Consider the following 72089-nt stretch of genomic DNA (forward strand, 5'->3'; position numbering starts at 1 on the left):
AAGCAACAAGATCCCTTGTCCTTGGGGAGCTGCCTCCCTGCCTCTCAAAATAAATCTGCCTTCTATTTTTTGGTTGGAGGCCACACAGCTTAGGCGAATCGGTTATTCCTGCCACTGCACTTAGGAATCAGTCTTCGTGGTGCTCACAGGATGGAATCTGGGTTGCAACGTGGATAGACAAGGCTCAAAGTGCTTTGATATATATGTCCCTCACCCCAAGGCCAGCAGCCCCCTCGATCAGCTCTGCTCCCACCGGCTGGGGCCCATTTCGGACCTGGCGGTGATTGTGGCTGCAGAGCCCCCCACCAGGATCACACGGACCCCCAGGACCCATGCACCTCAGAACAACACCCACCATACTCCACAAAGTCCGGGTCCTCCTAAAGCCTCCGCTGCTCCTCAGGAACTGCCTGGATATTGGGGAACAAGTGAAAAACAAGCAGAAAAGTGGCCCTCAAGCTGGCGCGGCCCTACCACTCACAGTACTGAGATGGGGACGCGTGGGGCGCTCACGGGAGGCCTCATGTCCTCACAAAATTGGCCTTCACAGTCAGCTTTCCTCAAGAAAGCCTACTTTGTCCTTTACCCATGTGATCAATGACTGCTGGAACCCTTGTCGAGGATACCAGCAACTAGAGATCCTGAGTTCACTCTGAGTGCAGAGTTTGGAGTAAACCCAAGCTCTCAACCAAGGGCAAGGATGTCAAGCCCCACAAGTTTACATTGAGGTAAAAACAAAAGGGAAGATGGAGGGTTGCAGGCCGTACACAGGGTGGGGCTCTCTTCCTGCCCATGGTCAATCCAGGTTCGATCTCTGACAACCCCATATGCCCCCCATCAGCCAGGCATGATTCCGGAGTGCAGAGCCCAGGAAGAAACCCTGAGTACTGCTGGTTTGGCCCAAAACAAATTAAAAAAATAACTTTATAGAATCCAATGCAGGCTGGGCAATAATGCACAGGATTGGGGAACATGCGTAGCACGCAGAACCTCTGACCTGATGCTGGACACCACCTGGCCTCCCAAGATCACTTGCAGTGACCCAAGCACTGAGCACAACAGCGGCTGAGCTGTAAAACTCTAAGAAAGAAATGATCTTAGAGACTTGAATGACAGCACAGTGGACACGGCATTTGCCTTGCAGGCAAACCAATGGGGTCTGAATCCCAGCATTCAATATGGTCCTCGAGCACTGCCAGAAGTAATTCCTACGTGCAGAGCCAGGAGAAACCCCTGAACACCACTGAGTGTGACCCAAAAGCCAAAAACCTAAAGGAACACAATTTAAAAGCACTGTAGCACTGTCCTCCCATTGTTCATCGATTTTCTCGACCGGGCACTAGTAACATCTCCACTGTAAGACTTCTTATTACTGTTTTTGGCATACTGACTACATCACTGGTAGATTGCCAGGGGTTTACATGCGGGTGGTATACTCTTGGTGGCTAGCCGGGCTTTCCCAGATGGGCAGAGGAATCGAACCCAGGTCGGCTGCGTGCAAGGCAAACGCCCTAAACTCTATGCTATCACTCTGGCCCAAAATTTAAAAATTACAAATAAAAGGTAATGAAAATGCCGAGTGTAACCTTGAAACAATACCAAGAGAAGAAGCAAAACACTCAAGTGTACAAAGAGAAGTAAATTTATTTGATTTGTTTTGGGTCACACACAGCAATGTATAGGATGTTTTATTAGCTCTGAGCTGAGGAAACACTCCTGGCTGTGCCTGAGGACCATACTGTAAGCCAGGGACTGAATCAGAAGTGATTCCTGAGTCACCCATGACCATCACAAGCTGGGCCACAAAATGAAACAATCAGAGCAAAAAAAATTGAGTTGAACTCATAAGAAATAAAGCCAGGGACTCCAGAGATACTCGAACAGGTTGGGACTTGCCTGTACACGGCACACACTTAGCAGTATGACCTCTATCCATTCCTCCGGGTGAAGCTCAAAGCCACCTCAAGGAAGGTCACTGTGTCCTGAGCCAACATACACAAGGGACAGGAGCGAGGCCATCGTACAGCATACTATGGGGTGTTAGGATGAGACACTCGTCGCCCTCGAGGAGCTCAGAGCCTCTCGTTCTCCCCATTCCAGTCTGGAGGAACCAGCTTCCAACCACCTTGTGGCCTAACGATCCCAGGAATCCCTCACAAGGAGCCAGATCTGCTACAACAACATTATTCTAGAAAGTCCCTGCAGGTTCTGGACAGGTTCGAGGCAGGTTCTGGACTTGCATGTAGCCATTCCAGGGATAAATCCAATGAGCACTACAGAGGGGAAAACCTGAGCAGAAACACAACAGGACCACAAAAAGCAACACTGGGTTGGAACAAAACACCAGACGCCCCCTCTCCCCCAATGCCATATCCCACATTCCCTGTTCCATGTTCTAGGAATGAGACGGAGACAGACAATGTCAGCAAGTGACTGACTCAGAGCTATGTGAGGGCATAAGTGTCTGTTGTTCCTGTATTGAAGCCGCCCCCAATTATCTCTTGGCAGGAAAAGTGACCCCAATGACACTGACGGCCCCAGGCATCCTTGAGCAGTGAGCTGGGGGTACTCATGGAGCACCATCTGGGCATGGCGCCAAAGACAGAACAGAACAAATAGACACAAACGTGGCCTCAAACAGGAGAGTGTTGGGCACCCCTGTCAGCAGCCACATTGAGGGCTCCCTTCTGAAAATGTGCTCCTGTCACTACAGTATGTCATTGTGTCCTTCTCCCACACCTGCAGACGGTGCGTCACCATGTCTCCAGCATCTGTTAGCAGGAGGCTCATTACAAAGACCTGGGGGAAAAGTCAAAGCCGTCAGCACCAAAGAGGGTCCCAGCCCCCAGGGTTCTGACTGCAAATCCCTGCACTGGACCTGGATACACAACTACCAGCCCCCACCTGGGGAAAACACTGCCCGATGCTCCTTCCTCTCCTACTTAGGAAAAGCAGTTCGGGATCCGGGATGCCTGTGGAGAGAGGAGCCCTGGGCTCAGTGTCTGACTCAGCCCTAGGACTCCTCACTAGACCCCATAGGAAGGTCGCCACAGCCTCATCCAGGAGCTGACTCTGAGCCCAGTTCTGCAGGGCATCAGCACCCCGGGTAGGCCGATATCAAGGTGAACAAACGCCTGAAAGTGGCCTTGCCATGGGAGTAGCCACAGGCTCTCAGCATGGACAAAACTTCATTCTCTCTCCGGCAGGGCAGGACAGGGACATGCGACTGGGTGCTCTCTCCTGAGGACCAGGGTCATTCCTGGACCCTGCGCAGCTAAAATCAAGGCTCCGGCACATCCCGCAGGACCCTTGTTCATCTGGTGCTCAAATACAGCTACCCTGAATCAGCACACTGGCATGAACCTCATCAAGCACTCGCTCCTGATGTGCAGGAATATATTTGAAAACCACACACTCAGCATGTTTTACAGCAAAATCATCTTACTATGCAGGCCGTTGACTAAAGTACATGATGTGTGTCTACCGTTGAACTGTAATAAATATCCTATCTTGGAGGACTGGGTGATGACACAGCAGGTATGATCAGCTTGCAATGGGCTGACCAAGTCCAGATGCGTCCAGAGCCAGAAATAACCTGAGAATCACTGGGTATTATAGAACATCTGAGGGGGTTTGAGGTCCAGGACTGAATGTATTCTGATTTATCATTTACAGAGGTCAAGCATTTCAACAGAGGCATTTCTTTTGGGGAAATAATCTCAAGGAGACCGACTACCCAAGACTATACTGAGAAATTCTCTCAAGGTGAATTCGCACAAGCATCCGTGTGCTTTGCTATTTCCCTGCTTGCACATATAAAGAATAAAATTTACTTTTTAGTAATATTTGCAGTTATTTCGACATACACAGTAAGAAATAAACATTCCAAAACTTACTTCTCTCAGGTTCAGGAGCTAAGGTTAAAAGCTGGCTGGGATTTTATCAAAAATTCCACATGGAGTGCTCAGGCCAGTTTCGCTTCCCACACCCCACAGCGTCAGGTCATTTGGTCCTGATGGCTTGGAAAAAAGATAGTGCTTTATGACTTCTAGGCCGTCCCATCTTGAAACCAGGGTAGCTTTGCTTCTTGCCCCAGGTCCATCCAGAGATTCTCGATAGGATCCAGCTTTCTGGAGTTAGAAACTATGGCAACTGAAGCCTGAGTCAAGTAATTATGATGAATGCCCAGCAGTAAATATATTTCAGAGTCAAATAACTCACAAAAATTAAGAGTTTACCATTAACTTTTTTGTTGTTTTGAACCAAAGAACATTGCTCTATAATGATAGATTATAGATTATATAGGTTATAGGGGAAATAGAAATGGAAATAAATGACTACATAAAGTCCTGAATCACCAGAAGACTTGACTTTTTGAGTTAAATATAAACTCAAGGGATCGGAAGTGCTCATAAAACCACTTCTTGGGGCGGGAGGGGGGGAGGAAAATTCGCAATTCATTGATCAAGCCTAAAACACTTAAGGTAAATATCCAACACTCATGTAAAGACATATTCTAGAGCCAAATATTTAACGAGGATCCTTAAGTCCCCTTTTCCTGTTTTTTTCTTGTTTGTATGCTGCAGAAATCCGTGTTTTCTCCTGAATACAATGACTCTCTCATTGCCCTCACATCCTCTATGTGTGTTTATGTCCATGTGTGTGTGTCTGTGTGCATGTGTTTCAGTTTTGGACCACAACTGTCAGTGCTCAGTGAATATTGCAGCTCTGGTATCAGGGTTCAGTCCTAGGGGGGCTCAGAGACAATATGGAATAGCAGACGTAGATCAAACCTGGGTTGTCCGCTTGCAAGGCAAGCACTCGACTTGATCTAGTATTGATCTGACCCTTTCTAAGTCAATTATTTCCTCCACATCAGCCAAGCTTCCCCAACACCATCACCCATCCTGGAAACCAATTATTCTCTTCAAAATAAAAACCCCAAAACTTTAGCCCCAGTACTCACCACAACAGCTGACGGTCGTCTAGTGAGGGTGGGATTTCATGTGTGGGGTGCTTTGCAGCTAGTCCTTAGGAAGCAGAAATACTTGATCTAGGAAAAAACAGAAAATTTGGGGCTAGAGACAGCAAAACAGGTACGGAACTTTCCATGCATGCAGCCAACCCATATCAATCCCCGGCATCCCATTTGGCCCTCAACTACCACCAGCAGGAATTCCTGAGTGCAGGGCCAAAAGTAAACCCTGAGCATCTCCATACATGGTACACAGCCCAACCAAAACAATAATAATGAAAAAGTTTCATTTGTAAACCCCACCTACCCGCAGATCCCAAGCCAACGGTGGACCCGCTCCATCAAAGGACAGAGGACAACTAGGTCTCCTCTGTAGGGAGGCTGGGAACTACCCTTCGAAGTGAATCTGAAGGTCTACATAAGTGATGCCAGGGCCAAAGGCTCCCGGGTAGGGTGTAGTGACGTCTTTGCTGACAAGTTCTGGAGGGTTAAGCCCCACCTTCGGCAGGTCCTGCAGTGCTTCACAAACCAGCCTCTGACCCTTTCCACCTCTGACACTTTCCAGAGTTGGACGCGATCTTGGCCAAGGTAACTCACTCACACCTGTGACCCCAGCACCACCGCACAGCCCCCACTGCACCGCCCAAAGTCTCTGGGTCCCCCGATGGTCTTTGCTGCACCTCAGAAACGGCCTGGGTATGGGGAATGAGGAAAAAACTAGTGTGAAACCGACCGGAAAGATGGTGTGGCCCCACTGCTCACAGTGTGAATATACGGAGGTGCGAGGAGCTCCAGAGACGCAGCTCTTGTCATGTCACAAAATCAGCCTTCACAGTCCCTCTGTCATGCCGTCATGGAGGGGCTCCAATTCCTCCTCTAGCCACGAGACCAATGGCAACGGGAAACCACAACTAGAATAGAAAGGGTTTCTGAAGGGCCCATCTATGGCATAACTTGTGCTTATGCCCGGAGACTTAAAGGGCCACGGTCTAGATGCAGAGAGACGCTTTTTGCCCACCCACGTGAATCCATGCTGCAAGGGGGATGGACTGATCAAGGACTGGAGAGGTAGCTGCTGGAGTGGTTGCTCACCATTGGGAGGCTGGGGATAAAGAGAAGACCCCTGATCCTGTACTGGTCAGTCAAACATTGAACCGATGCCCTCACACAGTTCATCAGGCAAAGCACATGTGGGTAAATTCAAGGTAAATCAGGCAGGTTGGTTCATAGCACCTGACCTTACGATTCCCGGCGAATTATTCAAGATGGGGCAAAAGCAGTGACTCCAAAGCCAGCCCTGGAAATGCAGAATGGAAATGCCCTAGCAGAAGCTCAGAGAGCTGGACAGACACTGGAAAAGAGAAAAGACTGGTTAGAACATCAGAGCGCACGGTCCAATAATACTGTCCAACCAGCCAACACACTACCTCTTGAAAACGCACGACCAGTGTAAACTTGCCTACTAGGAAAACCACAGAAGGCAGTTTCAGAAACACAATTCCAAAGCCAGAGTATGGAACAAGAGCAGGTGGACGCTTGCCTTGCATATGGTATATCTGGGTTCAATCCTCAGAATTCCAAATATACCCCTGAGCACCAAAGACGTGAAAATCCATGAGTAAGCCCTCAGCAGAGCGGGTGTGCACCAACAACAAAGATATATAGAGTATTTGTGTGTTATACATAATATATAATATATCATATAAATTACACATATATAAAATTTACTTATATTTATGTACATTTACTTATATTTATTATCTCATTCTTACTTTGGACAAACTGGCAGGCTACCAAATGTAACCTGCCCACAAGGCAGAGTATAGCAAACTCCCCGTGGTGTACCCAATACGCCAAATACCAGTAACAATGATGGATCTCATTCTCCTAACCCTGAAAGAGCCTTGAATATGGCACTTTTTAAAAAAATTATCTGGGCTAAGACGAAGGAGACGTTCCTGGGGCTAGCTCGAGGCAATCGATGAACAACAGGATGGTTGTGATCATGATGTACACGGACATACATATAAACATCTAGAGTATATTCCAACACTAAGCATGGAGATTAATGGGCAACAAAGCATTCCGGTCACCATGAAGCATTTTTTGGCCTTCAAAAGACCTGAATCCTATTCATCATTCTAGTGAAAACTAGATTAATTGGACTTGGCTAATTCCAATTATAATACTTATTTTTTTCTCTGATATTATTGAACTGATGGGTGGGATGCATGACTGTGACCAAACTTGCAAGTAATCACAGGTAAACAGAGCAGCCTTCTGGAATGTGGGGTGCTTGGGAAGTGCTGGGATGTGGGGAGCTTGGAGAACTAACCTATATTCACAACACTGTCAGACCTTTGATACAAGGGGTCCCTTCCATCCTTTCAAATGTCTTTCTACGCACAATAAATTTCATTTAAACTGTTTCCAATAGGTGCCAAAGAGATAGGACAGCAGGTAGGATATTTGTCTTCCACAAGGTTTAACAGGGCCTCAGAGCACCACCAGGAGTAATCTCTTAGCATGTCTTGGTGTGACCCAAAATGATGAAAAAAAGTTTAAAAATTAAAATAACTCTTCATTTCATGCCAATAAAGAACCTTGCCAGTGCCATTTTGCTAAGATGAGTCAAAAAATTACTTATCCTTTATACTTCCACAACGCTAATCAGTACGTGGAACATGGGAGGGAGAGATGACACAGGAGGGAAGGAGCTGCTCACACACGACAGACCTGGATTCTATAAGGTACCCCATAAGGATCCTGAGGTACAGATATCTAAACTCCTTAGAGCTAGGAGTGGGCTCAGCTGGTTGTGGTTCCCCAGACAGAACATGATTCAGGATGAATTAAAAAAGATGGTATGTCTGTTTCTGTGCCATAATCCCCCCAAAGCCCAGGGCCTCTAAGCCAAGCCACAGAGATAGTCCAGCAGGGATGGTTTTTGCCTTGTACGAGGTCTGGGCTGGGTTCAAACCCACCTTCTCGTATGGTCCCCAATGTAGGAGTAATTCCTGGGGAGGTGGGAGTAACACCTAAGCATGTCTGGGTGTGACCGAAAAGAAAAAAAATGCTTTTTTCATATGTATTAGGACACCCATACACTGCCCAGGTAGACAGGTAAGATCCTAAGTCAAGTCCGAGTCAGCAAACAATGGGGCAGTGGACAGCCTTGACAGCTCTGAGCGAGCAGCATCTCTTTTGCCTTTTTATTTATACACATTCTTCCTGGCTTTCACCAGAAGATCCAGAAACTACAAGTTAACATAGGCGTAAAATTCAAATATCTGGACACTCACATAGACTTTCCCTTACTGACTGACATCACATGAACTTGTCACACACTACCAGGATCATTTCCTTCCTGACTGTACTTCTGAAGCACACCTAAAACTCTGGTACAAACAAAACAGGCTTTAAGGGTGGCCTGTATTGACATTGTAAAGTCTTATTAGGGAATCGAGTTATGTAGTATGAATGTTATGATATTTCCAAGGCTTAAGACTTGGGATATAACTAAGGTTGCAACAGTGGACAGGGGGCAGGTTGGAGGAGGGATCAGGGAGGAATCCGAGCGAAGAACAGGGGAGAATACGGGAGGAAGAATCAAGAGGAGGAGGCTGGAAGAGTGGGCGAGGGGAAAGAACCAAGGATAATGTTAGAAGGAGAATACAAGGGGAGAATAAGAGAGAATGGAGAAGAGTATCATGGAAAGTAGGGAACAAAGAATCCAGGAGGAATCCAGGAGAATCAGGAGAGGAGTATAAAGGAGAAAAGAGAGAGAAGAGTGGAAAATCAAAAGTGAATGGAGAGGGATTGGGATAAACTGTAACTGATACCAACCAGCCAGGCCCTTGTTTTCTCCTTTGTGAACCCATGGCCAGTGGCCATTCAGGGTGGAGAAAGCAGTGTGTGATCAGTGAACACAGGTGGCGAGAGGTTCCGTGGTATTCGTATTTATTTTTTGAATACATACTAAAGGTCCTCTAGCCCAAAGAATTGGAATCTGGATTTCTTACTGGCCATGGCCAGCCTGCACCTTAAAAATAATATGCTGTTCCACTGAACTTCTTCATTGGAACAATACTATTGATTTCAGGGGGCTGGAGAGATAGCACAGCGGATAGGGCATTTGCCTTGCACGCGGCCAACCCGGGTTCGATTCCCAGCATCCCATATTGTCCCCTGAGCACCGCCAGGAGTAACCCCCGAGTGCAGATCCAGGAGAAACCCCTGTGCATTGCCAGGCGTGAACCAAAAAGGAAAAAAAATAATAATATTGATTTCAAATTTGCAAATCTTACCAGCTCACTCATACTCAGTAACTGTGTCCCTAAAACAAATTGCTGAAAGGTCAAATCTTGAAGCCCTGTTGTGAGTTCTGAAACCAAACACAATACGTCCAATTGAACATCCTTGAATGAGGCAGTGTAGGTGGAGGACAACTCTACAGTTGTCATACCCCAAAGCATCCCAGAACAAAAGGAAATCCCTTGGGGGGATCACTGTGAGAAGCTTGGAAATTCTACAAAAGCTTTTTGGGTTTTGTTTTTTGAACAATCTCAGTGATGCTCGGGGACCAAGGAGCGTGAATGTCATGGACTGGCAAATGCAGAAAAATAATGTCAAACCAAGAAAGTAAAACACAGGATCATTCCAAGATGGAGAGTCCAGAGGTGTGAAGGGCAGTGTGAGTGCTGCAAAGACACCTAGATCCAGGAGCCCGAGGCCCCCACAGTCACCAGCGTGTTTCATATGTATTAGGACACCCACACACTACCCAGGTAGACAGGTAGGGTCCTCAGACACTCACCTGCTTCCACGCCTTTAATCACTGGCCTCAGGGCTCCTCCTTCAAGCCAGGAGATGACTGGAGGCTTCAACTCAGAATGCCTTGAACCCTACAGAGACGGAGCATGGATTGGTCAGAAGGAAAAGGTGCCAAGTAAGCCCCGCGTGTCTCTACAAAAAAACAGAGTAAATTAGTGGGAAGGCATGAACAGAATCTGCACTTCTGAAATGCCACATATTTGTGGTTATCGAAGAGCTAAGATCTAGCTTTTAGTTTAAGAGTGTAATATGGGGCCTCAGAAAATACCAGCGATAGTATATTTCTGATCTTGCACACAGCCAAGAGGAGTTTGATCGTATCACAATTTGTACTTTTGTTTTTGTCTGGTTTGGGATGCTCACCTGGGGATGTTCAAGGCTTCCTCCTGACTGTGTACTCAGGATTCACCTCTGCTGGTGCTCAAGGACCACATAGAATGCCAAGAATAGAACCCATGTCCACTGTTTGCAAGACAATCACCATACCCACTGAACTGGCACTCTAGTCCCAGCACCACCTGGTATGTTATCAGCACACTTGAAGTGATGCCTGAGTGCAGTAAACCCAAAAGCTTAACAAATCCAAAAATGGACAAAGTTGGCCAAAGCCTCCAATTGTTTATAAAAGTAAACAGAAAAGGATCCAGACAGACAGCACAGCATGTGGGGCACTGGCCTTGCTCACACCCAACAGAGGTTTGATTCCAATATTCCATTGGGTCCCTCAGCAGTCAGCTGTGATCCATCACTGCATAGTCCAGAGGAAAACCCTGAGATTTGATGAACCAAGAAACATTGATCCCGTGCACTCAAATAGAGCGGTGTCTGATGAGGTGAGACCCTAAGAAATAAATGAACAGTGGTAGGAGAGACATCACAGCGTTAGGACACAAACGGTGCACACACATACAGGTTCGATCCCCAGCAGCACACATGGTCCCAGATTACAGCATGAGTAACTTAATACACAGCCAGGAATAATCTGAGAACCGGAAGGTGAAACCCCAAAGCCAAATCAATGCAAAACAAAGAATTTGAACTTGACGGACAAATGCAACATTAGGAGGGGTAAGGCGGCAACCTTTTAAGCTGGCAAATGGGTCCAATACTCAGCACACCATAGGCCCCGAGCAATCCCAGGAGTGATCCATCAGCACAATTAGGAGCATTGCCGTTGTGCCTCCAAATAAAACCAAAATCAAAACCAAAACAAATACACAGAAGTAATATGTAGCATAAGAATTAAACTGAGAAGCGAACTCAGGAATGACACAAACTAATTAGAGGGACCTGAACGACAGTACAGCACAAAGGGAGCTTGCCATGCCTGGGGCCAACCTGGGTAGACCCCTAACGCTCCAGAGACTCCTGCAATCCCACAGAGAGTGATTCCTATGCACAAAACTGAGAGTAATCCCCAAACGTCAAAGGTGAGCACCAAAAACAAAACCAGGGAAGGAACTAGAGGAACAGCTACTGCACAATTGTCCAACATCCTGGCCCATCACAGTCCCAGCTACTGTTGGATACACAGCCATAGCCTGGGACAGGGAGCCCACGTGGTTCTCTCCAGACACGGTCGGCCCCACACTGCTCTCACCAACGGTTGACAGGTCCTGGTAGGTCTACAGAATCATGTGCCTGTAGCCCTTCCATTGAGAGGCACATCCACTCCTGTGGGGTGATGCTCACGGTCACATCCGGGAAGGTCACCAAGTCCTGAGCCAACACACTGGGCAGCAAGAGTCAGGGTCTATTTCTACTCTGTTCCCTGGGCTGCAAGGATAGAACACAGAGCCCTAGAGGGGCTCAGATTCTGTTCCCTTGGGAGCAGTCTCCATGTACACTCCTGGTTGACAGAACCCAACATCTCTCTAAGACAGCTGCATCTGATAAAATCTGAGTATGATCTACTACAAGGTTTCTAAAGGTGGTGGTCTTGCTCCTGACCCCAGGGCATCCCAATCACTGCTCCTACAAGCACTGCAGAGTAACAACTGCATGGAACCAGTGGTACCCAAATGAGTGACTCTGCTTTCAGCCCAATACACTAAACATACACCCCCTGCACCTCACAGCCCATGTTCGAAAGAGAAGGGGACACGCAATGTCTAGTCACTGACTATGCATGCAGATATGTGCCTGTAGGACTCTCGTCATGGTTCAGGGCCATCCCAATTGGCTTTCGAAGTGGAAAAAGTGTCTAGAGACCAAGAGCTCTGCTGCCTTAGGGCACCCACACCCTGCCCATGGCCTGAGACAGGTAGGGTCCTTAGACACTCCCCTGCATGCATGCCTTTGCTCACGGGTCTCAGGGCTCCTCCTTCCAGCTAGGCGATCACAGTAGGCTTTAACTCAGAATGCCCTGAACCCTAGAGAGATGGGGCATGGATTGGTCAGAAGGAAAAGGTGACAAGAAAACCTCGTGTGTCTATATAAAAGGTAAAGGCCCTCCCGTTGTTCATCGATTTGCTCGAGCAGGCCCAGTAACGTCTCCATTGGAGACGTTGTTGTTACTGTGTCTGGCATACTGAATACGTCATGGGGAGCTTGCCAGGCTCTGCCGTGCTGGTGAGATACTCTCGGTAGCTTGCCGGTCTTTCCGAGAGGGATGGAGAAATAGTGGCCATGTGGGCCACTTCTAAGGCAAATGCCCTACCGCACAGAGTAAATTAGAGGGAAGGCATAAACAGAATCTGTACTTCTGAAAAGCCACAGATCTGTGGTTATACAAGAGCTAAGATCTAGCTTTTGGTTTAAGAGTGTAATATGGGTCCCAAGAAAATACAAGAGACAGTATAGCCTCGATCATGCACACAGCCTAGAGGAGTTTGATGGCATCACATTTTGTACTTTTGTTTTTGTCTGTTTTGGGATCCTCATTTGGGATGCTCACAGGCTTACTCCTGACTCTCTACTCAGGAATCACCTCTGCTGGTGCTCAGGGACCACACAGGATGCCAGGAATAGAACCCATGTCCACTGCTTCCAAGACAATCACCCTACCCACTCTACTGGCACACTAGACCCAGCAGCACATGGTATATCATCAGCACACTTGAAGTGATACCTGACTGCAGTAAATGCAAAAATGAACAAAAATGGCCAAAGCCCACAATTGTTTTTAAAAGTAAACAAAAAAGGATCCAGACAGACAGCATAGCATGTGGGGCACTGGGCTTGCTCACAACCAATAAAGGTTTGACTCTGACATTCCATAGGGTCCCTCAAGCCGTCAGCTGTGATCCCTCACAGTCCACAGGCAATCTCTGAGACTTGATAAACCAAGAACCATTGAAAGTGATCCCGTGGACTAAAACAGAGCAGTGCCGGATGGGGTGAGACCCGAAGAAATAAATCAACTCTGGTGGGAGAGACATTACAGCAAAAGGACACTGACTCTGCACACACATCCGGGTTTGATCCCCAGTAGCACACATGGTCCCAGAATATAGCATGAATAACTGAATACACAGCCAGGGATAATCTGAGTATTTGCAAGGGTTATTTCCAAAGCCAAATCTATGTAAAACAAAGAATTTGAACTTGAGGCCAGATGCAGCAGTCGGAGGAATAAAGCATCCCAATCACTGCTCCTATGAGCACTGCAGAGTAACAACTGTGAACGGAGCCACTGGAACCCAAATGGGTGACCCTACTTTCAGCCTAAAACACTATACGTACACCCCCTGCACCCCATAGCCCACGTTCTAGGGAGAAAGGGTCAATCAATGTCCAGACATCTACATATGCACATATACGCCTGCAGGACTCTCATCACAGTTCAGGGCCCTTCCAAGTGGCTCTCGAAGCGGCAAAAGTGTCTTGAGCCCAACAGCTGTGCCCGACCCAGAGATCCATTTCTCTGGCTCTCCTAGACCAGCACATGCCCAGAACTGCAAACAGAGCAGCGAGTAAAAGCAGAATGTGTTCCAGAGCAGCGACTCTCTCCTGAGCGTGAAGGACAAAATAAGGAGTAATAAGCATGTCCTTGGACTTGAGTCACTGTAGCTGCCAGGGAGCAAATGACTCCAGCAGACCCCAGGGGCCCCGTGATACACACCAGGTAGGAATCCAGAGAACAGAGTCAAGAGGAAGTCCTATGCATCTCCCCTGTGAGACAAAAGTAACTCTAAAAAGAAATAAAGGAGCAGGATTGTGTAACAGGACAGCAGGTTGCAGACAGCGAGTAGGGCTGGTGATCCTCGCCAACCCATAGGGTTCCCTAAGCACTGCCAGTTACAATGCCGGAGTGCAGAGCCGAGAGTATAATCCCCAGAATCACAGAAAACAAAATACCCAGATACAAACCCAGGACTCCCAGCAACCCACGTGGTCCCTGAGATCTGTCAGGAGTGATCCTTGAGCACTGAGGTACAAGTACTCTTTGAGCTGGGTGTGATCCAAAAGCCAAATACAACAAAACTGACACAAACATCACCTCCAACAGCAGCGACTGGCACTCCCACCAGGAGGCACATCACAGGATCCTTCCTGAAATAACTCAGACATATTTGTCCCAGGAAGCCTGAGCACTCCTGTCACTGCAGCACCTCATATTGTTACTCCCCTCCTACCTGGGGTTGGTGTGACAGATGGCTTGTCACCATCTTCTGCCGCCTCTGTTTCTTCCGAGGACCAGAAACCTGGAGAAGTCAGAGCTGAGAACATTGGAGAGCAGCACAACTCCCCATCTCTGACCAGCCACACCCTTGGGCACTGGCTCATGGAACCACCTTGGGAACAATGCCAGATGCTTCTGTTTCCCCAGGAGAAGAAAATGAGTGCTGACGTTCCCAACAGAAGGTCTGGGCTTGGCTATGAGAGAGAAAACTCAGCGCTGCCTTGGCCTGGGGTCTCCCCCATGGGTCCCATAGAAGGTGCTCACAGGCCCAGCCAGGAGCTGACTCCAAGGCCAGCTCACACGCATCAGCGCCACCTGCAGGCCGGCAGGAGGACTGCCCCCCGCAACCATAGCGCAGAATGTGGCTCTATAACTGGGGCCGACCCTCTCCTCTATAAAGAAAACCAAACTTTGAACACACATACACACACACACATGCACAGAACCTTTTCTCAGTGTGCTTACCTTGATAGACAGGGGTCTAGACAGAGCTCTGCAACTTGATATGAAAGCAGAAATTGCTGTACGGACAGACTGTAAACTGCTACGATGCTTGTCTTGCTGACACCAATCACTTCTCTACATTCCGGTCGCCGCCACAGCACTCCAGGAATAATACCTAAATCTAGAGCCAGATTAAACACTCGGGGTATCTCCAGGGATTTAGAGCCCCCATTCTCCACACCAAAAACTATCCGCAAAAGAAAACTAACATGAACAAACTCCAGCAGGATGCAGTCCTCAAGCACTGGCAGGTGTGGCCCCAAATCCCATCTCACCTGCTCCCCTAGTAGTGAATAGACCCCGGGAGAGTAGCTCAAAGGGTTGAGCACGTGCTTTAAGGTGGGGGACATGGACTCTCAGAGACACATAGACAGAGGGGCAGAGTCCCTGACCATCTCCAAGTTTGTAGCAAAAAGAAGCCAGAAAATAAAAGACAGACTTCCTCCTGCTCTAGGACTGCACCAGCCTCCAGAGTGAGGCATGTACGACTTAGTGTACCTGGTCCCTGGAAACCCCCTTTCCGAATGAAGTTCATTCCAACAGCAGGGCACACACCTGGTCTGGGAGAGAGGGTCAGTGGGTAGAGCGAGGCTGAAAACTTGACAGGTGAACCAAAAAATCTTTTTCTGTGGAAAACAATTACATAGGATTAGCAGAGATAGTACAGTCGATAGGGTGTGTTTCTTTCCAGCAGCTAAGCCAGATTCAATTCTCCACAGCAGTTAGGGCCCCCCTGAGCACTGCCAATCACGATACTGAGCTCAGATCCTCGACTAAGTCCTGAGCTCTGAATGCTTTGAACCAAAATCTACAATTCAAAAATAACAAATCAAAATTTTTCTGTGCAAAGAGGCTGCAGACATAGTACAGCTGCAGAGGTGCTCGTCTTACTGGAGAAAAACGATATTTCTCTACTGCCATCCCATATGGTTCCTTGAGCACCACTTGGAGCAACCCGAGTATAGTCAGGTCTGCCCCCCAAAAACCTACTAAAAGTTAATTAAAACAAACCGATAAAGGCAAGGGAGCCATGGTGATCATTTATCCTTCGTGAGAGCGCTCAGGGCATGCACTGAAAGAGCAGAGGTGACTTCCTGCTAACACTGCACACTCCATTGCAGGACCCCTGTGGCCCCAAACAGCCCTTAGGCACCACCTCCTCTGTCACCAGGCTCTGCATTCTCTCAAAGCTTCCTATGGGACCCCCAGAACCGACTGGAGTTGGGGGGATGTGAAAGTCAAAAGCTCTACCGCATACTATTGGACCCAAGCGAGTGAGGAATCGCCCCCCAACCCCACCCCACCGGGCAGGAGGCACGTACATGGAGGGGACACTTGCCTTGTATGCTGCTGACCAGGATCGAGCCAGCATCCCCGTGGGTCCCCCAGCACCGCCAGGAGAGATCCCTGAGGGCAGAGCCAGGAGTCAGCCCTGAACGAAAATTGTTTCGAAAACAAGAACGAAACAAACGCCTCCCACGGCTTACCTGGGGGAGGAGGCTGCGTGGGAGGCCAGGGACCCCTGCAAGACTAGCCCCCAGGCGTCTTCCTCAACCACTTTTCTTCAGCGCCTCCCGGACCGCCCCTTCACAGCTGCCCAGGGAGACGCCTCCAGCCCAGCCCCCTGTTCCATAAAATGCAGAATAAACGGGACAAACCTCTGGGCGGGGGCTGGGCGTCCAGGGGAGGGGCCACCGCCCGCTCGGCACAGAGCGACCCCCGCTCACAAGGCGGAGACCGCGGAGGCTCAGGGTGCCCAGAGCGAGCCTGCGGAGGAGGAGGCTCTGAGGAGCGGCTCTCTCAGGCAGCTGAGGAGGAACTGGGCGGGACCCCCTAGTCCGCCTGGTCGCCCCTTCCCGCCCCTCCCCGACTGCTCACGCTCCGACGACTCCGGTGCCTGGCGGGAGATTCCGCCGCCCCAAAGACCCCAGGGAAAGGCGGGGCTCCGTGACGTCACCGACACTTCCGGTCAGAGTCTTAAAGGGCCAGGCTCCAAATACTCCTGACTCGTCCTTTCTTTTTTTTTTATGTTAAATGTTCAGTTTATATTGACCATTTGATGCATTAAAGGAAAAATCTGAATAGAAAAGCATGGAATAGTTAATATATTAATCATTAATTTAGCACTCTGAAAATTCTTTCACTATCAAACCTGTTACCAAGAAACCATTATATCTTCCGACAGATCATTTGAGCTTCTCTGTAAATGAGAGCATGGGTTTAAATTTCATAAATGCATTGTACAAAAGAGTTATATATCAACTTAATACTGTAAAATAAAGATAAAGGATATCAAGCTAACAATTTGTTTATTTTATTTTTTAATCACTGAGTTGCCTAAACATAGCTTTCATTGAAAAATATCATTACTGCTCTTCTCAGTTCGTAAAATTAAGAATTTATATAGTGTCTCATAACAAGTCTCAAAATGGAGACGTTACTGGGCCCACTGGAGCAAATTGATGAACAATGGCAGGACAGTGTTACAGTGTTACAATAGTATCTCATAGACACAGGCACACACATTAATGGCATTATGTCATTGTCCAAGATACAGAATAATTTAGCATGCTTCAAACCAAAGCAAGTTACCCACACTGCTGAAGTGTTTGCTATGTTTTATGGAAAAGCCTCTCCATTGACCAGAAAGAGTAGAATTCTTTTTGCTGTCATTGAATGGAATATGTCACTCGTAATAACCAGGAGACAGAAGGCAAAGGAAAGGAAAGGGAGAGGAAAAGAGGCTGGGGGTGGGGAGAGAGAGAGAGAGAGAGATAGAGAGAGAGAGAGAGAGACTGAAGGAGAAGTCAGAAAAAGGGAAAGGGAAAGAAAGATTGATTCCTAATGAATGTATAAGTGTGCTCTGTAATTTATTTTTTCCTCCAGAAATATTTTCCCTTTGAGAAACATACTTCCAGTTGAATGTTACTGATAGTACCTTTATAAACATGATTTTACTAATAAGACTTCTGTGTTTTATTTCGCCTATTTTCTTCATTTGATAAACTCCCTTTCATCCCCAAAGAATCATCTTTTTATTGACGCCTACCTTTTCTAGTCTTTTCGGTCACATGAGGGCTCCTTTTCTTTATTGTTGAGGCTCTTTGCATCTCTCTCATCTCTTTGCATCTCCCCCACTTAAATAAATGGTACTAAGACAATATCAACATCTATATCAATCTATGTATACGTATATATATATATATATGTATATATACACATATAATCAGTTCCAGATAGAGGAAGAAATTAAAAATGAAACATATAAACATACAATTTTTTTAAAAAATGAGAAGCATTAACATTTTACATATACATAGTCATCACTTCATAAAATGAATTGGGAGTGGCTCTTTTTTTATATTCAATGAATAATTCATGTAAGATTGGAATCATCTGTTTTTGAACATTTGGTAAAACTCACCTGAAAATCCTCTAGAGCCTATTATTATTTTTTGTATGAAAAATGTATGGGCACTAATTCAACTTTATATAGGATCATTTGGATATCCTCTTTCTCTTTTAAAAAATTACAATAAATGCATTCTCTAAAAATTTTCATGTTTTACGTAAATTTTCAAAAATATTTACATTTGTGCATTATATCCCTTAGTAGATTTTAATCTCTGTTGACCATTGACCATTTCAATATGTCTCATTTATATTCTTGTTTTATTTGTACCTTTGGGGGAACCGGTGGAGCTTTCTTTTTTCAAATTTTTTTTTAGTAGTTGGAAGAAATAGCTAAGAGGACGAAGAACCTCCGGCTCCGGGCACATCTCTTTGATTCCACTGTTCTTCCTGCATTAACATATGCCTCAGAGACCTGGGCCCTACGCAAACAAGATGAGAACGCCATTCAGGTCTCCCAAAGAATAATAGAAAGAATAGAAAGAGCTATGCTTGGAATATCACGTTCCACTCAAATGAGAGAACGAATCCGGAGTTCTGACATCCGTCGACGATCAAGGATCAGGGACGCTGTCTCATTTGCCAAGGTGTCGAAAATCAGATGGGCTGGTCACGTAATGAGATTTAAAGACGACCGTTGGACTAGAGCTGTTACTGATTGGATTCCACGGGATGTCAAGAGACCGCGTGGCCGCCCACCTACCAGATGGTCAGACTTCTTCCTGAAGATCATGAACGATCGGTTTGAGGCCCTTCATGTTCCCAGAGCGAACAGATGCCATTGGGCTACACTAGCACGCAACAGGGACAAATGGAGACGTTACTGGCGCCCGCTCGAGCAAATCGACGACTAACGGGAAGTTAAGTGATTAAGTGATTTTTTAGTAGTCGGAAATGTATTACTCATGTCAAACAATTTTTTTATTTGGTTTATCCCAATTATTTATTTGTTTTCTATATCATTAATTTATGCTTTTGCATTTATTATCACCTTTTGAAAAATTTTACTTTAGTTTATTTTACTTCTTTTCCTGATTACTTTCTTTAATTACATAAATTACTTGCTGAATTTTCAGACATTAGAAAAACAAATGTATGTACTCAAAATTATAGATTTCCCTCAAGCAGCTTATAAACTTTATCTTACCAATGTTGAAATTCAGTATTTTAAAAACTAACTTTCAGAGTCAGAGAGGTGTTTTAGGAAGTTAGGCCTTGCATGTGTTTCTAGTTTTCCCCCGGCATCAGATAGGCCCAATAACCTTCTTCCCAAATCCTAGCACACTAGAAGTGATTTCTGAGCATAAAGCCAGGAATAAGATCTGAGCATAGCTGGGTGTGGCCCAAACCACAATTCCTGGTAAAAGTGAATAAATAGAAACTAAGTACTCTCAAATTTCCATTTTAGTTTCTTTTACTCATGAGTAAATAGAAATTTATTTTTTACTTTCAGGAATTTGTGTTATCTCTATAACAATTATGTTCTATGTTTAATCAGGCTATATGATACCAGCTTTTATTTTAATTTGTTGGTACTAATATTAGTTCTGGCCAGTCATTGTAAGTATTCTCTGTGAGCTTGAGAGAATGTGCATTCTACACTGTTGGCGGACAGTGTATTGTATGTACAACTGAACTTATTTTACGAATCAAGGATATGTCTCAGTGATAAAGCATGTGTAAGGACTCAGATTTGATTCCTGGCGCTTCTAAAAATAAAATAAATAAACGAACAAGTTTATTGCTTTTTAAAATATTTTGTATCACAACTCATTTCGTTTGGGGGGTGAGTGTGGGCTTTCCAGTAGCAACCAGAAAAACTGCTAGACAAATTCTAAAAGAGCTGTAACACTTTTAACTAATTTCTTGATTTACCTATTAGTGATGATAGAATTGCCCACAAAGACGATGGTGTTAAGTTCTTCACATAAAAAAAGTGTCTGTCTGTGGCAGAGGCAGACTTGGGGTGGGGTTGGAAAGAGGAAAATTGAGGACATTGGTGTTGAGAAGTGTACACGGGTCAAAGGACAGGTGTTTGAGCATTGTAATACTGAAACTCAATCATGGACAACTTTGTTTTTCTCACGGTGATTTAATAAAAGAATTTTAAATACTTGAAATATTTTGAAACTACTTTATTAGGTGCATTTAAGTTGGAATTGTTAAATCTTTCTGGTAAGTCTGAATTTTAAATAATATATAGCAATCATACTAATTTCATTTTGTATTTATTATCTTCACAGGGCAAAGCCTGGCAAGCCACCAGTGAGGTATTCAATATGCAAAAAACAGTAACAACAAGTCTCACAATGGAGCTGTTACTGGTGACTGCTCGAACTATTTGTTGAACAGCGGAGGACAGTGCTACAGAGCTATTTATTATCTTAAATTCTGTTTTGTGTTGTATTAATAAACTTTCATTGACGTTCTTGTGGGCTGGAGCGATACCACAGTGTGTAGGGCGTTTGCCTTGCACACAGCCAACATGGACCCGAGTTGGATTCCTCCGCCCCTCTCAGAGAGCCCGGCAAACTACCGAGAGTATCTCTCCCACATGGTAAAGCCTGGTAAGCTACCCGTGACGTATTCAATATGCCAAACACAGTGACAAGTCTCACAGTGTTACTGGGCCCTCTTGAGCAAATCGATGAACAACGGGAGGACAGTGACAGTGACAGTGACCGTTCTTGTGGATATTACTATATATCTTTAGATTTATTGCTAACATTTCCCCCTTATTGTTTTATGTGTTTTTGTACTTAAAAAACACATGCAGCTTAAATTTGTATGTTTTTATCTGCTCTGACAATTTCACATTAAATTCAAGACATATCTATCATGATTCCTCATATATTTGAATTTATTTTGCCACCCAATTTTGCTATTTGTTTTTTCTTACTCTAATTTCTTTGTTTGGTTTTGGGGCCACACCTAGCAATGTTCAGGGGTTACTCCTGGCTTTTCACTTAGGAAGTACTCCTGGTGATACTTGGGGGACCACACGGGATGCCTGGGATTGAACTCTGGTTGGCTGTGTGCAAGGCAAGCACCTTACCCACTGTACTATCTCTCAGGTCCTCTCTAATTTTAAAATAAATTCTGGCATCTTCCCCACTCCTATTCTTTTAGACAGAGATTTTCCTCCCTCATATACATTTTTTCTCCATTGATTTAGAGACTATAAGACATTTTTAAACTTTTAGTCATTACCTAAAAGTTTCCTAGAGCTTAAATACCTTACGAATTATAATTCGGATCAGTAGTTTGGTATTTGTCCCAAATAAATATAAAATTTAGGATTTTTTAATTTTCAGTCAATTCCATCCCCCATCAATACACTAATGTTGACTCAAATATTGTTTATCATTGATTTTTGCTTCTTTAATCTCTTAGAAATTATTATAGCTTTTTATATGTATTGTTAACCTATTAAATGTTCGCACAATCTCTTCTTTTTTAAAAATTTTATTAAAACACCATGAATTACAAGGTTGTTTTTTTCTTTTTGGGTCATGCCTGGCGATGCTCTCAGGTTACTCCTAGCTCTGCACTCAGGAATCACTCCTGGCCGTGTTCAGGGGACCATATGGGATACTAGGAATTGAACCTCAGTTGGAGAGTGCAAGGCAAATGCCCTACCCACTGTGCTATCGCTCCAGCCCCTACAAAGTTATTCTTAGTTGAGTCTTAGACATACAATTTTGCAGCATGCATCCAACCACCAGTGTCAATCTCTCTCCACATATCCTCTTTGCTATCCAGACTTTCTTTTTTTTTTTTTTTTGGTAGAGAAAGTTCAATTTTTGTTTCCGTTTCTGGTCTTGGATTTCTAGCAGGACATCTGCTTGGTTGCTAGCAGGACATTGGGGGCTCACCACGTACCAGATAGATTGAGAGGGAGGGGCTGAACACATAGCCTATGGAGGCAAAATGTTTACATTTTCACTAAGGGAATAAAATTCACAAGGATTTCCATGTAAACACCCACCAGTACAGTACTCCAACCCTGACCCCCAACCAAGACCACCAAAAAATAACGCTCAGAAATTACTGCGCGTTAATATTCAGATATCATGTTTTGTGTTTATTTATTTTTGGGGGGACATATTCTGTAATGTTCTAGACTTTTGCCTGACTGCTCAGGGGAACAGGGCTCGGGGAACCCTCTGGGGTTCTAACCATGGATCCTGGGGCAGCTACTCCCAGTTCGACTAATTTTTTTTATTTTATATTTTTTATTTTTTATGTTAAGTATTTTTATTTTTTAAATTTATTTATTTATTTATTTTGAATACCCATCTCTCCACCAGTGACCGGTTCCCACCACCGTGGATCCCAGTATGCCTCCCACCCCCCACCCCCCACCCCAGACTGATATTTTTTAATTGCACAAAACTTCCAATTGCTGGAGTAGCTCCAACTGTTCATGTATTCTGTTACAACAGTTGAGCATGAAACTAAGTCAATCAAAAGCCCAGAATGGGCCTTGGGGTAACCCAGAATGATGCTCAGGAATTGAGGAATGGAAAGCATTCTATGTGTAGTCAATATTCCTGTCTATGTGTTTGTATATCTTCATATCCAGTGGTGTTCTCAAGCTACTCTTAGCTCTGTGCTCATCAACTCTTCAAACAGTGCTCAAGTCGACAATGCACTGAATTCAACTGGGATCTAAAATAGATCAGCCACATGAATTGAAAGTCCCTTCTTCGCTCTGTAGCTGAGTGGTCATTGATTAGTTTAGTAGTGGATGAATTATGCAGCAAAAATTAAATTCTTTCAAAATTTGAACCAGTGCTCAAGAAGAATTATAGAGTGGGTGTGCAGGAGAAAGTCACTTTTTCAGTTGTGTTGACCTATTGTTCAGCTATGAGTTTTAGTTTATTAGAGGAAAATATGAATAAAATGTATAGTAAAATGGAGGGCTGGAGCAATAGCACAGTGGGTAGGGCATTTGCCTTGCACGCAGCCCACCCGGGTGTGATTCCTCCATCCCTCTCAGAGAGACTAGCAAGCTACCAAGAGTATCCCACCCACATGGCAGAGCCTGGCAAGCTCCCTGGGGCGCATTCGATATGCCAAACACAGCAACAACAAGTCTCACAATGGAGACGTTACTGGTGCCTGCTGGAGCAAATCAATGAACAGTGGGACAATGGGACGACAGTGCTAAAGTAGTACAGTGTTTAATAGTAAAACACAAAACTTAGTTATTTTAGAAGTTTACTTTTTAGTTTGAAGAGTTGATATCTGTATTTATAGACTTAATTTCTTGCAATCCCTCACAAGGGCACCTGCCAATCATGGAGTGAAATAGGAACAATGGCTTAGGGTGCACAAGAATGGTGTGGTTTATGATCAATACTTGATTGCTTTGTATAATCAGTTTTATTATTTTCTATGTCAAGGCTTGCTTCACTTTATGTCGACGTAAATTTACTGGGTGTTGAAAGATAGCCCCATGACAAGTGGGCCCTAGCAAAGCAAGTCCCAGCCCATATCCCCCCTGCAGCTGCGGCAGGTTGACAACACCAGGTACCCCCATCTCCTCCTTGCCCCTGGAATTCGCCAGGTAAGGCCACAAGGCTGGAAAAGGCCTAATGAGGCATCTCCTTGCCATGGAATCCGCCTAATAAGGCCACAAGTTCAGAGAAAGCCTAATGAGGTATTTTCTTGCCCTGGAATTCACCTAATAGGGCCATAAAACCCGAAAAGGCGTAATTGACTGCCCGGTGGGATGGCCTGGTGACAGGTACAGAAGAGAGTGGCTGGTGCTGATGGCTTGTTGCAAAATGACTGGCTGCCTGCGTGCAGTATCTAATGTGATAATTCAAATGTATTGGGTGATTTGTGCGTGGGCATTTCTGAAATGCGCGGGAAGATGGCCTATAAAAAGCCCCCTTTGAAGAGGCTCGGGGCTCTCTGTCACTGATGGTTTGCGGTCATGCTGTGAGCCCAAGCATGCTCAAATAAACCTCTTGCTTTTGCATGGACTTGGTCTCTCAGAGTTCTCCTTGACAGGTGAGGCTGTCATGATCTCGGACCCTAACAGGTGTCAGGATATGGGACATATGAGTTAACTAATTTTGTGGGTGCTTATGAAAATGACACGTGTGTAGGATGTGTTTTTTCCTCGCCTGTGCTTGTGGTGGGAGGCTGATGCTCTTGCCTAGCAGGACTGCCCTCCAGATGCTGTGAATACACTCCTCCAAAATTTATTTGTTGACGTCTCCTTGTCTCCTTGGTTCATGACCTCAAAAACTTTGAGGCTCATGTGATATTTGATGTGGACTGAAGCACAACAGTACCTGTGGACAGCTGCAGAGATTTTTTGGCAAGTAAAACAGATTATATTTGGAGGGGCTTTTGAAGGTGTTGAGGGGAAGTGAGTGAGGAAGAGAAGAAAATCAGAGAGAGGGAGTAACGCGTTCAAGAAAGAACACAGGCCTCTCCGCCCTTGGGGAGAACCCCTACACACATCCCAGTATTAGACATGGAAGTATGAAAGTACACATCTCAAGAGGGCGACACATGTGCTGGGGCACTCCACGTGCTTGTGCCCCTGGGCATAAGGAGCACATAAGACCGGGCAGCATATAAGTCGCTACAGAGATTTTTTTCAAAGAACCACTTTGTATATGCTTTGTTCAAACCTTTACTCAGTTGCCCAGGGTGTCTGAAGAACTGATGTCCCCAAATCTCTCAGATTTGGGTATTAGGAGTCCTTTGTTCCTCCCAGGAAGTCACTAACGATCTTCTCTCTGGGCCTTTAAATCACTGTTCGGGACTTTGTGGAAGAATGGACGCAGTGCTAGTGACCCGAGCAGGCCTGCACACGACATGCCGAGATGGACCACAAGGGTCATGTGAAAGATCTCAGAACAAGCACATCATTTTCAGGATCAGTGAGTTTTTTTATTGTTTTTGTTTTCTTCTTTGTATCAATTTGGGAAGGGGCACACGAAGAAGTGCTCTGCGATGATTCGTAGTGGGGCGCCAGGAACCACATGGGTGATGGGGATGGAACCCAGATTTCCACTTCATACAAAGCAAGTGCCCTTCCACTGCACTATCACTAGGGCCCACAAACCAGTTCTCTGACACCATTAAGACTTGTGCTAACTTTCTAGAGAAGGCACACTCACAGTATTCCACTATTATGAAAAATACTAGAATTTTTTAAGTTTTCATTTGACTCATTTCAGTGTCTAGGGAGATTAAGTTCCTGCATTCCCAGCATCAGGCTCTGGACTTCCTCCTAAGTTGTCGAGAGACCATAGATGTGGTGGTTGGGATGGAGCCTGGACCTCCACCATTGAAGTCATATGCTTGCTCCACTGAGCTATCCCAACAGCCTAAAAATATGTCTATTCTATTATGAATCTTGCCAGCTACCTCATATTGATGACCTCATTCTCAATGAAACTGCAGCAATGCCAAATCCTGAAGCTGTGGTTTGAGTTCTGAAATTGATCACAGCAAGCCAGATAATAATTAATCCTATAGACCCTGGATGAATAGGCCAGCAGGCGGATCTCTGTGGTTCTCTCAGTAAAAACAGGCCCACAGAAAAGAGAAGATCCTCTGGGAGGAACACCGTGAGGAGCCTGACAGCCCTCATAGTAATTTGTGGGCTTTTGTATTTGTCTAGAACCAGTGATATCTGGGGGAGCATGGAGTGCTGGGGATCAAACCATGATCAGTCATGGGTAAGAACAACACCATCCCCTCTGTACTGTTGCTCCACCAAAACCAGCTTTGTCAATGGCTCAATAATTCACGTTTAAGGATTAAGGCTGAAGAAAATCTCTTAGTGAGTCAGAGTGAGAACAGCAGGTAGGCACACAGGGTGACAGGGAGAGATCGCTGAGCACCACCCAAAGGAACCCCTGATGACCATCAGGAAAAAACCCTCTGCAACACCAGGCCCCACAACAAAATAAAAGTACTTTTTCCAGTTTGCTCAAAAACCAAGCTAATGATCCGAGGCAAAGACAAGTGTAGGGACAGAGATTGGGGGGGGGGAGGTGGTTCTGCTGCTCCTGAAAAGGGCACCCCGACGTTGCGGGCTGTGCAGCCAGGCTGGTAAGTGACAGAGGGAGATGGGACATGGAGGGTTCCGAGTCTCATGGGCACATGACAGATGAAGAAGAATGGAGCAAAGTGAAGAAACAAAGCAAGTTTTCAAGATGCACAGTTTCGGAGAAGGAAGGTCAGCGTAAGCCCGACACACTCACCTGGATCCAGGAGCCCAAGGCAGCCGGGGTCGGCAGCACAATTCACACAAGTTCAGGGCACCACACACTGCGCAGTATCCATGCCAGGGAGGGACCGGAGACACTCACCTGTGTTGGGATCGGAGATCACCCCTGAGGATTCAGACAAAGAGTCCGGCGGGAATGCAAACCACACATCGAGATTTTATTATCCAGCTAGCTGGGGCTGAAGCATCCTAACACATAGGTCAGAGCTCAACCCTGAGTGCTTATAGTCAAGGGTTTATATAGCCATCCTGGGCTCTCAGGCCCCAGAAGCAAGCTCAAAGAAAAGAAAAAAAAACTTCCAAAAGTAGATATAACTTCAAGCATTCCAAATACAAACATGGGAGAAAAAAAAATCAATGTCATACTTCAAGAAAACATATTGTCAGTCAGATCCAGGATACATGAGACTTGTATATCAAGAAAATATTCCCATAATAAAAAAAATAAATCTTGGGGCTGGAGCGATGGCACAGTGGGTAGGGCGTTTACTTTGCACTCAGCCAACATGGCCGACACAGGTTCGATTCCCAGCATCCCATATGGTCTTCCAAGCACCGCCAGGAGCAATTACTGAGTGTATGAGCCAGGAGTAACCTCTGAGCATCGCCAGGTGTGACCCAAAATGTAAAAAGACTATCAATGTCATACTTCAAGAAAACATATTTTCAGTCAGATCCAGAATACATGAGACTTAAATATCAAGGAAATATTCTCATACATCAAGACAGCAAGAATTCCTATAGGTCAAGGCATGTTATCAGTCAGACATAGGACACAAGATACAGGTGTGTTGACTCCTAACTCTCCAGTCCTGTGTCTGTGTAAACATCAGGGGCTATTTCACACCAATTTGCTCCGTTAAGTCATATCCTCAGGGCCAGAGTTGCTTCCCACCAAATTGTACTTTCATCCAATTAACTCGTTTATGTCATATACCCTTCATGGCCGATCGACCAGGGTGAGAAATGTTTGGCTAGGTGCTCTTTACAACCAGGGTGACAAATGAGAAATGGTGGGCAAGCTGCTTCTCACAATTCATTGTACCTACGAGGACTGTCCTCCCATTGTTCATTGATTTGCTCAAGCAGGCCGAGTAATGTCTCAATCGTGAGACTTGTTACTGTGTTTGGCATATCAAATACATCACGGGTAGCTTGCCAGGCATTGCCGTGTGGGCGAGATACACTCGGCAGCTTGTGGGGCTCTCTGAGAGGGGCTGAGGAATCAAACTTAGATCGGCCTTGTGGGTCTCATGCAAGCCAAATGGCCCCCTCTGTGTTATGGCTCCAGTCCCTCTTTGATACATTTTACGGGTTCAAGCCACATGCAAGGCACTGGACTAATACCCATTGGATTATCGTTTTTTACTTTTCTCTTTATTGTGAGGATTTTCCTTTACTGAATCACCATGAGCTATTTACAAAGCTTTCATGGCTAAGTTTCAGTCATTCAATGATTGAACATCCAGCCCTCCACCAGTGTATTTTTCCACCACCGAAGTCCCCAGTATCCCTCTCGCACCCCCACCCAACCCCACATGCTGCCTGTATGGAAGGCACTTTCTTTTTCATTCTTTCTCTACTTTGGGGTATTATGGTTTTCAATACAAATACGAAGAGGTTATCATGTTTGGTTCTTTGTCTACTTTCAGCACACATCTCCCAACTCTTGGGCAGTGCTCAGTGCTCAGTGCTCAGGGATACCATCCCTAGCAATCCCTCCAACCATCATTGATCTAGTCACTGGACTCTTTCTTAAGCTCCTTATTTCTCACTTTTCTAGAAATAAATAACAGTTTGAATTCAAACAAGTTAAAGGCTTTGTTTACCAAATCAGTTGGGGGTGTGCAAAGCAGGAAAAAGTCAGTTCATTTGTACTTGAGAATTGTAACATAAAGAATGACTAGGAGTGTTCATTATTAAGAGATTAAAGTGTTAGATCTGCAGTATTTACAATAGGGTTCCCCAACCACCACTTGGAATAATTCTTGAGTGAGTAGACCAGAATAACCCCTCAGCCTCAAAGGGGTGGGATCCAGAAATGGAAAAAAATGGCCAAAGGGCAAGCTGTGAGGATCTCAGAGATGATGGAGGCATTGTTCATCCCAAAGGCTGCCGGAGATTGAATGAATCATTCAAGGTAAATTGAAATTCCGATTTTAGGGACTGGAGGGCATTTGCCTTGCACAGGATGACTGGGATACGATCCCAGCTTCCCCTCCCAAGTCCACCCGGAGTGATCCTGCCTTCAGAGCCACTGGGCATTTCTGGCTGTACCCTTACCCTCAACTCCCCAAAAAACAAGTCTGTTTTGTGAATTGAACAGAAAGGTCGATGTCAGGGTGAGCAGGTTTATGAATGACAGATGTGTCAATTCAATCTCTGTGATCAAGGCTTTCTATGCCTGTAGATGATTTTCTGAGCTCACCTCCAGTATCACATGGTTCCTTGCTACCACCGGCAGTAATCAGCTACCTGGGCAGCACTGGGTGCTTAGTATTTCCATCTTTGGAGTGGGTGCCAAAGCCAGCAGTACTCAGGGCTTATTCCTGCCTTTGCACTCCGGAATCAATCCTGCTGGGGCCAGGCTCAGAGGGCATACACGGCAGTGCTTTGGGGACCATATGGGGTTCTGGGTCTCCAACCCATGTCAGCTGTGTCAAAGCAAATGCCTTACTTATGCTACCATCTCTCTGGCCCCCACCATTTTTTTAGCTTTTTGGGTCGCATCCAGCGATGCTCAGGAGTTATTTCTGCCTCTGCATTCAGGAATCACTCCTGGCGATGCGTGGGAGATCATGGGATGCTGAGGTTCGAACCCAGGATTGACTGGGTGCAAAGCAAGTGCTTATCTGCTGTACTATCTCTACTACCCTGATTTAAAAGACTTTTCTCAAAGTAATTGTGTCATCTTTTTCCAATGTCCAGAAAAAAATCCCATGCTTACTAAATACAATGTTATTTCTGTGGTTTTGGAGAGTGGCTGGGCCACATCCAGCGGTGCTCAGGAATTGCTACAGAAGGTGCTCAGAGCACTGTATGTAGTTATGGGGATATGAACCAGTGCCCACCATATGCCAGGCAATATCCATACTAGCTCTTCATTTAAAAATGTGATTGCAAAGAAGCTGTGTAACAGTACTCCCGGGGCTGAATTATCTGCCCTTCTCCCCTTCAACACTTCCTATGTTGAAGTCCTAACATCCAGGACCTCCTAATGGTTTGGAAGGAATTTATGTAGGCAGGCAGACAGATAGGGAAGGTTCTCTACCAAGGTAATGCCAGTAAATTTCCCGGGAATAGCTGTAAGTTTGTGAAGGCCAACCCTGCAGAAAACGGAAACTAAGGCCTGATCAGACCCTCACTTATGGCCAGAGAAGCTCCTGCAGAAATAAAAGGCCAGGGAAAAAATTTCAAAGAAGACCATCACCTCTCCCAACGTCCCTAGGCAACCTCCTTACCAACAACGGACTTTTACCTAGCTTAAAACCCCACATGAGTGCAGGCTGGAGAAACCCTATAAAGGCCACCTTGAACAAAGGAATGGCGCGCAAATGCTGCCTGAGCCCATGTGCTGCTTGTACCCACATGGGTGAGCACATGTGTCGCCCACATATCCCCTCTAGAGATGTGGACATTCATGCTTTCCTGTCTGATACTGGGGTGTCTGTAGTGCTCTCTCTGCCCTTGGAGAAGCCCAGGATGCCTCCTGATTGTGTTACTCTCCACTCTCCAACTTTCTCTCCCTCCTTCCCTTCAAAACCTCCAATTAAAATCTGTTCAACTTCACTGCTTGTCTTCATTAAACAATGAATACGACTCCTGAAATTCTTTTTTGAGAGTCGAGACAAGACCCCAGTAATCTGTAGGTGAAAACGGATGTTGGAGCTATAGGTAATAGGCTGGATATTTCTTTTATTTATTTATTTATTTAAAGATTTTATTATTGAAACCCTGTGAGATAGACCCTTACAAAGATGTCCACGTTAAGATTTTCAGTCATACAGTGTTCCAACGCCCATCCCTCCACCAGTGTACATTTCCCAGCACCAGTGTGCCAGGTTACCTCCCGTCATCCCCCACCCAGCCTGCCTCTACAGAAGACACTTTTCTTCCCTCTCCCTCCCTTCTTTCCTCCCCACAGTCAGCAGATTTCTTGAAGTTTTGAGGAGACACATCCACTGGTGCTCAGGGCATCAGAACCCTCGCCTGTGTGTCCTGCACACTGACCACACACCCAGTCCATCTTTTTACTTCTCTGTCCAACAGTGCTCACTGACCACATTGAGGCATTTCTGTTCTGAAATGTAAGTAGTTCACTTGGATTTTATGGGGGTTTTGATGTCCCTTCGGAACATCTGAGTACATGTCCCCATATCTGGCCTAACCACAAGGTCATAACAGGGTGCAGGTGGGAGTTACATTATCTATTCTGAGCCAGCTTTTGCAACTCTAGCTTTTACAGCTTTTAGTGTTTTCTGGTTAACTCTTTCCTACCACTTAACTCTTTCATGACTATTAGCCTGGGTGGCCCTTACAGATCCTCTCAGAATGGGAGAAGCATGCTGAAAATAGACTATAGACCAAATATGATTGCTACTCAATGCCTCTTTTGCAAACCACAACACCCAAAAGGAGAGAGAGAAAACAAAATGGAATGCCCTGCCACAGAGGCAGGGTGGGATGGGGGGGATAGGGGGTGGGAGGGATACTGGGACCCGTAGTGGTGCAAAATGGGCACTGGTGGAGGGATGGGTACTTGATCATTGTATAACTGAAACCCAAGCACAAAAATTTTGTATGTCTACAACTGTACCTCATGGTGTTAAACTAATAAAAATTTTAAAAAAAGAAAATTCAGGATTAGCTGGTAACAGGTGTAAAGGTATAAAGTGGTGGGAGTTGAGGATGAAGAGGAGATGGGAGGATTAAAGTCACAGGAATTGGGCCGGAGTGATAGTGCAGTGAGTTGGCGATTGGCCTTGCGTGTGGCTGTCCTGGATTGGAACCCCAGCATCCCAGATGGTCTCCCAAGCATTTCTGAATGCAGAGGCTGGAGTTACCCCTGAGTATCTTTGCGCGCGGTCTAAAAGCAAATCAAAAATATTGAAAAAATAATAAAATCACAAGAATTCCTGAAACATGGACTGGGCTCAAATCAGCTTTGCCCAAAAGGTGAGAGAGAGAGAGAGAGAGAGAGAGAGACAGAGACAGAGAAACAGAAATCGACAGAAACAGAGAAGAAAAGTGCCTGCCATAGATGGGGGTGGGCAATGGGAAACTAGGGAACCGGTGGTCGAAAATGTACACTGGGGAAAGAAAGATGGCGGCTGCACGGGAGCCTTGTGGACAGCAGTTTTGAGCCGGGGGTGGGAGCGGCAGGGACCTCATGGGAAGGGGGGCGTAATGGGCCGTCCTTCACGCCTGACCGAGGTCGCCAGCTGCCCCCCACGAGCGGCTCTCCGGCACGGCCACGACTCCAGAGCACAGAAACCAATCTCTTAACTATCTAACTTTTAATAGAAATTCTTCCAGGGTTAATAAGTAAAATAGCAGAAATCAATAGCAGCCGCGCGACATCATTTTATTCTTAAACCAAGTTGTAGAAAGCAAATCATTTCACAACGCTGATTCAGGATGTCTGATTGGGGGAGGGGTCGTAAACTCTATACAATAACTGTGCATCTTCTATCAAAGCAATGTATCTAGTCAAAGTAGATAGAGTATTAACTAGAACTCATCTGCCTCACAGGAATTGGGAGGGGTGGGAGGTGGGGTTCTATTGGGGTTCGCGGTTAAAAATAAGTATTGGTAAAGGGAAATGTGTTTGATATTTACATGACTGAGACCTAAACCCGAAAGCTCTGTAACTTTTCCCACAGTGATTCAATAAAGAAAGAAATTATAAAAAAAAAAGAAAATGTACACTGGTGAAGGGGCAGGTGTTGGGACATTTTATGACCGAAATCCAATCATAAACAACTTTGTCACTGTATTTCACTGGGATTCAATTAAAACAAAATTTTAAAAATAATAACCATAAAAGGGGTTGGTCCAATTTTTTAACCCTTTCTTGTTCTCTGGTTGCACTCAGAGGCTACTTCCAGCCCTGTGCTCTAGGAGAGTCACTCCTGACAGTTAGTGGGGGACCAGGCATTGCAGGGATCCAACCTGGGTCTCTGGCATGCAGAGCACTCACTCGGCTCTTATCTAATTTCTTAACATGCAAACTGGTGGGCCTGCTCAGAGGGAAGCACGGGAGCATGTGGGTGCTGGAGGACTCTTCCGGCTGCTGGAATATCTCCAGGATTGGGGTGGTGGAGCCCCGCAGCCGCTTCCCATAGAGAGTAAACAATCTCTCAGAAACAAAGAGTGGCAAATGCACGTTCACATTTGCATGGAGGAATCTAGGAAAGAGACCCAACGTGATGAACACTAGCAGAAGCACAGAACAAGGGAGAACAAAGGACAGGAGACTACCCCAGTCTGTGTTGTCCCACTTCTACAGAGGAGGAACTTTCTGGTGAGGTCTGTACCTTAGGGAGTCCCGTTACCTCCACAGTGGACGCGTTCCTGATTCTGTAGGATTTTGACAAATGAATGAACCACTTCCACACAAAATTCTAAGGCTTAAGAAGTGAGTTTACTGTACATTCAAGTCAGTCAAGGAAAACAAAACTGTACATCGCCCACCCCAAAGTCCAAGCATCTCCTCCTGCCCATTTATGACGTCACTCGTCCTGTCCCACGATGGCGAGTCCTGAGTACGATGGCCTGGTCCTGTCCCTCGCCGTCTGCTCACCTCCAGTGTACGATGGTCTGGTCCTGTCCCTCGCCGTCTCCTCGCCTCCAGTGCATGATGACCTTGTCTTGTCTCTGCACCGTTCACTCTCCTGGGTCTGGAACCTGTGCTGGCCTGGAAGCTGTCACCTATTTCCTCCCTGTTGGACCCTGCTGCTTATCTTATTGGGCTTGTCTGGGACTGTCCCCGACAAGCTCCTGAGCTTTCCTCATCTTTATTAACAGTCGCGTGCACATGGGCATGGAACTTTGCTACCCTGTTCTCTCTGTGGCCAGGGGTGAGGAGCAAATAGAGTGTTGCCCAGCTCGAGAGATCGGGGGTGTTCCTGTTATTTGCTGCTTTGCCCCCTCCCCTCCCAGCTCTCCATGACCTGTTGTGACAGGAAGCAAGACTGAGAACAACCCATTAAAGCAATCAGTTGTCCTGGTCTCTTCAAACTTCTCCCACGGCAGCATTCCTTCCACACACACACACACACACACGCACACACACACACTCCCCACCCCTGTCAGCTGGTACCCACAATTCCCTTCAGGATCAAGAGCAAAGTTCTATCTTCTGTATGGACTTCCTGCTGAAAAAGGGGGCTGCTGAGTTTTCCTGGGGCCCCTGCGTTCTCTGACTAGGGCAGGACTAAGAAGTTGACCCTCAGAAGCTGAGCAAGTTTATCTGGCAGCCAATCAGATGCTCTCTGGAGTTGCAGAACTCAGGGCGACAGGCATGAAGAGGAAATCTGAGGTCACGGTCACGGTCACGATCCTCCCGTTGTTCATCGATTTGCTCGAGCGGGCCCAGTAACGTCTCCATCATGAGACTCGTTACTGTGTTTGACATATCGAATACGTCATGGGTAGCTTGTCAGGCTCTGCCGTGCGGGTGAGATACTCTCGGTAGCTTGCCGGGCTCTCCGAGAGGGCGGAGGAATCGAACTCTGGTCGGCCATTGTTAGCCATTTGTAAGGCAAATGCCCTACCGCTGTGCTATCGCTCCATAATTTATGACTGGCAGGAGCACACTGGGAAACCGGAAACTATTGTGTGGGGGAACGTAGCCAAGTTCCAGGGGTCTGGAGCAAGTGTTTCTGGACCTCTAATGAGCCAGGAGCCGGGGTGTCCTGGGGTTTTTTCGAGAGCACAGGTTTCTCAACTCTGACATGCACCCCCAACCTTAGTTCCTGGGGCCACAGTGACAGTACAGTGGATAAGGCAGTTGCCTGGCACACAGCCAACCTGAGTTGGATTCCACTCGAGCACTAAGAGACTAAGGGAAGCACTGGACATTTAAAACTTACATCTTATTAGAGAAGAACCCAAAAAGCCAATGCTTTTTGTTCAGGCACAGATCTGACACTTCGTGCTTTTCTTAAGAGAAAAAAAAAACCGTTAGCACTGGATCAGAAAAGTAAGCACTCTATCTCCTAGGGCAGAGACCCATATTAAAGTTTCCTGTGTATAGATGTAGGCAACATTCAGGATTAAAGTTTCCTGTGTATAGACGTAGGCAATATTCAGGGTTTTCTTTGAAAAAGCAAAGCCATAAGTTACTATCTTATGTATTCCTCAGTTAACGGAAAGGTAAGAATCTAAGACATTCATGAAAACAGCAAAACCCACATCAACCACTTTTTCTGTTAGAACCGAGACCCAAAGGACCACCTTTGCACTCATGCAGGAATACTGTCACTCCTTTTGAAAAGGTTAGAAACAAAGTAGCCAGTGTTCTTGTCAGAGAGATAAAACAGAAGTAACCATCTTTAAAACCTCATCTCCCATTCCTTCAACTTCTTGTTCGTGAGGTCTAGAGCTCCTCACATGTTTCAAATATTTTCTAGATCCATCCCCTCAGGCCCACAGCTTGGTTGTCAATACTCCCTTCCTTGAACAAGGCCCCTTTTCACATCCTGAATCCAGTGCAGTTCTTCCCCACTCCAAGGATTTCATGAAGCCACAGAGAGATGCTAAGGCACTTGCCTGGAACATTGCTGACCCGGGTTCCATCCCCAGCACCCATAGAGGACCCTGAGCCAGCCAGGAGTGATCCCTAAGTGCAGACCCAAGTCAGCCTTGAGCATCACTGGCTGTATAGTGCAGAAACCAAACCTTGAAAAACCACAGAACTAAACAGAAAAAATCGTGATCCTTGTCCCAGTGAACTTTCCCCCATGATCCTGCAGTGGTCACTGAAGTGGGTTATTTCCCATGAGGACATTCATTCTGAGTTGTGGGTAAGAAAGATCCGATGACTCATTTTCCCATCTGTCTAGAGAGCTCAACTTTGTGTTGTTACATCGTTCAAGGTTTGACACTGGGCCTTCTGATGTGGGAACGAGATCTGAGATGGGGCTGAGGCTGGGATCAGGGCACCTGACTGAAGAGGAGAAGGTCACACCCGGCGATGCTCAGGGGTTACTCCTGGCTCATACAATCAGGAATTGGTCCTGGCAGTGCTCGGGGGGCCATATGGGATGCTGGGAATCGAACCTGTGTTGGCCATGTTTGCTGCATGCAAAGCAAACGCCCTACACACTGAGCTATCTCTCCAGCCCCGAGATTGATTTTTTTTATTATGGGAATAATTTCTTGATATACAAGTCTCATGTATCCTGGATCTGACGGACAATATATTTTCTTGAAGCATGACGTTGATTATTTTTTTTTCTCCCATGTTTGCATTTTGAATGCTTGAAGTTATATCTACTTTTGGAAGTTTTTTTTTCTTTTCTCTGAGCTTGCTTCTGGGGCCTGAGAGCCCAGGATGGCTATATAAACCCTTGACTATAAGCACTCAGTGTTGAGCTCTGACCTATGTGTTATGATGCTTCAGCCCCAGCTAGGTGGATAATAAAATCTCGATCTGTGGTTTGCATTTCCGCTGGACTCATTGTCTCTCTGAATCTTCAGGGGTGATCCCGGATCCCAACAAAGGTGAGTGTCTGCAGTCCCTCACTGGCAGGGATACTGCGCAGTGTGTGGTGCCCTGAACTTGTGTGAATTGTGCTGCCGACACCGTCTGCCTTGGGCTCCTGGATCCAGTTCAGTGTGTCAGGCTCACGCTGACTGTCATTGTCCTAAACTGTCCATCGTGAAAACTTGCTTTGTTTCTTCATTTTGCTCCATTCTTCTTCATCTGTCATGTGTCCATGAGACTCAGAACCCTCCATGTTCCATCTCCCTCTGTCGCTGGCTGCACAGCCGGCAACGTCAGGGTGCCCTTTTCAGGAGCAGCAGAACCACCTCCCACCCCACCATCTCTGTCCTACACTTGTCTTTGCCTCGGATCATTAGCTTGGTTTTTGAGCAAACTGAAAAAAAGTACTTTTATTTTGTTGTGGGGCCTGGTGTTGCTGAGGTTTTTTCCTGACGGTCATCAGGGGTTCCTTTGTGCGGTGCTCAGTGATCACTCCCTGTCACCCTGTGTACCTACCTGCTGTTCTCACCCTGACTCACTAAGAGATTTACTTCAGCCTTCATACTTAAACATGAATGAGTGAGCCATTGTCAAAGCTGGTTTGGGTGGACCAACAGTACAGCGGCGATGGTGTTGATCTTACCCATGACCGACCATGGTTTGATCCCCAGCACTCCATGCTCCCCCAGATATCACTGGTTCTAGACAAATACAAAGGCCCAAAAATTACTTTGAGGACTCTCAGGTTCCTCATGGTGTTCCTTCAAGAGGATCTTCCCCTTTCTGTGGGCCTGTTTTTACTGTGAGAACCACAGAGATCCACCTGCTGGCCTATTCATCCAGGGTCTATAGGATTAATTCTTATCTGGCTTGCTGTGTTCAATTTCAGAACTCAAACCACAGCTTCAGGAGTTGTCATTGCTGCAATTTCATTTGAGAATGAAGTCATGAAATATGTGTTAGCTGGCAAGATTCAGAATAGAAAAGGCATATTTTTAGGCTCAGTGTAGCAAGCATATGACTTCAACGGTGGAGATCCAGGCTCCATCCCAATCACCACATCTATGTCTCTCGACAACTCAGGAGGAAATCCAGAGCCTGATGCTGGAAGTGGAGGAAATTAGTCTCCCTGGGCACTGAAATGAGTCCATTTGAAACTTAAAAAAATTCTAGTATTGTTGATACTAGTGGAATACTGTGAGTTTGCCCTCTCTAGAATGATAGTACAAGCCTTCATGGTGTCAAAGTACTGGTTTTTGGGCCCTAGTGATAGTGCAGTGGAAAGTACATTTGTTTTGTATGAAGTGTTCACCTGAACTCCATCCCCATCACCCATATGGTCCCTGGTGCCCCACTATGACTCATCGCAGAACACTTCTTCGTGTGCCCCTTCCCAAATTGATACACACAAGAAAACAAAAAGAAGAAAAAACTCACTGATCCTGAAAATAATGTGCTTGTTCTGAAACGTTTCACATTGTCCTTGTGGTCCATCTCGGCATGTCGTGTCCGGGCCTGCTCAGGACACATGCACTGCATCCTTTCTTCCACAGAGTCCCGGACAGTGATTTACAGGCACAGAGAGAAGATTGTTAGCAACTTCCTGAGAGGAACAAAGGATTCCTGATACTCAAATCTGAGAGATTTGGGGACATCGGTTTTGCAGACACCCTGGGCAACTGAGTAAAGGTTTGAACAAAGAATATGCAAAGTGGTTCTTTGAAAAAAATCTCTGCAGCGATGTATATGCTGCCTGATCCCACTTGCTCCTTATCCCCAGGGGGCCAAGCACATGGAGTGCCCCAGCACATGTGTCGCCCTCTTGAGATGTGTACTTTCATACTTCCATGTCTAATACTGGGATGTGTGTAGGGGCTCTCCCCAAGGGCGGAGAGGCCTGTGTTCTTTCTTGAACGCGTTACTCCCTCTCTCTGATATTCTTCTCTTCCTCACTCACTTCCCCTCCACACCTTCAAAAAGCTCTCCAAGTATAATCTGTTTTACTTCCAAAAAAAATATCTGCAGCTCTCCACAGGTACTGTTGTGCTTCAGTCCACATCAAATACCACATGAGCCTCAAAGGTTTTGAGGTCATGACCAAAGGAGACAAGGAGACGTCAACAAATAAATTTTGGAGGAGTGTATTCACAGCATCTGGAAGGCAGTCCTGCTAGGCAAGAGCATCAGCCTCCCACCACAAGCACAGGTGAGGAGAAAACACATCCTACACACATGTCATTTTCATAAGCACCCACAAAATTAGTTAACTCATATGTCCCATATCCTGACACCTGTTAGGGTCCGAGATCAGGACAGCTTCACCTGTCAAGGAAAATTCTGAGAGACCAAGTCCATGCAAAAGCAAGAGGTTTATTTGAGCATGCTTGGGCTCACAGCATGACCGCAAACCATCAGTGACAGAGAGCCCCGAGCCTCTTCAAAGGGGGCATATCCTTGATTCGTAAAATAAATTCAGTTGTACATACAATACATATCCTTGATTCGTAAAATAAATTCAGTTGTACATACAATACACTGTCCTCCAACAGTGTAGAATGCACATTCTCTCAAGCTCACAGAGAATACTTACAATGACTGGCCAGAACTAATATTAATACCAACAAATTACAATAAAAGCTGGTATCATATAGCCTGATTAAACATAGAACGTAATTGTTATAGAGACAACACAAATTCCTGAAAGTTAAATAATAAATTTCTATTTACTCATGAGTAAAAGAAACTAAAATGGAAATTTGAGAGTACTTAGTTTCTATTTATTCACTTTTACCAGGAATTGTGGTTTGGGCCACACACAGCTATGCTCAGATCTTATTCCTGGCTTTATGCTCAGAAATCACTTCTAGTGTGCTAGGATTTGGGAAGAAGGTTATTGGGCTTATCTGATGCCGGGGGAAAACTAGAAACACATGCAAGGCCTAACTTCCTAAAACACCTCTCTGACTCTGAAAGTTAGTTTTTTAAAATACTGCATTTCAACATTAGTAAGATAAAGTTTATAAGCTACTTGAGGGAAATCTATAATTTTGAGTACATACATTTGTTTTTCTAATGTCTGAAAATTCAGCAAGTAAATTTATGTAATTAAAGAAAGTGATCAGGAAAAGAAGTAAAATAAAGTAAAGTAAAATTTTTCAAAAGGTGATAATAAATGCAAAAGCATAAATTCATGATATAGAAAACAAATAAATAATTGGGATAAACCAAATAAAAAATTGTTTAACATGAGTAATACATTTTCAACTACTAAAAAAATTTGAACAAAGAAAGCTCCACCGGTCCCCCCAAAGGTACAAATAAAACAAGAATATAAATGAGACATGTTGGAATGGTCAATGGTCAACAGAGATTAAAATCTACTAAGGGATATAATGCACAAATGTAAATATATTTGAAAATTTAGGTAAAACATGTAAATTCTTAGAGAATGCATTTATTGTAATTTTTTAAAAGAGAAAGAGGATATCCAAATGATCCTATATAAAATTGAATTAGTGCCCATACATTTTTCATACAAAAAATAATAATAAGCTCTAGAGGATTTTCAGGTGAGTTTTACCAAATGTTCAAAAACAGATGATTCCAATCTTACATGAATTATTCATTGAATATTAAGAAAGAGCCACTCCCAATTCATTTTATGAAGTGATGACTATGTATATGTAAAATGTTAATGCTTCTCATTTTTTAAAAAAATTATGTTTATATCTTTCATTTTTAATTTCTTCCTCTATCTGGAACTGATTATATGTGTACATATACATATATACGTATACATAGATTGATATAGATGTTGATATTGTCTTAGTACCATTTATTTAAGTGGGGGAGATGCAAAGAGATGAGAGAGATGCAAAGAGCCTCAACAATAAAGAAAAGGAGCCCTCATGTGCCCGAAAATACTAGAAAAGGTAGGCTTCAATAAAAAGATGATTCTTTGGGGATGAAAGGGAGTTTATCAAATGAAGAAAGTAGGAGAAATAAAACACAGAAGTCGTATTTGTAAAATCATTTTTATAAAGGTATTATCAGTAAAATTCAACTGGAAGTATGTTTCTCAAAGGGAAAATATTGCTGGAGGAAAAAATAAATGACAGAGCACATTTATGCATTCATTAGGAATCAATCTTTCTTTCCTTTTCCCTTTCTCTGTCTTCTCCTTCAGTCTCTCTCTCTCTCTCTCTCTCTCTTTCTCTCTCTCTCTATCTCTCTACCCACCCCCAGCCTCTTTTCCTCTCCCTTTCCTTTCCTTTGCCTTTTGTCTCCTGGTTATTACGAGTGACATATTCCATTCAATGACAGCAAAAAGAACTCTACTCTTTCTGGTCAATGGAGAGGCTTTTCCATAAAACATAGCAAATACTTCAGTAGTGTGGGTAACCTGCTTTGGTTTGAAGCATGCTAAATTATTCTGTATCTTAGACAATGACATAATGCCATTAATGTGTGTGCCTGTGTCTACGAGATATTATTGTAACACCGTAACACTGTCCTGCCATTGTTCATCAATTTGCTCCAGTGGGCCCAGTAACGTCTCCATTTTGAGACTTGTTATGAGACACTATATAAATTCTTAATTTTACGAACTGAGAAGAGCAGTAATGATATTTTTCAATGAAAGCTATGTTTAGGCAACTCAGTGATTAAAAAATAAAATAAACAAATTGTTAGCTTGATATCCTTTATCTTTATTTTACAGTATTAAGTTGATATATAACTCTTTTGTACAATGCATTTATGAAATTTAAACCCATGCTCTCATTTACAGAGAAGCTCAAATGATCTGTCGGAAGATATAATGGTTTCTTGGTAACAGGTTTGATAGTGAAAGAATTTTCAGAGTGCTAAATTAATGATTAATATATTAACTATTCCAAGCTTTTCTATTCAGATTTTTCCTTTAATGCATCAAATGGTCAATATAAACTGAACATTTAACATAAAAAAAAAAAAGAAAGGACGAGTCAGGAGTATTTGGAGCCTGGCCCTTTAAGACTCTGACCGGAAGTGTCGGTGACGTCACGGAGCCCCGCCTTTCCCTGGGGTCTTTGGGGCGGCAGGATCTCCCGCCAGGCACCGGAGTCGTCGGAGCGTGAGCAGTCGGGGAGGGGCGGGAAGGGGCGACCAGGCGGACTAGGGGGTCCCGCCCAGTTCCTCCTCAGCCGCCTGAGAGAGCCGCTCCTCAGAGCCTCCTCCTCCGCAGGCTCGCTCTGGGCACCCTGAGCCTCCGCGGTCTCCGCCTTGTGAGCGGGGGTCGCTCTGTGCCGAGCGGGCGGTGGCCCCTCCCCTGGACGCCCAGCCCCCGCCCAGAGGTTTGTCCCGTTTATTCTGGATTTTATGGAACAGGGGGCTCGGCTGGAGGCGTCTCCCTGGGCAGCTGTGAAGGGGCGGTCCGGGAGGCGCTGAGGAAAAGTGGTTGAGGAAGACGCCTGTGGGCTAGTCTTGCAGGGGTCACTGGCCTCCCACGCAGCCTCCTCCCCCAGGTAAGCCGTGGGAGGCGTTTGTTTCGTTCTTGTTTTCGAAACAATTTTCGTTCAGGGCTGACTCCTGGCTCTGCCCTCAGGGATCTCTCCTGGCGGTGCTGGGGGACCCACAGGGATGCTGGCTCGATCCTGGTCAGCAGCATACAAGGCAAGTGTCCCCTCCATGTACGTGCCTCCTGCCCGGTGGGGTGGGGGTGGGGGGGCGATTCCTCACTCGCTTGGGTCCAATAGTATGCGGTAGAGCTTTTGACTTTCACATCCCCCCAACTCCAGTCGGTTCTGGGGTCCCACAGGAAGCTGTGAGAGAATGCAGAGCCTGGTGACAGAGGAGGTGGTGCATAAGGGATGTTTGGGGCCACAGGGGTCCTGCAATGGAGTGTGCAGTGTTAGCATGAAGTCACCTCTGCTCTTTCAGTGCATGCCCTGAGCGCTCTCAGGAAGGATAAATGATCACCATGGCTCCCTTGCCTTTATCGGTTTGTTTTAATTAACTTTTAGTGGTTTTTGGGCGAATTAGCTCAAGAGTTTTCGAAGATAGGCGACTTTTTGTGGCTATCTCTCTCTTGGCGTTCCTCGCACATTCATGGAGGTGCTGAACCAGTCGATCGTATTCCTCGTCAATGTTGTCAACAATGGCATCTTCCCATGTTGCTGCAATAGTACCAAAGAGTTCCCAGTTGGTGGTCGTTCTGGGAGTTCTCTTTTTGAACTTTGCAGCCCTTTCTCCCCGCTCTGTGAAGTAGAATTTTGCACGAAGGAGACGGTGGTCTGATCCCGTTCGAAATTTTGGGACAACAGCGACATCAGTCAGGCAAAACCGTCGATTGAATATGATGTGGTCTATTTCGTTGTGCAATCGTCCACCGGGAGACTCCCATGTCCATCGTTTAGATTCTGCCTTCTGGAACTGTGAGTTACCATGAATGGTCTTGGTCGACATGATGAACTCAGACAGTCTCTCACCCTGTTCGTTCCATTCTAGGCCATGGGTCCCGATGTGAAGTTCTTCAGCTGATCTTCTCGGTCCTATCTTGGCATTAAAATCACCCACAATGATCTTGTAGAAGGTGTGGTCTTCTTTATAGAACTTCTCTAGCTCCATGTAGAACTTCTCGATTTCTCTTTCATCATAATGAGATGTTGGTGCGTAGAGCTAATTCGCCAGCGTGGTTTGGCACATGCCTCAGGCAACTGCAAGCTAACGTCTGAGCTCGCAAAGCAGTGCAGAGATGCGATCAAGGAAGACCTCAAAGACAGAAGAGCAGAAGTACTGGTAGATGCGGCAGAAGCCGGGAAAAGTATTCGTAAGGCCCGCCTGTCCTTCGCCAACTATAAGACCAAGATGACTGCCCTCCGACGTCCTGATGGATCCATCACATCCTCCAGAACGGCAATGGAGAAGATTATCCATGACTTCTACTCAAATCTCTTCGATAGCCATGTCCACTTGCCGACATACCAAATTCCACAGGATGGGTATGTCGTTCCCAACGTTCTCCCTTCCGAAATCCGACACGCCATTTCGTCAGTAAAGAAGCAAACAGCACCCGGCCCAGACAAGGTCAGACCTGAACACCTGAAGAACCTGCCGTCAGTACTCATCAATACACTGGCTTGGCTCTTCACTCGCTACCTGTCTGAATGCAAGGTTCCATCTCAATGGAAAACCAGCAGGACCATACTACTGTTCAAGAAGGGAGACATCCATGACATTGGCAACTATCGCCCGATCTGCCTATTGTCTGTCATCTACAAGTTGTTCACTCGAGTCATCCTGAATAGGATTGGCAGAACACTAGATGAAGGGCAACCATGTGAGCAAGCAGGGTCCCGCAAAGGATTCAGCACCATCGACCATATCCACACGATAACCAAGCTCATTGAGGTTTCTCGGGAGTTCAAGATGCCGCTCTGCTTAACGTTCATTGATTTAAAGAAGGCCTTTGATTCTGTTGAGATGGAAGCGGTCATTGAAGCCCTAGCCAATCAGGGCATTCACGCCCAATACATCAGGATCCTCCGTGAGCTGTATTGCGGATTCACTACCAGGATCTCACCATTCTACAAAGAAGTGATCGTTGATGTCAAGAGAGGGGTGCGGCAGGGTGATACCATTTCACCAAAACTCTTCAGTGCCACCCTCGAGAACGTCATGCGACGACTGGAATGGGAAGGAATGGGAGTGAAGATAGATGGTCGGCAACTACACCACCTCCGCTTTGCTGATGACATTGTTTTAATAACACCAAACATCAGCCAAGCGGCACAAATGCTGGCCAACTTTGACCGTGAGTGTGGAAAGGTAGGACTACAGCTGAATCTTACGAAGACAATGTTTATGAGAAACAGCCTTGTTCCTGATGCCCCATTCGCTCTCAATGGAACGACCATCTCCGAATGCAACAGCTATGTGTACCTAGGTCGAGAGGTCAACATGACAAATGACCTGGCACCCGAGCTTCGCAGGAGGAAGAGAGCGGCTTGGAACGCCTTCAAGAACGTCGAAGAAATAGCTAAGAGGACGAAGAACCTCCGGCTCCGGGCACATCTCTTTGATTCTACTGTTCTTCCTGCATTAACATATGCCTCAGAGACTGGGCCCTACGCAAACAAGATGAGAACGCCATTCAGGTCTCCCAAAGAAGAATAGAAAGAGCTATGCTTGGAATATCACGTTTCACTCAAATGAGAGAACGAATCCGGAGTTCTGACATCCGTCGACAATCAAGGATCAGGGAAGCTGTCTCGTTTGCCAAGGTGTCGAAAATCAGATGGGCTGGTCACGTAATGAGATTTAAAGACGACCGTTGGACTAGAGCTGTTACTGATTGGATTCCACGGGATGTCAAAAGACCACGTGGCCACCCACCTACCAGATGGTCAGACTTCTTGGTGAAGATCATGAACGATCGGTTTGAGGCCCTTCATGTTCCCGGAGCAAACAGATGCCATTGGGCTACACTAGCACGCGACAGGGACAAATGGAGACGTTACTGGCGCCCGCTCGAGCAAATCGACGACTAACGGGAAGTTAAGTGATTTTTTTTTAAGGTTTTTGGGGGGCAGACCTGACTATACTCGGGTTGCTCCAAGTGGTGCTCAAGGAACCACATGGGATGGCAGTAGTGAAATATCGTTTTTCTCCAGTAAGACGAGCACCTCTGCAGCTGTACTATGTCTGCAGCCTCTTTGCACAGAAAAATTTTGATTTGTTATTTTTGAATTGTAGATTTTGGTTCAAAGCATTCAGAGCTCAGGACTTAGTCGAGGATCTGAGCTCAGTATCGTGATTGGCAGTGCTCAGGGGGGCCCTATCTGCTGTGGAGAATTGAATCTGGCTTAGCTGCTGGAAAGAAACACACCCTATCGACTACTATCTCTGCTAATCCTATGTAATTGTTTTCCACAGAAAAAGATTTTTTGGTTCACCTGTCAAGTTTTCAGCCTCGCTCTACCCACTGACCCTCTCTCCCAGACCAGGTGTGTGCCCTGCTGTTGGAATGAACTTCATTCGGAAAGGGGGTTTCCAGGGACCAGGTACACTAGGTCATACATGCCTCACTCTGGAGGCTGGTGCAGTCCAAGAGCAGGAGGAAGTCTGCCTTTTATTTTCTGGCTTCTTTTTGCTACAAACTTGGAGATGGTCAGGGACTCTGCCCCTCTGTCTATGTGTCTCTGAGAGTCCATGTCCCCCACCTTAAAGCATGTGCTCAGCCCTTTGAGCTACTCTCCCGGGGTCTATTCACTACTAGGGGAGCAGGTGAGATGGGATTTGGGGCCACACCTGCCAGTGAAATCAATAGTATTGTTCCAATGAAGAAGTTCAGTGGAACAGCATGTTATTTTTAAGGTGCAGGCTGGCCATGGCCAGTAAGAAATCCAGAATCCAATTCTTGGGGGTAGAGGACCTTTATTATGTATTCAAAAAATAAATATGAATACCACGGAACCTCTCGCCACCTGTGTTCACTGGTCACACACTGCTTTTTCCACCCTGAATGGCCACTGGCCATGGGTTCATAAAGGAGAAAACAAGGCCCTGGCTGGTTGGTATCAGTTACAGTTTATCCCAATCCCTCTCCATTCACTTTTGATTTTCCACTCTTCTCTCTCTTTTCTCCTTTTTACTCCTCTCCTGATTCTCCTGGATTCCTCCTGGATTCTTTCTTCCCTACTTTCCATGATACTCTTCTCCATTCTCTCTTATTCTCCCCTTGTATTCTCCTTCTAACATTCTCCTTGGTTCTTTCCCCTCGCCCACTCTTCCAGCCTCCTCCTCTTGATTCTTCCTCCTGTATTCTCCCCTGTTCTTTGCTCGGATTCCTCCCTGATCCCTCCTCCAACCTGCCCCCTGCCCACTGTTGCAGCCTTAGTTATATCCCAAGTCATAAACCTTGGAGACATCATAACATTCATACTACATAACTCGATTCCCTAATAAGACTTTACAGTGTCAAAACAGGCCCCCCTTAAAGCCTGTTTTGTTTGTACCAGAGTGTTAGGTGTGCTTCAGAAGTACAGTCAGGAAGGAAATGATCCTGGTAGTGTGTGACAAGTTCATGTGATGTCAGTCAGTAAGGGAAAGTCTATGTGAGTGTCCAGATATTTGGATTTTACGCGTATGTTAACTTGTAGTTTCTGGATCTTCTGGTGAAAGCCAGGAAGAATGTGTATAAATAAAAAGGCAAAAGAGATGCTGCTCGCTCAGGGCTGTCAAGGCTCTCCACTGTCCCATTGTTTGCTCTGACTCGGACTTGACTGAGGATCCTACCTGTCTACCTGGGCAGTGTGTGGGTGTCCTAATACATATGAAACAATCATTTTTTTTTCGGTCACACCCAGACATGCTTAGGTGTTACTCTCACCTCCTCAGGAATTACTCCTACCTTGGGGACCATAGGAGAAGGTGGGATTGAACCCAGACCAGACCTCGTACAAGGCAAAAACCGTCCCTGCTGGACTATCTCTCCATCCCCTGTGGCTTGGCTTAGAGGCCCTGGGCTTTGGGGGATTATGGCACAGAAACAGACATACCATCTTTTTTAATTCATCCTGAACCATGTTCTGTCTGGGGAACCACAACCAGCTGAGCCCATTCCTAGCTCTAAGTAGTTTAGATATCTGTACCTCAGGATCCTTATGGGGTACCTTATAGAATCCAGGTCTGTTGTGTGTGGCCAGCTCCTTCCCTCCTGTGTCATCTCTGCCTCCCTTGTTTCCGTACTGATTAGTGTTGTGGAAGTATAAAGGATAAGTAATTTTTTGACTCATCTTAGCAAAATGGCACTGGCAAGGTTCTTTATTGGTGTGAAATGAAGAGTTATTTTAATTTTTAAACTTTTTTTCATCATTTTGGGTCACACTAAGACATGCTAAGAGATTACTCCTGGTGGTGCTCTGAGGCCCTGTTAAACCTTGTGGAAGACAAATATCCTACCTGCTGTCCTATCTCTTTGGCACCTATTGGAAACAGTTTAAATGAAATTTATTGTGTGTAGAAAGACATTTGAATGGATGGAATGGACCCCTTGTATCAAAGGTCTGACAGTGTTGGGAATATAGGTTAGTTCCTCAAGCTCCCCACATTCCAGCAGGCTGCTCTGTTTACCTGTGATTACTTGCAAGTTTGGTCACAGTCATGCATCCCACCCATCAGTTCAATAATATCAGAGGAAAAAAATAAGTATTATAATTGGAATTAGCCAAGTCCAATTAATCTAGTTTTCACTAGAATGATGAATAGGATTCAGGTCTTTTGAAGGCCAAAAAATGCTTCATGGTGACCGGAATGCTTTGTTGCCCATTAATCTCCATGCTTAGTATTGGAATATACTCTAGATTTTTATATGTATGTCCGTGTACATCATGATCACAATCATCCTGTTGTTCATCGATTGCCTCGAGCTAACCCCAGTAACGTCTCCTTCGTCTTAGCCCAGATAATTTTTTTTAAAAAGTGCCATATTCAAGGCTCTTTCAGGGTTAGGAGAATGAGACCCATCATTGTTACTGGTATTTGGCATATTGGGTACACCACGGGGAGTTTGCCGTACTCTTCCGTGTGGGCAGGTTACCTTCCAGGTAACCTTCCAGTTTGTCCAAAGTAAGAATAAGATAATAAATATAAGTAAATGTACATAAATATAAGTAAATTTTATATATGTGTAATTTATATGATATATTATATATTATGTATAACACACAAATACTCTATATATCTTTGTTGTTGGTGCACACCCGCACTGCTGTGGGCTTACTCATGGATTTTCACGTCTTTGGTGCTCAGGGGTATATTTGGAATTCTGAGGATTGAACCCAGATATACCATATGCAAGGCAAGCGTCCACCTGCTCTTGTTCCATACTCTGGCTTTGGAATTGTGTTTCTGAAACTGCCTTCTGTGGTTTTCCTAGTAGGCAAGTTTACACTGGTCGTGCGTTTTCAGGAGGTAGTGTGTTGGCTGGTTGGACAGTATTATTGGACCGTGCTCTCTGATGTTCTAACCAGTCTTTTCTCTTTTCCAGTGTCTGTCCAGCTCTCTGAGCTTCGGCTAGGACATTTCCACTCTGCATTTCCAGGGCTGGCTTTGGAGTCACTGCTTTTGCCCCATCTTGATTAATTTGCCGGGAATCGTAAGGTCAGGTGCTCTGAACCAACCTGCCTGATTTACCTTGAATATACCCACATGTGCTTTGCCTGATGAAGTGTGTGAGTGCATCGGTTCAATGTTTGACTGACCAGTACAGGATCAGGGGTCTTCTCTTTATCCCCAGCCCCCCACTGTTGAGCAACCACTCCAGCAGCTGCCTCTCCAGTCCTTGATCAGTCCATCCCCCTTGCAGCATGGATTCACGTGGGTGGGCAAAAAGCGTCTCTCCGCATCTAGACCGTGGCCCTTTAAGGCTCCAGGCATAAGCACAAGTTATGTCATAGATGGGCCCTTCAGAAACCCTTTCTATTCTAGTTGTGGTTGCCCGTTGCCATTGGTCTTGTGCCTAGAGGAGGAATTGGAGCCCCTCCATGACGGCATGACAGAGGGGCTGTGAAGGCTGATTTTGTGACATGACAAGAGCTGCGTCCCTGGAGCTCCTCGCACCTCCGTATATTCACATTGTGAGCAGTGGGGCCACACCATCTTTCTGGTCGGTTTCACACTAGTTTTTTCCTCATTCCCCATACCCAGGCCGTTTCTGAGGTGCAGCAAAGACCTTCGGGGGACCCAGAGACTTTGGGCGGTGCAGTGGGGGCTGTGCGGTGGTGCTGGGGTCACAGGTGTGAGTGAGTTACCTTGGCCAAGATCGCGTCCAACTCTGGAAAGGGTCAGAGGCGGAAAGGGTCAGAGGCTGGTTTCTGAAGCACTGCAGGACCTGCCGAGGGTGGGGCTTAGCCCTCCAGAACTTGTCAGCAAAGACTTCACTACACCCTACCCGGGAGCTTTTGGCCCTGGCATCACTTATGTAGACCTTCAGATTCACTTCGAAGGGTAGTTCCCAGACTCCCTACAGAGGAGACCAAGTTGTCCTCTGTCCTTTGATGGAGCGGGTCCACCATTGGCTTGGGACCTGCGGGTAGGTGGGGTTTACAAATGAAACTTTTTCATTATTATTGTTTTGGTTGGGCTGTGTACCATGTATGGAGATGCTCAGGGTTTACTTTTGGCCCTGCACTCAGGGATTCCTGCTGGTGGTACTCGGGGGCCAAATGGGATGCCGGGGATTGATATAGGTTGGCTGCATGCAAGGAAAGTTCCCTACCTGTTTTGCTGTCTCTAGCCCCAAATTTTGTGTTTTTTTCCCAGATCAAGTATTTCTGCTTCCTAAGGACTAGCTGCAAAGCACCCCACACATGGAATCCCACCCTCACTTGCCGAACGTCAGCTGTTGTGGTGAGTACTGGGGTTAAAGTTTTGGGGTTTTTATTTTGAAGAGAATAGTTGGTTTCCGGGATGGGTGATGGTGTTGGGCAAGCTTTGCTGATGTGGAGGAAATAATTGACTTAGAAAGGGTCAGATCAATACTAGAGCAAGTCGGGTGCTTGCCTTGCAAGCGGACAACCCAGGTTCGATCTACGTCTGCTATTCCATATTGTCTCTGAGCCCACCTAGGACTGAACCCTGATACCAGAGCTGCAATATTCACTGAGCACTGACAGTTGTGGTCCAAAATTGAAACACATACACACAGACACACACACATGGACATAAACACACATAGCGGATGTGAGGGCAATGAAAGAGTCATTGTATTCAGGAGAAAACACGGATTTCTGCAGCATACAAACAAGAAAAAAACAGGAAAAGGGGACTTAAGGATCCTCGTTAAATATTTGGCTCTAGAATATGTCTTTACATGAGTGTTGGATATTTACCTTAAGTGTTTTAGGCTTGATCAATGAATTGCGAATTTTCCTCCCCCCCTCCCGCCCCAAGAAGTGGTTTTATGAGCACTTCCGATCCCTTGAGTTTATATTTAACTCAAAAAGTCAAGTCTTCTGGTGATTCAGGACTTTATGTAGTCATTTATTTGCATTTCTATTTCCCCTATAAACTATATAATCTATAATCTATCATTATAGAGCAATGTTCTTTGGTTCAAAACAACAAAAAAGTTAATGGTAAACTCTTAATTTTTGTGAGTTATTTGACTCTGAAATATATTTACTGCTGGGCATTCATCATAATTACTTGACTCAGGCTTCAGTTGCCATAGTTTCTAACTCCAGAAAGCTGGATCCTATTGAGAATCTCTGGATGGACCTGGGGCAAGGAGCAAAGCTACCCTGGTTTCAAGATGGGACGGCCTAAAAGTCATAAAGCACCATCTTTTTTCCAAGCCACCAGGACCGAAATGACCTGACGCTGTGGGGTGTGGGAAGCGAAACTGGCCTGAGCACTCCATGTGGAATTTTTGATAAAATCCCAGCCAGCTTTTAACCTTAGCTCCTGAACCCCAAAGAAGTAAGTTTTGGAATGTTTATTTCTTACTGTGTATGTCGAAATAACTGCAAATATTAATAAAAAGTAAATTTTCTTGTTTATATGTGCAAGCAGGGAAAGAGCAAACCACAAGGATGCTTGTGCGAATTCGCCCTGAGAGAATTTCTCAGTATAGTCTCAGGCAGTACGTCTCCTTGAGATAATTCCCCCCAAAGAAATGCCTCTGTTGAAATGCTTGACCTCTGTAAATGATAAATCAGAATACATTCAGTCCTGGACCTCGAATCCCCTCAGATGTTCTATAATTTTGCTAATCAGTTCTGAATTAAAGGTCCACAGTTCACTGTCCATTGGCCATTAATTGTTGTGTTCTCTATGTCTTTGTTTCTCTGGAGAGACAGAGCACCAAACACAATGTACCATGGGACCTACCAACTCAATATTATTCATTATCCATGGTTTAAAAGGAGACTCACTCTAGAAATTCCAGATGTCAGACACACATTATATGGTTCATAGTAAACACCCTGGATATTTGGATAATTTTGTGCTACAACATTGTTTACATGTGTTGTTGTTCTTGTTTTTTGGCTTTTCGGGTCACACCTCACAATGCACGGGAGTTACTCGTGGTTTTGCAGTCAGGAACTACTGTTGGCATTGCTCAGGGTACCATATGGGATGCCGGAGGATCGAACCTGGTCAGCCACATGCAAGGCACATGCCTTAGCCACTGTGCTATTGCTCCAGCCCTTTCGATGGTTTTCAGAGCTATTCCTGCACAACAGGAAAGAGTGCTGGATGAGACTCATGTGCTGATTTGGGGTTACAGTAAATCATGACCAGGATGTGTCCAGGTCCAGTGGGTCACAGCTGGGATTGTATTAGAAGTCCCTCTAATACAGGGACTTCTGGCGAGGTGGGGTTAGGGCTGGTTGTACTCCTCTCCAGTGCTCATGGCTCAGGCCTTTGCATGGAGCCGCCTGCAGATCTTCAAGAAAAAAAAAAGCAGGAGATAGTGATATGACCTCTGCCACACACCATCCTCAGGCAGGAGAGTGAAAAATGACGCAAGTGCAGTGACAGGAAGCACAAGCTTCCCAGGCAGATAGTTTCTGATTGTTTCAGGAAGGAGAAGGGGATGTGACTCCTGGCCTGATTAAATGACTCTATGTTTGAGGCCACTGTTTTGTTTATTTTGTTGATTTGAATGGGCCATATTAGTGGTATTGAAGTATCACTGCTCTCGGGACTGGGGGACCATATGGGGTGCCAGGGGTCCAATGCTGATTAGAATTTTTTGAAGGTGTGGAAGGGGAGGGCACATACCCAGTGATTCTCAGGTTATTTCTGGCTCTGGACGCATCTGGCGGTGCTTGGGGAACCATAATGGACGGCGGGATCACCAGACCTACCTGCTGTGTACGGACCCGCTGTCCTCTTACTCCACCCTGCTGCTTTGTTTTCTTTCACGTTTATTTTTGTGCCACAGCAGAGTTGCCTTGGGCTTCCTCTTGGCTCTGTGCTCCAGATTCACCCCTGATAGACTTCAGGGGAACCCAGGTGTGCTGGTTATGTATGTACCCTGATGGCTACAAATATCTCAGGCCCCAGGACCTGTGTTTCTTTTTTTTGTCCTTCCCACTCTGAGAGCCTCACCTTCTCAGTCACATAGTCACATGTTCACAAGATGTGTGACCAGTTGTGGGCATGAGCCTGTTCCAGGGAGTTGGAGAAGAGAACCTTAGGATCGAATCACTTTTACCATCCTTGAGATGAATTTGGGCTGTCCCTTATAAATGTAAGGACTGCGGGGACGCGTTCACTTACTCCTCCTTATTACACATAGTAATATTCATAATGGAAGGAAAACATATATGTGTGCAATGAAGGAAGCCCTACATTATGGCCTCAAGCCTTAGAATCCCAGGAACATTGATCTTAGAGACAGACTACATATATAAGGTCTGTAGGAAGGCCTTCACTCAAGCTTGGTGTTTTACAAACCACAGAAAAAAATCATACCCTAAAGATACCACGTAGATGTCTGACATGCGGGAAGGTCTTCACTCTACCCTGTAGCCTTATTATGCATTTGAAAAGTCAAAGTGGAGAAAAATCTTATATATGTAAATAGTGTGCAAGACATTCACTCAATCCATAACCCTTATTAGCCATATGAAAATGCATACTTGAGAGAATCTTATGTTTGTAAATGTGGCAGGGCCTTTGCATACCTCTCAAGACTTTTAGACATCCTAAAATGCACACTAGATGAGTTGATCCCTACAATGTATCCCCACGTTCAGAGGAGTGCCCCTCGGGAAAACAAGGTGTTTTTTTTTTGCACCAGTAGTTTTGGGGGCCGCAGAAGTGCAGCCAAGAAGGAAGCAATCCACGTAGCATGGGACAAGCTTCCAGTGACATCAGTACTATAAGGGAAAGTACTTCCTGTTTATAACCTGGGCTTAGGCTTTAGCAGTGTCTCAGCATTTGAACTTCACCTGTACGTTAACTTGTAAATAATGGGTCTTGGTGATGGAAGTCAGGAGGTAGGTGACTAAAAAATAAATAAATAAATAAACATAAATAGGTTAAAAGTTCTTGAAGCAACAAAAAGCTTCAAAATTTCTTAGAGTTTTAAAAATCCTACAATCAAATATAACAATGTTCCCTCAAATTATCTACATCTATTGATATTGCAAGTTTGTCGTCTCATCAATTTTAATCCTAGAATTTTATTAGCAGTTGGGGATTTTTCTCTTCGTTAAATTAAATGCATACATACAAAACCACCCATTCCTCTGGACAGCCAAGTTTCGCCATTGTTACAGTCATTGCTCTGATTCTGTCTTGGTCCAGTGGCCCTGTTTTGAAGGGGTTTATGGCAGAGACAAACCATAAAGTTGCCGAGAATCATTTTAAATTCAAAATCAGGCAAACGTTTCTTCAGGACTTCCTGTGATTGCCTGGGCTACAACCTACAGTGCTCTGGCCTTACTCCAGACTCTGAATTCAGGAATCACTGCTGCCAAGGTCAGAGGACATTAAGATATGCCTCGGGTAAGCTGATAACATCCTGTACTATCACTCTGTCCCCCCCAAATAGAATATTTATAGTTGAAAAATAGAAACAGTTCATATCGTGGTCCTGTAAACAGCGTGGGTATAGGATTATTATACTATACAACACGCAAGACAAGATCGAGTGCTGGATGAAGCTCATACAGATGTGCTGACTGGGGATTTGAGTAAAAGAGCACGCAGAAGAGTCGGGGGCTAGGTCGACAGACCTGAGGCTCTGCCTTGTGCTTCCCTTGACCCAGAAGTGACCCTGGTCTCCAGGAGATATCTCTCATGCTCGTGTCCCTATCCACCCTGCGAGAGGGTGGCTGAAGGTTTGTCCATGATGAGTTCCTTTTTCTGCCCCCATGGCATAGCCACTTACAGGGGTTTGTTCACTGGGTGTGGTGGGGGCAGCCCTGGTTGAGGCCTGCAGGGGGCACTAATACTCCTACACGCATGGGCTCAGGGTCAGTCCCTGGCCAGCCTTGTAGGAAACTTCCTGTTGGGAAGTGTTCCAGGGCTCAGTTTCCTCTCCTGTAGCCCGAGCCCATTACTCCAGTCTGGTCAGACAGCCCAGATCCCAACTCATTTTGCGTCTGCAGGAGAGGAAGGATCTTCTGGCAGTGTCTTTCCCAGATGGGTCAGGGTTCTGGTGCTGGATAATTTCCACCGATCAGAGCATTTTCTGCTCCAGTGTTGAAACTTCTGGTCAAGGTTGGGAGATTGTGCTCCTCACTGGTGGTCACGGCTCTGACTTCTTTAGGTTTTGCATGGAGCTTATTTCAGATGCTCAGGAATTAGAGACAGGGGAAGATAGTGACACGCTGTCTGACTCACTGTCCCCATGTCAGAGGAGAGTGACAGGATGGCATGATGCAGTGACAGGAACAGACAGGCTTCCAGGTCCATCTGTTCCCAGCTATGTTAGGAGGGAGTCCTGCGATAGGGTTCCTGGCAGGGGTAACTGAATCCTGTTTCAGGCCACTTCCGTCCCTGTTTCTTTTGTTCTATTTACGTTGGATGGTGCTCAAGAAGTACTCCCAACTCAGTGCTCAGGGTCACACCGGTTTGACCTTGGGGATCGACTTGGGGATCTCGGAGATTGCATGCGATGCTGGTGATTCAAGAATAACCTCTTGGGTTTTGTTTTGTTTTGTTTTAGGAGCCTGGAGTCCAAGGTCTCAGAGAGTTCCACTTACCTTGTTCTGTGGGTCTTCAGTTGTGCGTGGGTCTCGGCCGGAGCTGCCACGTGGGTCCGGAAAGCGTCCTGGAGTGTGGCGACGGCTGGGTAGTGGAAGTAGTGTCCTTGGACTCCAGGCTCGGCGGACCCAGGGACAGAGCTTCTCTGCTTGCTCCCACCACCACAGGTGACAAAGGGATTCTAATCAGGAGCCCCACCCTACCCTGTCCTGTCTGCTTCCATCAACCACCCAGGGATCGAATTGTGCACAGGAGACCCACCCTACCCAGATAAATACCCCACTGGCAGATTTCCACTCTCGACACTACTTCCACTACCCAGCCGTCGCCACACTCCAGGACGCTTTCCGGACCCACGTGGCAGCTCCGGCCGAGACCCACGCACAACTGAAGACCCACAGAACAAGGTAAGTGGAACTCTCTGAGACCTTGGACTCCAGGCTCGGCGGACCCAGGGACAGAGCTTCTCTGCTTGCTCCCACCACCACAGGTGACAAAGGGATTCTAATCAGGAGCCCCACCCTACCCTGTCCTGTCTGCTTCCATCAACCACCCAGGGATCGAATTGTGCACAGGAGACCCACCCTACCCAGATAAATACCCCACTGGTAGATTTCCACTCTCGACACTACTTCCACTACCCAGCCGTCGCCACACTCCAGGACGCTTTCCGGACCCGCGCGGCCGCAAGCGGCCGCGCGACACATCATAAGGCACTAAATACCCATCTTCTGGAATTGTCGTACCATATTTGATAGGGTTCAAATATGGTAACACCTACAAGGGTGATTAGAGGCCACCCCAAAAGCCTCTATACCTCTCGGAAAGACTGGCAAGCTACCGAGAGTATTCCGCCCGCACGGAAGAGCCTGGCAAGCTATCCGCTGTGTATTCGATATGCCAAAACCAGTAACTACAACTGGTCTCATTCACCTGACCCTGAAGGCTTCACCGACATGGCAGCACTGAGAAGGATGAGAAAGGAGAGGCCGACAAAATCTCAAGGCCGACCTAGGCTGCCACAACGAAGGAAGACAAAAATGATCGTCTGTACTTTCAATGCACGTACGCTAGCATCAGATGCATCCATCGAGGACCTGATGGTACAAGCGCGAATGATCAAGTATGACATCATTGGTCTGACCGAGACAAGAAGGCACGAATCTCACCATGCTGTTTTCGACACCGGAGAAGAATTGATCCTCGGAACATGCGATAAAAGAGGTGTTGGAGGCGTCGGTGTCCTTGTCAACACAAACTTGGCCAAGAGCATTGATTCATTCGAATGCCTAACAACCCGAATTGGACGTTTACATTTGAATAGATGTGGCTCACTGCCTGCAGTTTCTATCTTCGTTGTCTACGCACCAACATCTCATTATGATGAAAGAGAAATCGAGAAGTTCTACATGGAGCTAGAGAAGTTCTATAAAGAAGACCACACCTTCTACAAGATCATTGTGGGTGATTTTAATGCCAAGATAGGACCGAGAAGATCAGCTGAAGAACTTCACATCGGGACCCATGGCCTAGAATGGAACGAACAGGGTGAGAGACTGTCTGAGTTCATCATGTCGACCAAGACCATTCATGGTAACTCACAGTTCCAGAAGGCAGAATCTAAACGATGGACATGGGAGTCTCCCGGTGGACGATTCCACAACGAAATAGACCACATCATATTCAATCGACGGTTTTGCCTGACTGATGTCGCTGTTGTCCCAAAATTTCGAACGGGATCGGACCACCGTCTCCTTCGTGCAAAATTCTACTTCACAGAGCGGGGAGAAAGGGCTGCAAAGTTCAAAAAGAGAACTCCCAGAATGACCACCAACTGGGAACTCTTTGGTACTATTGCGGCAACATGGGAAGATGCCATTGTTGACAACATTGACGAGGAATACGATCGACTGGTTCAGCACCTCCATGAATGTGCGAGGAACGCCAAGAGAGAGATAGCCACAAAAAGTCGCCTATCTTCGAAAACTCTTGAGCTAATTCGCCAGCGTGGTTTGGCGCATGCCTCAGGCAACCGCAAGCTAACGTCCGAGCTTGCAAAGCAGTGCAGAGATGCGATCAAAGAAGACCTCAAAGAGAGAAGAGCAGAAGTACTGATAGATGCGGCAGAAGCTGGGAAAAGTATTCGTAACGCCCGCCTGTCCTTCGCCAACTATAAGACCAAGATGACTGCCCTCCGACGTCCTGATGGATCCATCACATCCTCCAGAACGGCAATGGAGAAGATTATCCATGACTTCTACTCAAATCTCTTCGATAGCCATGTCCACTTGCCGACATACCAAATTCCACAGGATGGGTATGTCGTTCCTAACGTTCTCCCTTCCGAAATCCGACACGCCATTTCGTTGGTAAAGAAGCAAACAGCACCCGGCCCAGACAAGGTCAGACCTGAACACCTGAAGAACCTGCCGTCAGTACTCATCAATACACTGGCTCGGCTCTTCACTCGCTACCTGTCTGAATGCAAGGTTCCGTCCCAATGGAAAACCAGCAGGACCGTACTACTGTTCAAGAAGGGAGACATCCATGACATTGGCAACTATCGCCCGATCTGCCTATTGTCTGTCATCTACAAGCTGTTCACTCGAGTCATCCTGAATAGGATTGGCAGAACACTAGATGAAGGACAACCATGCGAGCAAGCAGGGTTCCGCAAAGGATTCAGCACCATCGACCATATCCACACGGTAACCAAGCTCATTGAGGTTTCTCGGGAGTTCAAGATGCCGCTCTGCTTAACGTTCATTGATTTAAAGAAGGCCTTTGATTCTGTTGAGACGGAAGCGGTCATTGAAGCCCTAGCCAATCAGGGCATTCAAGCCCAATACATCAGGATCCTCCGTGAGCTGTATTGCGGATTCACTACCAGGATCTCACCATTCTACAAAGAAGTGATCGTTGATGTCAAGAGAGGGGTGCGGCAGGGTGATACCATTTCACCGAAACTCTTCAGTGCCACCCTCGAGAACATCATGCGACGACTGGAATGGGAAGGAATGGGAGTGAAGATAGATGGTCGGCAACTACACCACCTCCGCTTTGCTGATGACATTGTTTTAATAACACCAAACATCAGCCAAGCGGCACAAATGCTGGCCGACTTTGACCGTGAGTGTGGAAAGGTAGGACTACAGCTGAATCTTACGAAGACAATGTTTATGAGAAACAGCCTTGTTCCTGACGCCCCATTCGCTCTCAATGGAACGACCATCTCCGAATGCAACAGCTATGTGTACCTAGGTCGAGAGGTCAACATGACAAATGACCTGGCACCCGAGCTGCGCAGGAGGAAGAGAGCGGCTTGGAACGCCTTCAAGAACGTCGAAGAAATAGCTAAGAGGACGAAGAACCTCCGGCTCCGGGCACATCTCTTTGATTCCACTGTTCTTCCTGCATTAACATATGCCTCAGAGACCTGGGCCCTACGCAAACAAGATGAGAACGCCATTCAGGTCTCCCAAAGAAGAATAGAAAGAGCTATGCTTGGAATAACACGTTTCACTCAAATGAGAGAACGAATCCGGAGTTCTGACATCCGTCGACGATCAAGGATCAGGGACGCTGTCTCATATGACAAGGTGTCGAAAATCAGATGGGCTGGTCACGTAATGAGATTTAAAGATGACCGTTGGACTAGAGCTGTTACTGATTGGATTCCACGGGATGTCAAGAGACCGCGTGGCCGCCCACCTACCAGATGGTCAGACTTCTTTGTCAAGATCATGAACGATCGGTTTGAGGCCCTCCATGTTCCCGGAGCGAAGAGATGCCATTGGGCTACACTAGCACGCAACAGGGACAAATGGAGACGTTACTGGCGCCCGCTCGAGCAAATCGACGACTAACGGGAAGTTAAGTGATTAAGTGTGATTAAGTGTTTTAGGAGCTGATAGGTAGCCACACCCCATGATTCTTGGGATTATTCCTGGCTCTGCACTCCAACATTGCACCTCAGAGTTCTTGGTGCACCATATGGACAGCAGGGATCGCCAGCCCTACCCGGTTTCCTGGACCCACGGTACTGTTACTCCATCCTGCTACTTTGTTATTTTTCATTTTTGTTTCTCTGCCACAGTGTAGATGCTCATGGCTTCCTCTTGGCTCTGTTCTCTAGATTCACCCCTGACGGTCATCAGGACCCAGGGTATGTAGGCTCTGTATGGGCCCTGGCATATGTCTCTGTGACTCTGTCCCCAGGACATGTGTTTCTCCTGTTTTGTCCTTCCCGCTCTGAAGAGTGTTGCCTGCTCAGTAACACAGTTTCATGTTCAGTTACTGCAGTGTGTGTGGTTCAGAGCATGTGTCTGTCCGTGGGAGAAAAGGATGCCTGGGGCCGTCAGTGCCATTGGGGTCACTTTTCCTGCCCAGAGGTAATTTGGGGAGGCTTCAATACTGGAACTACAGGCACTTATGCCCTCACATAGCTTGGAGTCACTCACTGACATTGTTTGTCTCTGTCTCATCCCTGGAACATGAAACAGGGAATGTGGGATACGGCCTTGTGGGAGAGGGGGCGTCTAGTGTTTGGTTCCAACCCAGTGTTGCTTTGTGTGGTCCTGTTGGGTTTCTGCTCAGGTGTTACCCTGTGCAGTGTTCATTGTATTTATCCCTGGAAGGTCTACATGCAAGTCCAGAACCTGTCTCGAACCTGTCCAGAACCTGCAGGAACTTTCTAGAATAATGTTGTTGTAGCAGATCTGGCTCCCTGGGAGGGATTCCTGGGATCATTAGCAGAAATGGGGAAACAATTAACTTTCCCGACCTGAAAGTACCTGGTGAGAACTATGTGGTGTCTGGCCCTTTAAAACTCTGACCTGAAGTGTAGGTGAGGTCACAGAGCCCTGCCTTTCCCTGGGGACTTGCTGGTACAAATCCTGAAGCCTTTAGCCTTGACACAGATGCTGTAGAATCTGCAGATTCATGATCAGGCTCAGGGCTGCAGCACCCTAAGGGCAAGAGACTCTGTTCCAGTCCATCCTATTCATTGGCGGTTGTGATGGGACGGGGCCTTTTTGGAAGCATGGTTCACGCAGGTGGGCGGTTTAGGCCCATGAAATTTTAATTTTGGGGTTTGTTTTAGTTGTTTTTATGTTTTGCGGGGGAATGTGAGAGAGGACACACCCTAAGATGCTCACTCCTGGCTCTGTGCTCACAAATCATTCCTGGTGGTGCTCTGGGATTTGGGATGCTGAGGCTTGATTGGGGTGAGGATGGCAAGCATCTTACCTGCTTTACTGTCTGTCTGATCCCAACATTGATGTTTTTTTCCAGATGAGGAATTTAGACTCATCTTCAGTTACGAAAAATCCTCTATGCTTCATCTCTCCCTGACTGGGCGATCCCTGGATACTGGCTCTTGGGGTGAGTACAGCAGGTCAAGGGTTTAATTTTTCTCTTTCTTGAAGGAAGATGCTCTTTTTGTGGGGAGAGGGAGCTTTGCTCAGGGGTCACTCCTGGCTTGCTGGGAAGAAATTTACTTCGAGAGGGCCAGAGGTATGGTACAGAAGTAGGGTGCTTGCCTTGCATGCAGCTAACACAGATTTGATCAGCAGCATCCCAATAAACCACAAACATTCCAGGACAGATCCCTGGATGCAGAGCTAGGAGTACTCCTGACACTGTTGGTTCTGGCTCAGACAGACACACACACACAGACACACACACACACACACACACACAGGAAATATCTGAAAGCAGAGAAAGAAGTGTGCTCCTGCAGCACACAAAGCTGGGAACCAAGGTTTTAAGGACCCACTGTTTGACTCTTGAAATATTTTGTGCTACAATTTGTCATCATACGTGGATTTTTTCCCTCTGTTTGGATAGAGTTTACTGTTTGTCGTTGCTGTACTTTGGGGGCACACCCTACAGCACTCAGGCCTTTCTTCTGCTCTGACCTCAGGGATCACAGCTGTTGGGGTCCCTCGACAGTCGGGTGCCTGAGTAGAGGACTTGGTCAGCCCATTGCAAGCTGATCATCCATACCTGCTGTGTCATCACCCAGTCCTCCAAGGTAGGATATTTATTATAGTTCAAAGGTAGACACACATCACGGTCTTTAGTCAACGGCCTGCATTGTAAGATGATTTTGCTGTAAAACATGCTGTGTGTGTGGTTTTCAAGTATATTGCTGCACAGCAGGAGCGAGTGCTGGATGAGGTTCATGCCAGTGTGCTGATTCAGGGTAGCTGTATTTCAGCACCAGACGAACAAGGGTCCTGCGGGATGTGCTGGAGCCTTGAATTTAGCTGCCCAGGGTCCAGGAATGACCCTGGTCCTCAGGAGAGAGCACCCAGTCGCATGGCCCTGTCCTGCCCTGCGGGGGAGAGAATGAAGTTTTGTCCATGCAGAGAGCCTGTGGCTACTCCCATGGCAAAGCCACTTTCAGGCGTTTGGTCAGCTTGATGTCGGCCTACAGGTGGTGCTGATGCCCTGCGCAACTGGGCTCAGAGTCAGCTCCTGGATGAGGCTGTGGCGACCTTCCTATGGGGTCTAGCAAAGAGTCCCAGGGCTGAGTCAGACACTGAGCCCAGGGCTCCTCTCTCCACAGGCATCCCGGATCCCGAGCTGCTTTTCCTAAGTAGTAGAGGAAGGAGCATCGGGCAGTGTTTTCCCCAGGTGGGGGCTGGTAGGTGTGTATCCAGCTCCAGTGCAGGGATTTGCAGTCAGAACCCTGGGGGCTGGGACCCGCTTTGGTGCTGACGGCTTTGACCTTTCCCCCAGGTCTTTGTCCTGAGCCTCCTGCTAACAGATGCTGGAGACATGGTGACGCACCGTCTGCAGGTATGGGAGAATGACACGATGACATACTGTAGTGACAGGAGCACATTTTCAGAAGGGAGCCCTCAATGTGGCTGCTGACAGGGGTGCCCAACACTCTCCTGTTTGAGGCCACGTTTGTGTCTGTTTGTTCTGTTCTGTCTTTGGCGCCATGCCCAGAGGGTGCTCCATGAGTACCCCCAGCTCACTGCTCAAGGATGCCTGGGGCCGTCAGTGTCATTGGGGTCACTTTTCCTGCCCAGAGATAATTGGGGGCGGCTTCAATACAGGAACTACAGGCACTTTATGCCCTCACATAGCTCTGAGTCAGTCACTTGCTGACATTGTCTGTCTCCGTCTCATCCGTAGAACATGGAACGGGGAATGTGGGATATGGCATTGGGGGAGAGGGGGCGTCTGGAGTTTTGTTCCAACCCAGTGTTGCTTTTTGTGGTCCTGTTGGGTTCCTGCTCAGGTGTTACCCTGTGCCGTGCTCATTGGATTTATCCCTGGAATGGCTGCATGCAAGTCGAGAACCTGTCTCGAACCCGACCAGAACCTGCAGGAACTTTCTAGAATAATGCTGTTGTAGCAGATCTGGCTCCCTGTGAGGGACTCCTGGGATCATTATCAGAAATGGGGAAACAATGAACTTTCCCGACCCTATGTGGTGTCTGGCCCTTTAAGACTCTGACCAGAAGTGTTGGTGAGGTCACAGAGCCCCGCCTCTCCCTGGGGTCTTTGTGGGCGGAGCAATCTCCACCCTGTTTGTTGCCTGGTGAGGAGTGGGGGTGGGGCGGGAAGGGGGCGGCCAGGGCGCAGGGGCTTCGGATAGGGCCAGTTTCCTCGCTGGCCTTGGACTGAGAGTGAGTGGTCGATCTGGGAGCAGCCCTGAGCCTCCGCCGTCTCCCCACCGCGGGACGCCCCCAGCGCCCGCCTTTTGGAGAGGTTTGTCTGTCTACTCATTTCTATTGTAGCGCATCGCATAGAGGGGAGGGAGTTTTTTATTTCGGAGGCGCGTGAGGAGGGGGCGTAGGTCCCAGGCAGTTGGGCTGCCAAGTAAGGTGGAAGGTTGGAGAGAGAAAGTCGTTCGGTCGGAAAGTGTCAGGAACAACGGAAATCAGGACCACCAGAAGAGCAAGAGTTTCCTTCTCAGGTTTGTTTCACATTGTGCGTCCTGGTGGCCCTGGCCAGGGCGGCCCCATGGGGTCGGGGGCACGAGACCCTCGCCCTCCCCCCCAACCCATCGCTCTGGCCCCCAACCGGAGAGGAACGTGCTGGAGCCCGAGGGAGCCCCAGCTTGCCCGCAAGTCTCATGGCCCTTGCGGGACCACCACAGCTTTGGCTCTGCGCCAGGGACCCTCGAAGCCCGGGGGCCTCACCAGGGGTGGGGCGTGGGGGCATCTCGAGAATGGCCCCCAGCTGCCTACCCACATCCCCCACGTTCCAGGCCGACTTTCGTGTCTAGGCGGGTTGAAAAGGAGTCAGAGATAAGGGGTTTCCCTCGGCAAGGGAACCCGGGGGGCTCATTCTTTGGCCTTTGGTGCGAGAGGGCTGGGGCCTCACCTGGCGTGTTCAGGGGGGTCTCCTGAACCTTCCCTCAGGAATCGGCCCTGGCAGTGTTCGGTGTACCTCGTACCCTGGTGAGCAGCGTGAAGGCGCAGCAGCAGCACCCCGCTGCCTGGTGGGGGGAGGAAGGCGCTGGGTGCATTTCTCCTGTGCTTGGGGCTCAAGAACATTGGGCCCAGCGTTTGCTTGTCACTTGTTGCTGGTTCAGCCATGAGGCTCGGAGGGCTTTTTCTTTTCATTTCTTTTTTCCCCTTTGTATTTTGTTTGCTTTTAGGTCCACGCCCTGTGATGCTCATGGGGTTATTTCTGGCTCTGCACTCTGACCGCTCTGGGTGCTGTCCAGGGGACCCTATGAGATCAGGATCACGATCACGACCATCCTGTAGTTCGTCGATTGCCTCGAGCAGGCCCCTTCGTCCTAGCCCTGAGATGTTCTTAAAAATTGATTAAAGGATCTTTCAGGGTTAGGAGAATGAGACCCATCTTATGAGATGCTGGGGAATAAATCCAGGTTGTCCGCCTGCAAGTCGGACGCATCTGGCGCCATTTCTCCTACCCCAGTGTGCTGAGTTTGAAGAGGAGTCAGGGCTGAGGGCTGGCAGGAGGGGGGATGGGGGAGCATCAGGGCTGGGCCAGAGAGCGTCCTTCAAACAAAAGTGCAGTCTTAGCAGGAAGTAGCCGAGGCACTTCGAGGCTGTGTCCCAAGGCCTCATGCTGCATTCTAGGATCACCACTGGCCACCGCACCTTTATTTGTTTTATTGAATTATGTAGTTTGTGGGTACAGCTGGCAGTGTTGATGAGTTACTCCTCCTGCCTCTTCACTCAGGCCCCCAGGAAAACTCCTGGCCCTGACGCCTGTGTTTCCAGCCTGGCTGCACAACCTGTGGTATGGCGGTGCCTGCAAAATAGCTTTTGCCTTTTACAGTAAGTAGTGAATGAGTGAACCTACAACAAAGCTAGTTGGGGCCTGACTGCTAGTACGGTGGGGACTTTCTTAATGTGCACTCGGCCGACCTGGTTCAGTCACGTGTCCCAAACGTCACCGAGTCTGGTCAGAAAGCAAAACCTGACCATCTTGTGTGCATTGCCATGGAACTCACACCCATGGTCAAATCAGATCTTCTGTTTGCTCTGGGCCTGTTTGGATTGTGAGAACCATCGCGATGTTGTCCTGCCCTGAGAACACACTGCCTCATTCATTTCTTTCCACAAATTCTTAGTCTTCTGTTGCGTTTCATTGCATAACTCAAACTGCAGATTCAGGTTTTGACATTGCAGCAATTTGATTTGAGAGTGGAGTCACTGGGTATGAGTCAGCTGGTAAAATTTACACATTGGGGACAGATATTATGCTGGAGAGGATCAAGGATGTGATTTTGATGGTGGATGACAGGGCACTGCAGAGAAGAAATCTAGAGCCTAATGCTTGGCGTAGAGGCCCTTGCTTCGCTTCCCTGGGTGGTGAAATCACTGCTCAAAACAGAAAGAAATTTCTACTTTTTCCTTTGAACAAAATGTTTATTTCTATTTCTTCCATTTGATCGAAACTGGTAATCGCTTCAAAACAACTAGTTTGGGGTTTGGGGGGGGTGGAGCGATAGTTCACTTGGTGTAGACTTGGTTTTTACGCGACCGGCCCGGGTTTTATTCCTGGCGTCCCTTTTGGTCCCCTGAGGACCACCATGAGTAATTCCTAAGTGCAGAGACAGGAGTAACCCCTGTGCTTCACAAGGTGTGACCCAAAAAGCCAAAACTGAAAAAGAAAACCAGTTTGAGGGCACTAGTGTCAGCGCACTGAGAAGGAGAAAGGTTTGCATCCATTTGCTCCCCTACAGACCCTCCAGGAGTGATCCCTGAGCACTGCTTGGTGTGTCTCTAAAGAAGACAAACTTCAAAATAAAAGGACCAAAAAAAGGATCGATCCTGAGAGCCATCCATTTTGGTGAGATGTTTTCAATGGCCCCCGTGGCTCGTCGTGTCTGCAGGGATGCAGGGTTGCCTTCACTCCATGCATCAGGCGCTCCACACTGAGCTCCACGCTGAGCTTGAACTGAACCCTGACTGGAATCTATTTTATTTTCTCTTGGAATGGTGTGTCAGCTTTCTGCTGTCACTGTCGCTGTCCTCCCATGGTTCATCGATTTGCTCGAGCGGGCCCAGTAAGGTCCCCCGTTGGAGACTTGGTTGTTATTGTGTGTGGCATGTCGAATACATCACGGGGAGCTTGCCAGGCTTTGCCGTGCGGGCGAGATACTCTCGGGAGCTTGCCGGGCTCTCCGAGAGGGGCGGAAGAATCGAACTCAGGTCGGCCATGTTGGCTGCGTGCAAGGCAAACGCCCTACCGCTGTGCTCTCTCTCTCTCTACCGCCTTCTGCAAAGGGAGTTATTTCCACGTGTGTCTGTTTGAGTTAAAAAAAACACTGAACATATGGGGCTTTTGTAGTGCATTATTAACGAGGGACAAGGTCAGTGGCTCAGGCCTCCGTTAGTCTCGTGGATAAAGTAAAAAGTGGCGGCCCCTCGTAGAAGGGGTACTCTGAGGGCCAATTTTGTGGCAGGACACAAGCATCCTCCCGTTAGCATCCCAGAACTCTCAGTCTCCACGTTGTTAGTAGCGGGACCATTCGTACCTGGGAGGTGCTTTCGTGCTTGCTCTCTCACTGGGTTCCTGACATCCAGGCAGTTCCTGGGGTGCAGTAGAGGCTTCAGAGTGATGCGGAGCTTAGGGCGGTGCAGTGGGGTCTGTACACAGTACAGGGGTTGTGGGATTGAGTGTGTCCTTGTTGCATTTTGGCATGGGGCTGAGCACTGGGGCTACAGGCCTTGGGGTTGCGGAACCCACCAAGGGCTAGGGGCTTGAGTGGCCAACACTCTCAACATGGGACTTGCCGGTACAAATCCTGAAGCCTTTAGCCTTGACGTAGATGCTATAGAATCTGCAGATTCATGTTCAGGGTCGGGGCTGCAGCCCCCTAAAGGCAAGAGACTCTGTTGCAGACCGTCCTATTCATTGGCGGTTGTGATGGGGCGGGGCCTTTTTGGAAGTGTGGTTCACGCAGGTGGGCAGTTTCGGCCAATGGAATTTTAATTTGGGGGTTTGTTTTAGTTTTTTATGTTTTTTGGGGGAATGTTAGAGAGGACCCACCCTACGATGTTCACGCCTGGCTCAGTGCTCAGGAATCATTCCTGGTGGTGCTCTGGGATCTGGGATGCTTAGGCTTGATTTGGGTGAGGAGGGTAAGCATCTTATCTGCTTTACTGTCGGTCTTATCCCAACATTGATGTTTTTTTCCAGATGAGGAATTTAGACTCATGTTCAGTTACGAAAAATCCTCTATGCTTCATCTCTCCCTGACTGGGCGATTTCAGGATACTGGCTCTTGGGGTGAGTACAGCAGGTCAAGGGTTTAATTTTTCTTTTTTTTTTTTGAAGGAATATGTTCTTATTGTGACGGCGGGGGGGGGGGGGGGGCGGAGGAGCTTTGCTCAGGGGTCACTCCTGGCTTGCTGGGAAGAAATTTACGTTGAAAGGTCCAGAGGTATCATACAGCAAGTAGGTTGATTGCCTTGCATGCAGCTAACAGAGATTTGACCAGCAGCATCCCAGTAAACCTTAAATATTCCAGGATAGATCCCTGAATGCAGAACTAGGAGTTCTCCTGACACTGTTGGTTTTGGCTCAGACACACACACACAAACACACACACGAAATATCTGACAGCAGAGAAAGAAGTATGCTGAGTCTGTTGCATGCATGGGAAACGTCTCTTTTGTTTCACCAGCCACCCTGTGGTCGCTCTGACTGCCCTAAACCGCTGTGGTCTCTGCATTGTGAGTGGTGGGGTCACTCGATGATAGTGTACAGGAATGGCGGCCCCTCACCCGGGACACACCGAGTGCTCCTGACGAAAGCTGTGTCTTACTTATTAATTGATTTTTAGGAAACAGTCACTGTCACTGTCCTCCCATTGTTATTGATTTGCTTGAGCGGGCCCAGTAACATCTCCATTGTGACACTTGTTACTGTGTTTGGCATATGAAATATGTCACTGGTAACTTGCTGGGCTTTGATTTTCAGGTGAGATACTCTTAGTAGCTTACTGGGTTCTCTAAGCATGGTGTAGGAATCGAACCTGGGTTGGCTGCATACAAGTCAAATGTCCTACCCGCTGTGCTATTGATCAGAGGAGATTTTTCTGAAGATAGCTTTTTTTTTTTGTGTAAGGAGGACAGTGGCCTTGCATGTAGCCAACCTTGGTTCGAACGTCATGACCACATAGGATACTGGGAGCACGGCCAGATGTGATCACCGCAGAACTTGAAAAGGAAACCCCAAGTGGTCAGAAAAGCATGGAGTTAGGGAAGAAAATGAGCTTGAAGAGGAAAGGTGTGCTGAGAAAGTTTCTGAAACAATGGAACAAACGAGAAAGTAATTTCTTTTAAAATTATTGTTATTTCTTAGCAAGAAGGAATTAAGGAAATAGTGAGCTCAAATTTGAATTCTCGACCGTGTGTTAAATGAGAGTTAGTGAATACGCTCTGTAAATTATTCTTTTAATGATGAAAATACTGGGCTATTAATGTCAGTGACTTCAATGGGCATAAGAAAATTTTAGCTAGAATGTTCCAACTTAGCTTCTCAAAGACCTGGTTACTATTTATAGACATAGTATAAGATGCCCCCCCCCCACCCCGACCCCTGTTTTCAGTCACAGTGCACACAGTGCAGGATTTTCCCATTTTGGCTGCTTAGAGGTGGAGGCAGGGGATCTTTTGGGGATTATCTCCAGAATAGCTTGTTGCTGGCCACCTTTCATTCCTTAGACTGAACCATTGGCTCCCTCAACTTGATCGATTTATTTCAGTTAATTCCGTTTTAGTTGTTTTATTTATTTTTTTAGTGGGGGATACACCTTGCTATACTTGGTTACACGTGATGGTGCTCAGGGAACCATATGGGATGCCAGTAGTCAAATCTGTTTTTTCTGCTTGCAAGACAAGCACTTCTCCCGCTGTACTATGTCTCCATCCCCATTGCACAGAAAAATTTTGATTTATTATTGTCTTTTTATATTGTCAATTTTGACTCACAGCACTCAGTGCTCTGTGCTAAGTTTAGCATCTGAGCTCAACATTGTTGCTGGCACTGCTTGGGTACCCTAACTGCTTTGGAGAACTGAATGTGTTTTAGCAGCTAGAAAGAAAAGCATCTTATGTACTGTCTCTGCTTACCCTATTTAATTTTTCTACAGAAAAAAATATTTTTTTATCTGACAAGTTTCTTAGCAGAGCCCTACCCATTGACCATCTCTCCCAGACAAGGTGCGGGTACACCTAGTAGGGCGCTTGCCTTGCACGTAGTTTGCCTGATTTCAATCCCCATCATTTCATAGGGTCCAATGAACACAGCCAGGTGTGGCGCAAAGCCCCCCACAGAAAAAAGTCTCACTCCAGAATTTGTCATGACAGTGGAGCATTCTTTGAACATCTTTTTGGGCTTTGTGAATATCACTCCTGTCTGTTCTCTTTTTGTTTTTTGCTTCTTTTTGATTTTTTTGATTAGACCCAGCGATGCACAGGGGTTACTCCTGACTCTGTACTCACAAATTAGTCCTGTTGGTGCTCGGTGACCATATGGGATACTGGGAATTGAACCCGGATTGTCCACTTGTAAGGCAAACACTACCTGCTGTGCTATCACTCCAGCTCCCTTTTGGCTACAAACTTGACGATGGTCAGGGACTCTGCCCCTCTGTCCAGATGTCCTTGAGATTCCATGTACCCCACCTTAAACCACATGATACACCATTTGAGCTCCTCTTTCTGGGTCTATCTCACCATAAGTGGAGCAGATGAGGTGGGATTTGGGGCCACATCTGACAGTGCCAAGAGGGCTGCAGCCTGCTCTCTGTTCATAGTACTGGTGGACATTGGGTACCAGGAAAGGCCCCCCTGGGCTTTCAGCTGGCTGACAATCCACCCCAGCCTGGTGTGCTTTCTCCTGCCCTCAGTTGATATGTTCATTGTAAGTTCTTGGTTGTGAACATTCTGGAATATTTTAACTATTAAGCCCGAAGCTATCGGTTTCCAAGCAGCAAGATAGAAAGAGACATGAACTTGATAATGCGAAGGCAGTAGGAGTTGTAATCCAGTATACTGGAGCCAACTATCTTGGCCTCTTGATAGGGACACCGACGTCAGGTAGCAGTTTATATAGGGTTTGATTACATAAGCAGTGCATTTTGTATAGTTTCAGAAAAAACTTAGCTAGTCAGTTGTATTGGGATGTGTCTAGGCTAACAGTGGTGAGGCAGTAGTTAAAAATTTGTTTTCCATAATCATTCATGGATACATAAGCTCTTTCTTTTAGGGTTAATAAAAGACAATTTCTGGGACATTTTGACTAGGGCCATAATGATTGATTGAGCCCACTGGCAGCGCACAGGAACTTTCCCAGGTGGGTTCACGTTGGCTAGTTGCACATTGTTCCATTTCTGGGAAGCCGAGACTGTTTCAATTCCAGGAACTTGGGGCCTCACTGATTTTGCTGAGTTCTGCCGCCATAACAGGTGTAAGTTTTCCCCTTCCACAGCAAAACACTGACTGCAGGGAAGTAGTTGGAGGTTCTGAGAAAAATTACAGACTTTTCACCATTGAGATTTCTTTTAGGCCAAGTGTAATATTTCTTCTCCTTTTCTTTACACAAAATCACATACCAAGGGCGTAAAATCATATAGTCTGTTAAAGCCTTGCTTGTGAGCTCTGAGTCCTGCCTGGTGTGGCCCCCAAGCAAAGACAAAGTAAAGAACTGACTCTCGAGAATATACTGCTGGATTCCTAACCTTTGCTGTAGCCACGTAACTGCCTCTTTGCTTTTATTTGTGTGTAGGAAGGGTAGGGGATTTGGGATTTCTGCCAGACCCAGCGGTGTACCTGCCCCTTGGTTCTGTGATGCAGAATAGGTTATGTGGATTGTGCTGCATTTATATTTTGTTTTTATTTTTTCTTGGTTTTGGGTCTCTGCCTGGCCTTACTTGTACTGTTGCTCTGGCCTCCTTTTAGGTGGTTCTTTTTTTCCTTTGTGTTTTGTTTTTCGGGCGCCACCTCTGGTGGTGCTTAGGGCTGACATCCTGACTCTGTCTGTGCTCAGAGTCTCTCCTTTGGGAACCAAGGGTAGTGTTGGGAGTCAAGTTCAGGTCAGCTGGGTGGGTGCAAGCAGCACTTTCCCCACTGCCCAGTCCTGCCCGTGGAGTGGGGGTGCTGTTGGTGAAGGAGGGAGTGGGCATGGGAAAGCCATTGTGAGGGCAGCTCAGCCCAAGTGTCTCCGTCACGGGTGTTTCCACATTCAGGGCTCATGCTGGCATCCGGGTGTCACTTGGAGGCTGGTTTTTTATTGCAGTAAGAAGAAATGGGAACTGCCCCCTGGAAAAAAATGCCTGTTGTCAATAAGAGCTACCTGTGGGTTTTGGCATCTTTGGATTTGGGAGATTTCTTGGGGCTCAGAACCTTAAAAATTGATAGACCTGGGCTGACTTCTCTGAGAATTGTTGGACCGTCTGGTCGGTACACAGAGCAGCCCAGGCCTGTGGTGTTACTAGAACTAAGGTGTGTTTTCCTGGTACCCAGACAATCATTTAGACAGATGGACACGTTTCCAGATTCACTCTGGTAATGAAAATCCAGTCCTATGTACAAGAGTACAGGATGTTTGGAGGCCCTGTGATAATTTGCATTACATTTGTCCCCATTTTTTAGCATTTTTTCACAGATCCCCCAACACATCAAGTGGTTCTCTGCAGGAGGTGGGAGGTGGCTATTCCCAGTGCCCAAGCCTTGCAGCTTGAAACTGGCCCCAGATGTGCCAGGGGCTACCGTGGTTCCCCCTTCGGTGCTCAGGCATCCGTGCAGTGATGGTGTTGAGGGTCATACTCAGGCCTTCCGCGTGTTCAGCAACTGCTCTATCACTTAAGGTACCTCATCGGCCCCTGTTAGCATCTTTTTCAACATATTATTTTGAAAACACGACAGATTTTCAGGAAAGTTGCAAGGATTTGAGGGGGAAATATTCTCTTCCCCCCCCCCCCTTTTGGTCTTGGGGCCACACCGGATAGTGCTCAGAGTCCTCACTCTGGGCTCAAGAGTGACCCCTGGTGGTCCTCGGAGGACCATATTCAGTCAGGTGATTGATTGATTTTGCTCTTTGGGTCACACCTGATGATGCACAGGGGGTACTCCTCGCTCTGCACTCAGAAATGACTCCTGGCGGTGCTCAGGGGACCACCTGGGATGCTGGGTATCGAACTCGGGTGGGCCACGTGCAAGGCAAACGCCCTACCCGCTTTGCTGTCGCCCCAGCCCCTGCGGTCAGGTGATTTCAGTCGGGCTGGGATGGATGCAGGTTAACTCCTCCACTGCCTCTCCAGTCCCCTTTGCTTTCTCTCATCCCACACTTGCTTGATCATGGTCAGTCTGTGAGTATTTTTTGCTTTCTCCTTCAGTTATTTCAGAGCCGATGTGGTGAGTCAGGTCCTTTTAGACCGGAGTGTTTCAGATCAGATCAGATCAGAGTGTTTCCTGAGAGTAAGGATTCCGGTTCGTATTCATGGTACAGCTTCTTACGTTGTTGCAGTAGTTGAATCTGCAATTCATCTTCAAGGTTGCTTGCGGTCTTGGTAATTCTCTTTCTGTTTCTCTTGTGGGTTTGGAGTAAGGAT

The 72089-nt window shown here is 46.6% G+C and overlaps 1 non-coding gene across 1 annotated transcript; it reads right to left on the bottom strand.

Annotated features, from left to right (window-relative positions):
* Positions 1–20139: 20139 nt before the first annotated feature.
* Positions 20140–20201, bottom strand: LOC130016601 (U7 small nuclear RNA). Its single transcript, XR_008791246.1, has one exon. It is a non-coding gene; the product is annotated as a U7 small nuclear RNA (small nuclear RNA).
* Positions 20202–72089: the final 51888 nt, after the last annotated feature.

The sequence above is a fragment of the Sorex fumeus genome, unplaced genomic scaffold (genome assembly GCF_029834395.1).
Source record: "Sorex fumeus unplaced genomic scaffold, SorFum_2.1 ptg000158l, whole genome shotgun sequence".
Taxonomy (NCBI): Eukaryota; Metazoa; Chordata; class Mammalia; order Eulipotyphla; family Soricidae; genus Sorex; species Sorex fumeus.